This window comes from Fundulus heteroclitus, unplaced genomic scaffold (genome assembly GCF_011125445.2).
Source record: "Fundulus heteroclitus isolate FHET01 unplaced genomic scaffold, MU-UCD_Fhet_4.1 scaffold_170, whole genome shotgun sequence".
In the NCBI taxonomy this organism is placed as follows: Eukaryota; Metazoa; Chordata; class Actinopteri; order Cyprinodontiformes; family Fundulidae; genus Fundulus; species Fundulus heteroclitus.
Window position 1 is genome coordinate 1 of NW_023396582.1, and position 62,356 is coordinate 62,356.

At 41.3% G+C, this 62,356-nt stretch overlaps 4 protein-coding genes across 8 annotated transcripts; 3 read left to right on the top strand and 1 right to left on the bottom strand.

Annotated features, from left to right (window-relative positions):
- The first annotated feature begins 20 nt into the window (after positions 1-20).
- On the top strand, positions 21-8,810 carry scpep1 (serine carboxypeptidase 1). Its single transcript, XM_012880770.3, has 13 exons — positions 21-149; positions 342-481; positions 1,102-1,191; positions 1,586-1,741; positions 2,264-2,338; positions 2,618-2,690; positions 3,630-3,667; positions 3,766-3,894; positions 6,229-6,313; positions 6,406-6,519; positions 6,623-6,760; positions 8,123-8,286; positions 8,600-8,810. Exons 1-13 carry the CDS (start codon positions 89-91, stop codon positions 8,660-8,662), a joined length of 1,326 nt encoding a protein of 441 aa, XP_012736224.2. The 5' UTR covers positions 21-88; the 3' UTR covers positions 8,663-8,810.
- Positions 8,811-10,432: 1,622 nt separating this feature from the next.
- Positions 10,433-23,992, bottom strand: engase (endo-beta-N-acetylglucosaminidase). The gene is made up of 14 exons (XM_012880758.3): positions 23,774-23,992; positions 21,498-21,574; positions 21,204-21,405; positions 20,912-21,060; positions 19,247-19,401; positions 17,829-17,977; positions 17,522-17,693; positions 17,332-17,438; positions 17,126-17,237; positions 16,571-16,758; positions 13,513-13,655; positions 12,849-12,948; positions 12,645-12,756; positions 10,433-11,574 (listed from the first exon to the last, which is right to left on the bottom strand). Exons 1-14 carry the CDS (start codon positions 23,890-23,892, stop codon positions 11,185-11,187), a joined length of 2,175 nt encoding a protein of 724 aa, XP_012736212.2. The 5' UTR covers positions 23,893-23,992; the 3' UTR covers positions 10,433-11,184.
- A 3,229-nt stretch (positions 23,993-27,221) lies between these two features.
- Positions 27,222-41,512, top strand: csnk1da (casein kinase 1, delta a). Its single transcript, XM_012880783.3, has 9 exons — positions 27,222-27,708; positions 34,413-34,523; positions 35,322-35,470; positions 35,652-35,880; positions 35,968-36,138; positions 36,224-36,372; positions 36,692-36,860; positions 36,984-37,096; positions 39,184-41,512. Exons 1-9 carry the CDS (start codon positions 27,633-27,635, stop codon positions 39,232-39,234), a joined length of 1,218 nt encoding a protein of 405 aa, XP_012736237.1. The 5' UTR covers positions 27,222-27,632; the 3' UTR covers positions 39,235-41,512.
- Positions 41,513-48,404: 6,892 nt separating this feature from the next.
- On the top strand, positions 48,405-62,350 carry LOC118556081 (monocarboxylate transporter 4-like). Of its 5 annotated transcripts, none has more exons than XM_021307528.2 (8): positions 48,405-48,960; positions 53,335-53,399; positions 53,721-53,831; positions 54,038-54,299; positions 57,585-57,728; positions 58,088-58,698; positions 58,811-58,991; positions 60,998-62,350. In XM_021307528.2, exons 4-8 carry the CDS (start codon positions 54,077-54,079, stop codon positions 61,387-61,389), a joined length of 1,551 nt encoding a protein of 516 aa, XP_021163203.2. In that variant the 5' UTR covers positions 48,405-48,960; positions 53,335-53,399; positions 53,721-53,831; positions 54,038-54,076; the 3' UTR covers positions 61,390-62,350. The 5 variants fall into 5 exon arrangements, with proteins under 5 accessions (XP_021163203.2, XP_035985333.1, XP_021163211.2 ...); XM_036129440.1 differs by having other exon boundaries at positions 48,405-48,664; XM_021307536.2 differs by lacking the exon at positions 53,335-53,399.
- The last annotated feature ends 6 nt before the right edge of the window (positions 62,351-62,356 follow it).

Below are 62,356 nucleotides of genomic sequence, written 5' to 3' on the forward strand. Positions count from 1 at the left end.
CCCCCCCCCCCTCCTCCCTCTGTCGGTCAGCTGACTCGGGCTACAGTCATGTGATTTCTGAATCAGAGCAGAGCGGCTGGAAGAAACAATGGCTCTGTTTGCACCTCTCTTTATTTTCTTCTTTTTTCTCTCTGTTCTCCTCTCCACAGGTATGCTTTCTGGATTTTATTCTAAATTACTAGAACCCACCGCTCCATTGTTTTGCGATCATCTCCTATAAAGCCTTTAACTCTGTTGACTGTTAACCGAAAGTAAATCTTTGTAAAGAACTTGCTTGACATATATTTGGTCGTCAAAAGTTAATATGTTGAAAGGCAAGGATGTATCTGAATTGTTTGCAGGGCTCTCCTCTCCGCTTCCGGGTAAAGAAGTGTGGGACTATGTGGAAGTGAGACCCGGGGCCCACATGTTCTGGTGGCTGTATTATCCGGACAACCCGTCTGCTCAGTATCAGGATCTGCCGCTGGTCATGTGGCTGCAGGTGAAAAATAAAACATAAACCAACCAAACAGAAATGCATACCAGCTTGTTCTGCTCTGTTTCTCTTTGTGACGGCCTGAGATAGCCCACACAGAAAAGCAGTTTTTCCTCCATAGTCGCGTTCAATGAATTCGAATATTTGAACCGATGAGGTTAATCTGTCAAATAAAAAGCACCTTTTGAAAATGACAACCTTTAAGCAGCATTAAACACATTTTTGATTAAACCCAAATTTCTGTATTAAAACGTTTTTAGTAGTCTGAGTTAATATTCTGATCTTACATGTCATATTTTCATTATGTATGCAGAAAATCATCATAATTACTGAAATAAAGGCATTCAAACGTCAGCCTGTGTAGAATTAATCTATATTCAGTTAGTGAATAGAACACGATTCTGGGGCAATGATAGCCTAGTGGTTAGAGTGTTGTTTTGGTTCTGGGTTCGATTCCCACAGATGGACCCTCAACCCCAGAGTGCTCCCCAGGCACCTCACAGTGGCAGCCCACTGCTCCCTGAGCGATGGGTTAAATTCAGAGGACAGGTTTCATTGGAATGAATGTTGTGATGACTAGTAAAGTTGATTGTTATTACTATTATGATTCTGCTGTGTGTTTGAAGGGTGGGCCAGGAGGATCAGGAAGTGGATTTGGCAACTTTGAAGAGATCGGACCACTTAACAGGGATCTAGAGCCCAGGAAGACCAGCTGGGTAAGATGATGATCAGAGATACTTTGTTGCACTAAGGTGATCAGTTTGAGTGTTCCAAAGATAGTGACTTGGAGAAGGATTCTGTCCATTCTGACCTGCAAAACAGCCCAATGCGCAAGTATAATTCAGCTTTCACCTCTTGGACGTTTCCACATTTTGTCATGTTGTAACTCCTGTATACAGCTTTTATTGGAGAAGGGTTTGGTAGGGTCTTAGACAGTAGCTTAGTTGATTGTACGTTGTATATCTTACTAATTTAAGCTGTTTTTATAAAGGCTTTTTATAGGTTAAAGTCTGTTTGTTTGTTTTTCTGGAGTCCATATATTTTTTATTTTTTATTTTTATGGTTTACAAAAATGAAAACCAAACATTAAAACTTGTCATCATTGCATAGGTGCAGGCAGCCAGTGTGTTATTTGTGGACAACCCTGTGGGTACTGGCTTTAGCTATGCTGAACGGCCTGATGGCTTTGCCACCAACGTTTCCACTGTGGCGTCAGACATGCTGGTGCTGCTCAAACACTTCTTCACGCGGATACCCGAGTTCCAGGTCAGTTAACCTCCAATCACTTTATTTCATTTTAAAAGGACCCCAAAGAGTAATATTGTTTAAATAGCTCAGCTGAGGTTTAGGAAATTATTTACTAGTTGTTGAACTCTATCTTTTTATTCAATTGTTTGATTGTCAATACATTTTCATCATCTTCCTTCACAGATCTTAGTTTGAAGAGGTTTTTTTTTTACCATCCCAAACAATTCAAAGTAGGAAGTTAAAATGACAACCGCACATCTCTTAACCCTTTGCAGCACATGATTGACATGGTTACTGAGATTGAGACCTCACCCAGATGCAGGAAACAAAATGGAGCAAATGTGTTTTTTTCTTAGCTTTCAAAGTTCCTCCATTATTCTAAAATAATTTTCTTATGTTAATGCTGTGCAACTGTAACACTGGTGTCACTTTAAAATGTATGTTTGACTAACAAACTCTAAAATATTCTGAAATGTTCCAACAAGTATTGTTGCCTTGCAGTGCCAGCTGTGTTTTTGAAACATTGTCTGAACTTTGCAGAGCATCCCGTTCTACATCTTCTCTGAGTCATATGGGGGAAAGATGGCAGCTGCCATCTCACTGGAACTCAGCAAGGTAAGCATAGCACTCATTGAGTTTTGCAGCAACTGATGGTACGCAACAGAAAATCTGTGATGGTGGAAAAGCAGCTGTCATATGATGGGCCTCATATGCCAGAAATACCGTTTGCAAGTTTTTTTCCCAAAGATGCTAAGTAGTGATGTACTTTATCATTAAGAAAGGTTTTTCATTAGTATAATTTGAACTTTGTGGTTTATAAAATTACGGTATATAAACCAAAAGCTAGAACTTCACTAAGGTGTGGTGTTTAATCTGCAACTTGTCTCTTTATAGGCTGTAGCGGAAGGCTCAGTGAAATGCAACTTTGCTGGTGTGGCACTTGGAGATTCATGGATTTCTCCCTTAGGTCAGTATCAGTCAGTCTTTAACCCTACAGGTTAACATTTGTTCCCAGTACTAGTAAAATGTAGACCAGAGAGATGCTCTGCAGATGTTGGGCATTAAAACTGTTTTTTTTTTTTTTGTCTTGTAAACAAAAAACTTAAAGGTGACCTATTATTATGAAAATTTCAATATTTGCACGTTTTTCTACTTCTGTTTGGGTCTCTAATGCTTCTAGAAATATTCCAAGCGCTAAGAAAATCCAGCTGTTTTTTTTTTTGTCTATAAGTAAATGTTTTGTTGTTGGCTGGAAAACGAACCGTTTCAAAAACCTCCCGATTATTACATCATAATCTGCGGGTACTGCTCCTCATCTAGAAACCCAAGGCAAGCTCAGCCGCTCACCTAGCAACCCAAGCAAAGTAAAACTGTAAAAAATTTAACACATAACTTTTATATCACATCTTACATTGAATTTGTAACTATTATTGAAATAAATGATACATACAACTTAAGGCTGGCATCAATACATGCCAAACAGTGTGCATATAAGTCCCTTACACTTAAGGTATAGCGGACAATCTTTTTCTGCTTCAAGTTCCGTGTGTTTTGCCTTATCTATTAGTTATCCCACATGCCGTTCATTGTGACGCGTTCACATAATGGCAGTGTGCATGTTAGTTCCTTGCTAGTTTCTGCTTGCTGGCTGCGCACTTCTATTGCTTATGCTTTCGAGTAAATTATTTTAAAATTCCTAATACCACCGTCACTTTGCAGAGCATTCCACCTGACCCTGGCCCATTTGCTGCAGAGTTACTTAGTTTCCCACAATTCTGTCACCTTAATAAATAAAGTTTAAAGTCTTTGAAAAACAATTATGTAAGGATTTTAGATTTTTTCTTAAGAAGGCTTAGGGATTTTAAATGATAAACTGTTACTGACTGTAAGCATGTTTTGTTAACAGATTCAGTGATGACATGGGGTCCATACCTTTATGCTACTGTGAGTAACACACAAAAATGCTTTTTATGAATTGCCGTAGACCCAAGCTGTGCTGCATCCTTCTATCATTCTATATCCTTCTGACCTCCTGTGTGTAGTCCCTGCTGGATGACAATGGCCTAGCTGATGTCAACAGTGCAGCTCAGAAGGTGAAGCAAGCGGTGGAGCAGCAACAGTTTCTTCAAGCCACTGAGCTGTGGTCTGTCACTGAGACAGTAGTGGAGCAGGTTGGTACAACACTGCTTTTACAGCTAACAGGTTTATATAAACCTATAAGCCATAAAATTATCACCACTCACACTCTAACAGAAAAACTTTAAACACAACAGTTCCAAGTGTGACTGGAAGTACTTTGGCTTTGGTTTGGATAATTTTGGTCAAAATTATTTCAAAGGAAATTTGAGCAAATAAACTTTTAATTTATGAATTGTTCAAGCACAAACAGCATTTCTCATTCAAAGACTTCCCCAAAGAGAAGTGCAGTGGAGAACCACTAAAATCACAGTAGGACCTGGAGCAGACGGTGGTAACCCAGGACAATGACGGGTGGGTCATCGATTTGCATCTGATTTAGAATGTGCCTAGGAGGATGGGCCTCCATGGCCTTTAAAACAGCAGGAGACCAACTGCAGGTTGCTCAAGGGTGAGCCACCAGAATTGACGACGACTCCTGGATAGGAAGCAAAACGTTTTCAGAAAAACTCAATGAAAGTCCGGTCTCCAATTTAAGCCTGTTTGCTGTAGCGATGAGCCGGATAACTGAGAATTTGCACAGGCATGTGTCATTTGATGCTCAGGGCTATTTGCACACTTTAAGCTTTTCAGGAAGTGTTGTTGGACAATGCAGACAACTGAGTTTATGGGAGAAAAAACATGTCTTGTGGTGTCTGTGTATTGTGTAATTCATAATGACAAAGATTCTTGACTGATGTTGATTCAGATCCAATGTTTTTTTGAAGATGAGGTCTTTCCTCTTACCAGCATGTTCAGGACACTTGCATGACTAGTCTTATTTGACTTTATTTTTAAATACTTTAGTAGCTCACTCTGGTTGCACACAAATGTTTTTGAAATATCATGTCCTGCTAACAAATTAGTTATTTTGGTGTTTTATGCTTTGTTTTTGGTCAATTTGTTAGTAAATAAAGTATTTTGTGTTTATGTACGATATTAACGGAGGTGCGTACTGCGCATGTGCAGCAGGAGTCAATACAAGTAATCGGCTAATGGCTATTAGCATCTCCTAGCAAAACGATGAAGAAAGCGATAACACATAGCTTATAGGGTTCTTAACCACAGTGCTATTAGTTTTATTGGTTTTATTTTGTCCTTACTCTCGCTCTGTCAGCCGAGCGTGAGGCGTGCTTGAGAGCTCTTTTCAGCAGGGCAACTCTGCGAAAGCACCTCGCTGCTCCCTCTGTGTGCTCAGAGTCTTATTACAGAAAGACAGCCGGCAGCAGGGAAAGGAAGACAGCTGCTGCCTTGTACCGCTAGAGGTGGATGGATGGACACCACAAAACAGCTTTCAGTATAAAATGAGAGCTCTGATCCACGGATCTGACGCAGGCATCTGGGTATAGAAGTCCTTTTTTTTATTTTTACCCTTCAGGTGCGGTTCATTGTTTGAATATAATACAATTATATTTCGGTTTGATCCACTCTGTTCATAGTGGTCCTTAATAGGAATGTCATCACTCTTCAGTTTTTCTGGACCTCTGAGGAAAACCTTCTCATTTGTCCTCCCCCAGCGGCCAATCACTTAAGAGCAGTTCACTCAAAACTCTTCTCGAATCAGCCCAGTTTGACCTTATTCTTCAGCAGACCTGGAAGAACCTGGGCTGGCCCTGAAAAAACAATTGTAAGTGAGCGGAGCTGTGCGGTGCGTGGCTAATACGAGCCGGTGGACCTGGGCCTGTAGAGGGATGTCTTCATGCTCTGCTTGTTGTAGCGCTTATATCACAGAGGATTCCTGCTGTTTAGGGCGACCCTTGGCCAATGGCTTTACAACACAACCAGGGGTGAATGCTGGGCTCTCGAGTTGTTTTACCACTTTCTTTCTTCTTATGAGCGTGAAGACCCACATGGTTGAATCCTAAGAGGATGAAGGATGCTTTTCATTTTTTTTCTTTTTGAAAAAGACTGTTACTGCACTGTTTCACAACAGTTTTGAAATGTCAGTAAGTATGGTGTTACTTTACAGTAATAGTAATATCATCTTTATTGTCATTGAAACATAAGCGTGACATGAGTGTTGCTCCGGTGGTACAGCAGTAGCACAGGCGACCCATATACAGAGTCCGTAGTCCTCAACGTGGCTTCCCCCTCTTTCTCTGCCTACCTTCATTAAAGGCCACTGGTTCCACAAAAAAGACCCAAAAAAAGTGACGGACCTGTTATTAAAAGTTTGAGAACCAAGTTTTGGAAGCATTCTTGACAAGTCAGGGCTGTTTTAATGCATGAAATACCTGTTCCCGAATAATTGAGTAGTCGTAATACTTGGGCTGATTAATGTGGAAGTAAAATGTTTATCGTTCAAATCAGTAAAACATTTTTCTTGCCAGAACACCAATGGGGTGAACTTCTACAACATTCTAACCCCGGAACCAGACGAGAAACTCACTTCTACCGCAGGAGAAAACTTCATCTGTATGGCACTGTCTAAGTCTACATACCATTTAACAAATAATTATGAAGATATTATTTATTCCACTTAACTGTGCTTGTCTTCTCTGCATCAGCTCTACAAGCCCACCGCCACATTCGTCCTCTGCACAAGCAATCATTGAACGAGCTGATGAATGGACCAATTAGGAAGAAACTGGCTATCATCCCTCAGAATGTCACTTGGGGAGGTACCTGAGAGTCTCCTTACCTTACATTTTCTGATACTCTTGCTATTATTAAAGTATTTTATTTTATGCCTTCCCTGACTTCTTTGTCTATACTGGATTTCAGGTCAAGCAGAGGAAGTGTTCACCAAAATGGCCGGGGATTTCATGAGACCAGTGGTGGACATAGTGGACCAACTGTTGACAACTGGAGTCAATGTCACAGTTTATAATGGCCAGCTAGATCTTATAGTGGACACCCTGGGTAAATAAGCTCCTAAATCAATTATATGTGAACATCAAAGATGGACAGAGGGACAAGCCGGTTACCAGCCAAAAAATACAATCTGTTTTTCTAGTGAACATGCTATATTTAAGTGCAAAAAGTGCTGTTTGTGTGGGACGGACACTCGGTGGTTGCTCTTTTCCGTATTAGTGACGTGTCTGCAACAGAAGTGAGAGGACATACAGATACTGAATCAGAGAACAGGGCACTCTCCTGGTGCCTGGCCTGGGGGGTGCGGGGGCTTGGTGGGGCTCGGCTGGACTCAGGCCGAAGAAGCTATCAGAAAAAGATGGATTGGGGTCAGTCTCTACCTTGAGTGGAGGAGTTAACGTGTCCTGGGATCTTGTTCACAAGTGATGGTAGGATGGAATCATAGGTGGACAGAAGGATTGGGGCTGCATCTGCAGTAATGCAGTCGCTGCTCCAGTCTGTTGTGGTAAAGAAAGAGCTGAGCGAAAACGGAAAGCTCACGATTTACAGATATGTCTACGTTCCAACCCTCACCTATAGTCATGATGTCTAGATCATGGCCGAAAAAACAACAACCTCGATACAAGCAGCTGAAACGAGCTTCCTCCGGAGAGCGGCCGGGCTCAGCCTTAGAGATATTGTTAGAAGCTCTGGTATCCAGCAGAGCTCAAAGAAGAGCTGCTTCTTCCCTGCATTGATAGGAGCCATTTGAGGTGGTTTGGGCATCTGAGCAGGATGCCCTCTAGGTGCCTCTCTTTGGGGTTCCATGGGATGAGACCCTGGGGAAGAGACAGAACCTGCTGGAGGGAGTATATCCTGTCTGGTCGGGGAGCCCCTTGGGTCCCCCAGGAGGAGCTGGAGGATGTTGCTGGGAAGAGGGATGTCGGTTTCCTTCCTGAACCTGTTGCCAGGTTACACGAGCTGATCTCTCATAAGCGGAAGACGATGGATGGATGGATGGATGGATGTTAACCATGCTAACCACTAATATAAGATGCTATAGACAGTTGAAAATGTAAACGCCATCTTCAGTGTCTTTGTATTAATATAGTGATGTGCATAAAGTTGCATTAAGGAATTTGTTTTGTGTTTTCTCATGAAATGATTGTGACCATGTGATTCATTCTTGTCAGATGGTGTATATCGGATCAAAATAAAATGGATCAGTCTTGATTATATCACAATGAAAATTAAACCACAATTAAAAGATCTGTTAACCAAACTATTCTAACTTCACAAGTAAACAGTAAAACCCTGTTTTACATCAGTTACCCTTGTGATGCTCTAGTGAACACGTAACCAACCCTGTAGCCACCTGACGTAGCTCTGTGGATAATAAGAATTCGTAAATGGACTTGTTTGCTCTTCCAGGTCAGGAGCTTTGGCTGAAGAAGCTTAAGTGGGAGGGACTTCCCAGTTTCACTCAGCTGAGGTGGACCCCCCTTGATGACCCGGCCTCCCCAGGAATCACTGGAGCCTTCTACAAGACTTACAAGAACTTTGCATTCTATTGGATCCTCAAAGCTGGTCACATGGTAAATTTGAGCTGGTTCTAACTTCTTTAGATTCGGAATATCATAAAACATAAATCTGTTAAGCCTTCAGCATGTAGAGTATATCTGCATCACTTTGTAAATGGTAGAATGTTCTGATATGGTGTATCTGATGGGAAGTATTTAGATTTTTGCATGGTTTTATGGCTTCTCTTCTTGATGTAGACTGAAGCTGGAGTGATTAAACTTGTGGTGGGTTTTGTCTGACATCAAGCTAATTAATTTATGTGCATATAATTTGATAGCAAAATAACAGAAATTCCACTTTAAACAACAATCTCGTTATATCTCATAGATTCCCTCAGACCAGGGACCCATGGCCTTGCAGATGCTGAAGATGATCACTCAGCAGGACTGATTGACCCACTGCACTGTTGTGCCAATCACGATGGCTCTGACAATCAAATAATCTCTTTAGTTTCCCAAATTAATTTCTAGATTTTATGGTTTGATTTTATGTTCTGTAAATTCCAGCCACCAAATAAAATTCATTTTATATAAATATTCTCTTGCCTTGTTCTGTTTGTAAAATGTATTTTTTACCAGCTTCTCTTAGAAACCTGAACAATAAAGTTATTTAAACTACTGTTTGCTGGGTAATGTATTTGTGTGACACAGTTTCATTAAATAACATTTTTGACTCCGGTTAAAGAGGGTCCATTGACACCATCTTTCTATGTGGAGTATTGTTGAAAAGATTTAGGACTTTTTCTAGGTTGCAAGAAAAATATGCAAATTAATGGGATGTAGAAAAGTTTCAGGCCTGATGTGGGTGTCCTGCAGAATAAATGTTTTGAACAAACTTGTTACTATGAGAAATATAGTTTGAATCCCCACCAAGGCCTTTCTGCATGTAGTTTGAACGGATGTCGCCTTCTGGGTACTCTTGCTTCCTCCCCCAGTCCAAAAATATGCATAGTAGGTTAACTGCTCTATAAATTACTTTTATTAATCTTTGATCCATGACAAAAAAAATTCTGCCCAGGCAATTTAGCGCTCCTTCATTGGAATCTTTGAAGATCAGGCCCGAGTCAATACTTCTGCTGCAGTTACACCTTCAAGGGTATTGGCTACCAGCTTTATTAATCTCCTGCCTAATTTGCCCACATTCTTTATTGCAAACTTCTTTAAACAACATCAGTTTATAAAGGCAAGGCAAGGCAAATTTATTTATATAGCACAATTCAGTACAGGGACAATGCAAAGTGCTTTACATGATTAAAATATAGCAAATTAAAACAGAATAAAAGCAAGTAGGAATAAAATGTAGATAGAAATTAGAACAAAGAAGTGGTGATTCAGTTAACTAAAACAGTTGAAGGCAATCCTAAAAAACAAATGTGTTTTTAATCTTGATTTAAAAGAACTCAGGCTTTCCGCACTTTTACAGTTTTCTGGAAGTTTGTTCCAGATAAGCGGAGCATAGGAACTAAATGCTGCTTCTCCATGTTTGGTTCTGGTTCTAGGTATGCAGAGCAGGCTGGAGCCAGAAGACCTTAGTGGTCTGGAGGGTTGATACACTGATAACAAGTCTGTGATGTATTTAGGTGCTAAGCCATTTAGGGATTTATAGACTAACAGAAGTATTTTAAAGTCATTGAATAGACCTAAATTGTATTTAGGTCTGGACGTTTACTGGCCCTTCTAACACATGATTGTGCTTTGATCTAAGCCATTCCATTTTAGCTCTGGCTGGAGGTTTATGGTGGTTGTGCAGCTGGAGGGTGAACCTCCACCCCAGCCTCAGGTCCTCTGCAGCCACTAGCAGGGTTCCTCTCAGGCCCGTTCTGGATTTAGCTCTATCCATCTTTCCAGCAGCTCTGACCAGCTTCCCTGTTCCTGCTGAGGTAAAGCTTCTAATAATCCAGCCACAACCATATTTCACAGTAAAGACGGGCTGTTCTGGGGGATGAACAGTGTCAATTTTCTGCCACAAATTCTGCTTTCCAAACAGAAGTTCTTTTGGTTCCATTGTTGTCATGCCTCCAATAAGGTCAGATTAGGGGAGTTCACAGCTCACAGTTTCCTGACAGCAGATTCTCTCTCCTGAGCTGTTGATGAGATAAGGTGCGCCTCTTGGCTGCTCCTCTGATCAATGTTCTCCTTGTCTAGTTTATAAGGGGCAGCATAGAATAGAAAGACCTTTATTGTCCATCAATGGGGAAATCTGGGTGACAGTGGCAAAAGCATGCAGACAGGATACATCAGAGTTACAGACTAGATTAAGTAATATGAATAAAAAAGATTATTTAAATTTGTAAAGCAGAAAAGAATTTAGTTATCACAAAAGTAAAAAATATATTGCACAATTAATACAGCATATTCAGATAAAAAAATGCAATATTCAGGTTAAATAGAGGAAAGACAGCAGCTGATTTACAGAACCCTGTGAGAAAACTGCAGTTTGCACGAGTGAAAATGGGCATCAGCATCTGAGAACAGGTGATCGGATCAAGAATGCAAATGTTTACCAAACTTGTCAGAGTTTTGTTTCTAAAAGACAAGTTTAAGATTGTTAAATGTCTCTTTTACTTTTCAAGAGGCATTACCTTGCAGAAATTGTGGTAATTAAGTGACAAAATGTGGAACATCTTAAGTTGGGGGGGGGGGGGGGGGTCAATACGTCTACAAGTCACTGCATATTTAGGATTATGTCAAAAACATAGCCACTGATGGTAGAGTCAGAAAAATGTATGAATTCAGAAACTGACAGGACCTTTAAACAATAGTGATTTTCACACAAAAACACTGCATAGCATAGTCTGTGGCAACTCGCCACATTTAGATTTTACTTCTTGTGTTCAATTTTCTGCTTAACTTCATAGCCTTGTTTACAACAGTAACAAAAAGCCCTAGAAAAAAAAGAACGTTTGTGTGAGATCATTGTTCAAATGTATCTGTGTAGCTGAGTTGTCTCCGTCCCCAGTGACTCTCTGGGACAGGGAAGCCATTCCTGATCACTGGCTCCACCACCAGCTCCAACACGCTGGGGGGCTTGGGCACAACCAGCTCCGTCACCCGGAACTGGTTGGAGTAGGCTCGGGCCAGCAGCTCCAGCTGGCCAGCAGGGATTCTAGGATCAGGGCCTCTCAGCCGTCGCCAGTACACTCTAAAGTGGCGCACAGATTCTCCTGGGTAATCCCAGCGCAGGGTAGCATTGAGGAGCAGGCTCTCTGGCAATGTTCCGACTCCACGCTGCCACACCACGTCATCAACGCACAAGCCTCGAACAGGGTCAGTGGGCAGCTGCAGAGTATCCACATTCAGTACCTGCCAGAAACAGAGCAGCTGGAGTTAAGGTGGGACAGCTGGGGAGGATTGTCACATGCATATGTATATTACTACAATCATGCTAAATGAAAACAGAGAACAACTGCTGCGGTGGAAAACATACATTTCTTTTCTCTCAAAGGTTGTTTTTTTTATATATAATTATTCAACACTTAAAAAAGAAGAGTTCACAGGACATCGTAGAGGGCAGGGACTCTTTAAAAGAAGACTGTGAAAGAGTTTCTGAATAGAGTAGAAATATCTTTAATGTCCCAGAGTTGGGAAAACTGGGCGTGACAGTGGCAAGAACAAGTAGATAGAAGACACCAGACTTACACACCAGATTAATATGAAAAAGATCAATTTAAAGTTATGCTGTACAGCAGAAGAGAAAGACGTATCAGAAAGGGAAATATTCTGTGCATTGATAGATAATAAGGAATATTCATATATGAAATGTTCAAGTAACAAAATTAGAAGAAAAGCCGCAGTCGATTATAGAACAATGTTAAAAACCTTCCAATTTGCATGAATGTACAAACAGGCACTTCCCCTAGAAGCTAAAAAGTGTTTGTACATTCATGCAAATGGCAAAGATGGTCCTTATGCATTTCTGCGTGGACTGAAGAAGTTTGCTGCTCAGAGGATATCTGTGAAGATTGCTAAGTGAAATCTCAACTGAAAAATAAGAATAATTTAAAGAGTAAAACAGGGTCCCAGTTTATGAGCTGGGTTGAAATTATGTGACCACCATGAACTTCGACTCATTTAGGTCTGGACTTTGACTGGGCCATGTCATGCTTACATCAGAGAGCAAGATTAGTGGAATCTAGATGCCACTGAGATTTATCCATCTAGAGAATGACACTGATGGCAGCTCTTGAAGAAAAAATGCCAGAATGGAGTTTTGAGCATTTGACAAATTTTTTTATTTTTTTTTTACTAAAAAGCGTGTTATAAATTATCTGTGAGAATCATAAATAGCAGACTGCATACACCCCACCACATTCAGTTAAGTGTACTATTGATTTCTCTGTATTTGGAGAATGATTGGTGTACAGTGTTCTCACCATGATCTCTCCCACCCTGCAGCTGAAAGACTGGTCCTGAGGCTCTCCGTCCCGATGGATAAGGACACACACTTCTCTGAGAACACAGCCGTGAAGCTCCAGTTGTGAACATCTGCTCAGAGCAACAACAGAGAGACGAGACGTTAAGACACTAAAATCAGCATTAATTAACCTAAATGCTACTCCGCCGTCATTGTGCCTTACTTAACAGTCCACCCATGTAGGTTCCTGTTTCCACACAGGTCAGAGATCTGGCTCACTGCCTGTGCTCCAACACTCAGTGTCTTATGGGACAGACTTGTTACTGTTGGGAAAAACAGACCTTTTTCAGCTCAAAGCTCAACACAGACTGGTGGCATTTTTTAAAAACCTCTTGTCGGCTTTGGACTTTGTAGTGTTTTTGCTGTATAGAAAAACCTGTTTGATTGTAACATTTGTAATTTTAACTGTATTTAAAAGAAAGTATTTGTTAAAGGAGAGTTTAAAAATTTCTAAATGTTTTTAATTTAAAATGTTGGGTCAGGCCCTGGAGATAGGCACCAGCAACCCCACGACCCCATGAGGGATTAAGCGGTTTGGAAAATGGATGGACGGATGGATGGATGGATGGATGGATGGATGGATGGATGGATGGATGGACGGATGGATGGATGGATGGATGGATGGATGGGTCAGGCTCAAAAAAAGGCAGTTTGCCCAAAATGTAAAGACTACTAAAGCATTGATAAGGGAGTTAAAGTTGGTGAGTGAATCTAATTTTAGAACTTCTACATTGGATATTTTTCATCAAACAGCCAATCCAGAGGATTTCTGGATGTATGCCTCACTTTTACACTGGACTTGAAGTTATGCCCTGAAAGAAACTCACGGGTGACCTCGTGGACTTCAGATTGGGAACAGTGAATGGAGTCTGTTGTTGTCAGCTGCAAAGATATAGTGATCCCAGCAGAGGCTTTGTAGACTAGAGTTACCATGATCTTGGAATCCAGTGGCACATGCAGGGAGAAAATCCTGGCAAACACACAAAATTACAAACAGAAAGGTTCATTTTTTTAAATGTATATAGCATAGACGTTAAGAAAGCAAATACATTAAAAAAAACATTAAAAAGACAAAGAGCAAAGGAAATGATCCAAAGACAAAATACGACATTTGAAAAGATGTTAAGGAAAGGACATTTAAATAAGAGTATCTTAAGCTGTTTTATAAAAGGTCCAAATTCTGAAGACAACATGAAAACAAAGGAAGCCGTTTCCAGAGCTGAGGTGTAATAGTATGGACAGAACCATCCTGTTTATATGTGACCCTTGTGGATCACAAGTAGGTGAACAAGGCTTCTTAAAAACTCAACAAGCTGGTTAAGATGTGTCAGAGTGAGGAGGCACCTGCTTCCATTATTTGATCAGCGTTAGGGTCGAACAGCAAAAGAATCGTATTCAAACAAGAGTAGCACAACTTCAACATATTTTTTACTCAAGTAAAAAGTAGCCCACCCAGACATTACTTCAGAGTAGAAACATTTTCAGTAACAAGGCGACTTAAGTAATGATTTATTATTTAGAAATGGTGTAATCAGGGGCCCAGGGGTAGCGCGGGCGTCTCGTGTATAACAGCCTTAGAACTCCAAGAGGCTGTCCCAGGTAGGAAGTGGACCATTGCCGCGTGTCTCAGCCCCCTCTCTCTCAGCCCCCCTTCCTGTCAGCCTACTTTCATTAAAGGCCACTAGTGCCATTAAAAATAACAAAAAAAATATGTAATTGGACAAAAATCTGACATTATGTACAAACTTTTGTATTTTACAGATTAAGATAAAAATATACAAAAAGCGAAAATTGCAAAATAAATGAATACAAGCAGAAGAAATTGTTTGCTAAATCATCCCCCATGTACCGCATTTTAGCAGCAGAGTATAAGGCGCATTAAATATTCTTCCCAAGTGTGTAATATCACTCTGCACCACCGGATATCATGAAGTGGCGCTATATAAATAAACTTGAATTGAACTGAATAATCCACCTGCAGCCAATGAAGTGATTGGACCACCTGAATCCATTCATCTGGTGGTATGACCCAGTACTTTTGGCAACAAGAGGGCCTTTTCACTTTCCCCAGACTTTACTTTAATGGGAAACAGGTCCTGGTCTGAGGATAGCACGTTTCACCAAGCCTGGGGCTTTGCTTAGGGGACAGGGTTGTGTGCAGCAAGAAAAACGATCTGCCACAAGGGGCAATAAGGAGAAGTAAGGAGATGACGAGTTTACAACTCTATTGATTTTATACCCTTCATTTATCAGAGAAAGTAATTTCAAGATGTTTTTAGGTGAGAAAGTATGCGTTCAAACTTCATCTGTGCAGCTGGTTGATCAGGGTTATGAGCCAGTTTTGGTTCTGTGTTCAGAGCTGTCAGGTTCAGAGACCTGCTGACAGGCTGGCCTGGCTGGGGGGGGGCTGCAGGGGGAAACCCCGCTGCTGCATCCTGTAGTCAGCCAGACGCTCTGTGATTTCCCGCAGACTGGATCTGTTCATCGCGGCTGAAAGGGGAATGTAAAGCCTTTACTGAGTTTGTGGAGAATATCTGCAAGTAGTAAATTTGTAGCTGGATGTTTTTGGTATTTTTAGTTGTGTGAACTCTTTTACTGTTTACAAACCATGAACCATATCTGAAGGAAAGATAAAAAAAAAGATAAAAGACGCAGATGGCCGCGATGGATTTAATTCAGATCCACGGATTTAGCAAGGCTTTATCTCATTTTACACTAATAGTTTTTTTCTTTAGTCCACTGGCCGCCTGCACTGATGGAGTGTGTGGGCGCGGAACAAAGCAGGCTCTCTACTTTCCGTCTTCCATGGTAGAGAAAGCAGAGGAGCCAAATTAGCGCAACACGTATATCCTATAACCTATAAAAACTATTCCCCTGCGATCAAAAGTCCTTGGTACCTAAAAATCCTCCTCGTCGTTTTTGCCGTGGCTGAAGAAAAAATACACTCATAAAGCTCTAACTTTTAACTCCACGAGGCAAACTTTGGAACAGACAGATCAGTCTCAGTTCCTCTTTCCACTTCTGACACACACACCCATACCACTGTGGTCCTTGTGCAGGCAGAAAGAAGCTGTGCTTTATTTTTATCTGTTTTTACCAACAGGAGTAGAATAGTCTGGCAGTGTGGAACGGGGCCGGTGTAAAAGGAGCTAAGGAGGTTTAACGCCATCAGCGCTCTCTATCCTGTATCTCCAGAGTCCAGATGAGTGACAGGACTGGCATACAGCTTCTCTGCCTTTGTCTGTTTGCCCTATGGTGTCTTCTGGCTGCCACCTGCTGGACTGAAGTGGTGCTGCAGTTTTCCTCACAACTTCCTCATCACTGGGCTGTTTTACATAAGTGGCCCCTAGCAAATGGAAACGCCTCAAGCTTTCCATTTAGATTTTAAAGCCCCAGGCTTTGGTTTACCCCAGAAATTAATCCTGGAGCTTTAAAAAGAAGCCTCACTTTAATATAAACCTAATCTCATTGTGTGGAAGAAAACTAAAGCGGTCTCCAATATCAAATCTAGAGGTAGCAGCACCATGCCCTTCCTCAGCAGCGCCAGGAAAGCTGCTCAGAGATGAAGAGAAGATAGATGGAGCTAAATCCAATCCAATCCTGGAAGAAAACATGTTAGTGGCTGCAGAAGACCTGACACTGGATGGAAGGTTATGCAAGCGCTCTGCTCTAACCACTAGGCCACCAGTACCCCATAGAAAACACAAAAGTCTGTGGCTGAAATGTAAAACATGTGGAAAGGCTAAAGGTGGTGTAAATTCTACGGTAGGGGATTGTTTTAGAGACAGTTTTAAAATCACTCTATAGGTCTATATTTTCCTCTCTGGCAACCGTTACTATATACAGCAGAAAGTTAAAGCAAATGTGCATGCACACACACATTACTTGGCACAAATGGGAGTGTTTAAAGTTGCAGGGATGAGTCCATGCAGCAGCAGCGAGCAGCCTCCATTCCAGGCGTCTTCAGGGCAGCCGCTGCTGCTCACCCAGCCCGGACCCCCCAGATCCATGTGGTAGTAAGAAGGCTGGATCTCCTGAGCAGACAGGTTGAACCAGCTCTTCTCTGTCTCACGCTGCAACACAGAAGTAGCAAGAAAAAAGTCCTTTTCCTTTAGATCAACATCAAAGCTCATTCTAGCAGTAGGGCTTTATTACTGTGGAGTCCATGTTTTTGTATATTTTAACAATAAATGCTGAAATTAAAAAAATAAAACTTGATACACAATGTAAAACCTTCATGTTTTTAGTCTGAATGAAGATTTATTTGTGAAAATTAAGGACTTAGATTAAATAGTGTTATTTTTGTTAGTGTAAACAATTTCTTTTCCATTTTTGTATTACATTTTGGTGTTGTGGGGTTGGTTTTGTGTATTTATGCAGCAAAAAAAAAAAAGAAAAAAAAAGAAGCTTTTATTAAAATATTGTGAACACTGAAAGCACCTGTCCTTTCCGGTAAACTGCTTTCCCAAAGCCCTGGCAGAAGGAGGAGATGAAGGGCAGACGTGAGGCTGCTCGGTGGATGTACAGGTAATCTGAGAGGAGAGCCCAGAACCTGCAGGAGAGAGCAGAGAAAGAATCTCAGCCTCATTTATCTCAGAGCTTCCACTGGTGCACCGTCTCCAGTGGGAATGCTGAGCGGCTCTCACTTGTCTTGGTTAGAGCGGAACTCGCTCTTATCACTTAGGCTCTCGTAGACCCATCCTGGAGCAAAGATGGCTGCAGAGAAGTTGTGCTTGCGAATGAGATCAAGAGCCTGTCAACAAGCAGAGCAGGATGCAGCGGTAAGCCGTGGTTCTGAGTGGCTCCACCGTCACAGACAGGCTGTTCAGTGTTTACCTTGTTTGTTTCCAGCATGCCTCCCACCACATTTCCTCTGGCAAACACATCCACCCCGACGTATACATCCGCCTGACGGCCCTGAACCCCAGAGTAATCCTTCATCTGCTCTAGGTTCTTCTCGTCCCAGTTGTAGTTTGTAAAAAATCCATCACAAGCATCGAAAAACATCCTAAGAGGAAAAAAAAAGAAAAAACGCTAAGTTAGTGTCTGGGAGTTCAACAGACCAACCACATTGGTGGTCTGATTGGAGGAAATAGAGTCATGGTGACAAATGTGTGTTGTTTTTTCATTTCATTTTCTTTACCTGTTGGACTGGTTGAGTTCATTCTGCCATTCAAGATTTCCGTTCTCAATAACGCTGTCGTACCACAGGATCAGGCTGCTGGGCACTCGCTCGTGCATCTGGTCGGTCAGATAGCGCAGAAACAACGGAGTGTTCCTCACAGCTGCCTCCTACAAACCCAACTTTTCCCATCAGTCCAGAGCTATTGACTTCTTTATTCAGAAAACAGTGACATCACCAGGATGTGAAGGAGTAGCACTGCTTAAACCTGGCGCACTGACAACAGTTTCCCTATTATTCACAAAGACTTTGAGACTAGTGCTGATTCTGGCTGTTGGCTGTAAAAAGGTTTTGCTGATGCCATATTATCAGAGGTTGGTGCAAAAATGGACCAGACCTGCTGCAAAGTTTGCCTGACGGAGTTAAAATTTAGGGCTTTATGAGGACAATTTCGCCTCAGCCATGGCGAGAACGACAAGAAGGGCTTTAAAGCACAACATTTCTGACTTTTGACACCAGTGAAATTATTTTTATATGTTGCATATTTGAGCTGCACTGATTCGCCGGAGGGTTCTTTGGGTCAGATCCTTCTCCCTCCTCCCGTTCACGGTGGTCCAATCAGGGGCCGTAAACAACTTTTTGAACCCATCAGGTTTTAGAGACAAAACTTAATAGGGTTCAGTGTAAAATAAGAGAAAGCCTTGCTGAACTGCAGATCTGATTTAGGTTACTGAATACAGAGCGATCGGTCTGCGTATAGAAAGCTCAAGTGTTCGTTTTTCTTTTGTTTCTTTCAGGTTTGTAGTTTTTTATTAATAAAATTCTATTTTTGTTTAACCCATTCATGGTGGTCCTCAATATTAATGTTGTTGCTCTTCAGTTTAACTTTTCTCTGCACTTTCTCTGTGAAAATCTTCTTTTTCCTCCTCCCAAGGCCAAGTTATCAGGATTTGAGAGTCCTATGCTGCCCCACTTAAAACAAGGACAAATATAAAGTGTTTGAAGTGGAATTCTACATGGAGGAGAAATACCTGTGAGGAAAATGAACAACCAAGTTATGTTCTGTTATACAGTAATTTAAGGGTTGTTGACACTTATTTGTGTTGTGTTGTAAGTTTTTATGGTATGAGAGATCTGACATGCGTGTCAGACGTGCATTATCCGTTTCTTATTGGTTGTTTTAATACCATAACTTAATAAATTACATTTTTGCTTAATGTCCTCATAAAAATAATAAACAATTTTTTTTTTTATTAAAACCTCTGTGCATTTTCTTAAATTAGAATTTAAAAAACGTGTTTTTTTTGTGTTCTATATTGTTTCAACAAATAAATGCACAACTTAGAAGTTGTCTGTCAAACACGATGCACACAGCTATGAGGAAAACCAGTGTGTGTGGCCAGTGTTGCTGTGAGGAGAGGCGCAGATATCTTACTCACACTCAGACTGTTCTCTATGTTAATGAGCCAGCCATCAAAGCCATAATACTGACTGATCTGGACTAGCTTATCAGCCACGGCCCGGTAGGACTCCTCATCTTTCAGGAAGGCCTCGCACATTGTAGCTCCATCCGTCCATTCAGTGATGAAAGTCCCTGAAAAGCAGGCCAGTGTTTCAGATTACAGCAAATAATGTAAACAGGGGTCAGATCAGTGACTACATACCACTTTGTTGTGTCATCATAATTTCACAAAAGCGGGTTGGCCTCATAACTGAGCCAGTTGAGCAAGAACCCTTCATACAGCAGCTGACACAGATCCGTCTCCTTCCCTTATACTCTCTTTTTTTGTCCATAATAATGTAAAACAAGAGATCCCTGTTTTAGACCTCTTTTCCTTCTTTGTATGGAATTTGTATACTTACTTTATTCTGCTCAGCTACACTGGTGGCTATAGTTTTTTTTTTAACAAAAAGGAACATTGGTGAGGCCCCCAGTACATTCAGGGGAAATATAAAGTCTGGCAACCAAAGGAAGACTTCAGCTCACCAGCAGGTTACTTGACAGCTGTATAACTTGTAATCTTGACACCAAACAAACCAGATGCAAAACCTTGCAAAGGTAAGCTTACCCTTGAACTTCCTCTAAATTAGTCCAGCCAAACATTTCAATGTAGTTTATTGAGATTTTATGAGGCAGACCAACATCTCTAGAATTGCCCAACTTATCTTGTGTAATTACAGGAAGGAGCTAAGCCAACTGCTGCAGGAAGGAGCTGGGGCCTCATTTATAAAGCTTGCTCATGCACAAAACGGGGCCCTGAACGTGTGTACGCCAGTTTTACCCAAAGGTTGTGATCTTTACACAGTGAGGAAAATAAGCATATGAACACCCTGCCACTTTACAAGTTCTCCTATTTAGAAATCATGGAGGGGTCTGAAATCTTCATTTTAGGTGCATGTCCACTGAGAGAGACATAATCTAAAAAAAAAATCCAGAAATCACAATGTAGGATTTTTTTTAATCATCATACGTGCGTTTTTTCTAAAACGAGGTCCCTAAGAGCTACTTTTAGTTGTAGTATTATTTGAGAACACGGGCGCAGTCTTAGAGTGCACACTAGTTGTCGTTTCAGTGGATCTTCCAACCTGAGCTGGGGATCTCTGTAGCATTTCTAGAGAGAATGGTCAGTGTGCACAACTCCTGAGTCCAGGCAAAATGACCAGTGGACAATTCAGGAGTACATGGAAACGTCGATATTAGATGCCCATCTTTGTTCGCTATCAATGTATCGCTCACATTAAAAGGGAAAAAAGATAAACAGTGAGTGTTGGTTATCTATTTATCTGAAAAGACCTCCACAGCTGCCATGAGCCTCTTGGCTGCTTCTCAGATTAATGTTTTTCTTTCCCAGCCTGTGGACCTCCACGTCTTGCTAGGTCTGCAGTTGGTCTAAGAAAACTTACACGCTCTCTTTCTTTCACTCCAAAACTTGCTACTTTGTGTTAATCAATAAAATAAAATCCCAATTCAATACATTGAAATGTGTTTACATAATGTGGCCAAATAGTTCAAAGGGTATGAACGCTTTTGTAAATGGCTATAAAAACAACTTCAGGATACTAATCTACATGCAGGTCTATTAAATGGCTTTTTTTTAGCTTACCAAGAACTATGACTCCATGTTTATGTGCAGCATTTGTCCACACGGCTGGAGGAACAGTAACCAACTGATGTGTGAAGTAGTTGAAAATATCTATGTACTGCCAGTGGTAGAAGGCATATGGGGCCTCTGAATTTGTACCTTGGACAAACCTTTAAAAGAGAAGTAAGCAGGAAATTTCCTTTTAAAGTCAGATTGTAATGCAAACCTTCCAGAGAAAACATCTAAAAAAGGAAAAGGCCCAAATGTATTAATTAATCAGAGATAAATTCATGGGTAAATTATAAATAAACACCGGTCATCCAGGTAGCCGCCCATCATGTCGTGAGACACCAATGTCCGACGTAGACAGTTGATCAGACGGGGCTGCCGAGGTGCCAGAGGAACAACCGCCACGTTGAAGGAGCTCGCCTCGCTTCGGTTCCATGACAACAACTCATCCATGGAGCATAGGCCACAGCTGATAGGTTCAGTTGTCTTTGCATCATAGTGTTTGGCTGGAACGAGCAATAAAAATAAAACAAGCATAACACACCATCATACAGACTACATGTCAGTTTGTTGGCCGTTTTAACGGCAGTCACCGTACCAGGAAGAGCAGAAGGCGTGTACTTGATGACCTCATGAACGCTTGAATCCACCGGCTGATCAAAACAGGACTCAATCCTGATGAAATAAAAAGGTACCTTTGCTTTATTTATGAACAGCTTCAGTTAGCAAAGGCAGATTATGGAGCTTGTTGCTGTCCAGTCCAGGAGTCTCATTTATAAAACACTGCATATCTATACTAAAGGGTGGCGTATGTCTAAAAACCAAGAATAGCATATGCCCAAAACAAATCCTGATTTATAAAACCATGCGAACGAACACCAGCATGAAAATTCCCTTTATACATCCCAGCTGGACCTGAACGTTTGGTGCCAGGTTCTGCCTCATCTTCTGCCCTCTATATACCCAGATTCAACAGTAAATCTCAGGAATGGTAATGTGTAATTAAATTAGTCATTTGATCCATGTAATGTCATGGTTACCAATGGCAACCAGGAACAAATGAGCCGAGAAATTGTGAAAAAATGTCCCAGAAAGGCCTTTAATAAATATGTAAATGCAAGGTAAAAGCAGATGTGGTCCACATTCAAAGAAAGCTTCATCTTATTGCCGTCTTAAACGTTGCGTGACATCTTCACAGAGCAGTGCTGAACTTCCTGTCTTTAAAAACCCAGAGCAGGAAGCAGAAAGAGAGCACCTTTGGTCTGAGCTGGATTGACGAGGAGAGGGAAGGCGATGTTGGCTGGTGGTGCTGAGGGGGCAGAGCGTGCTGGTGTCCAGCTGAAGGCTGAAGGCTGCTACGGCGTCCTGGCTCACCTGTATGGTGACCACTTGGAGCTGCGGCAAGCGTCCCGTTTCAGCGGGGGCAGCTGCGGCTCCTTAAGCGGTTCAGCTGGTATTTTTTAGCCAGCACAAAACAGTGGGAGATGCGGGATTTCCCAGTTGAATTAAAGATGAATTAACTTTGGATGAAAGTCCAGACCTCTCCGGCATACAACGGAGGAAAAGTGATGCACCTTGGTCCTGCCAAGTGACGCGCTCACAGGGCCCACCAGGTGCTAGGGAAAGCACACAGAGTTCAGCTGAACCGTCTCCTCAGACCCAGCAATGCTGCCAGAAGAAGGCATGAGCTCGGGATGTAACTGATGTTGCTCGTCCTGACCATTGCTCTGTGCCATCTACAGTAACTACCCGTGGAATCACCAGCAGAACCAGAGCTGAGGTCATCCCAAAATGCAACATTGATGACCAAAGGTCCAAAGGGAGGACGGCTCCTACAAGTTAGAGCTCAACAGACTAGGTGTGGAGAAGAACAAGGCATTTAGAAAGAAATGTTCCATATCTATAATCAGGAGCAAGGCAGTTAAAGTTTTCTGATATTATTATCTGAAACATTATCTCATTATCTCAAGATAACATTATCTTGGCTTGATGATGCCAACAGAACTTTATCATCTTCAAGAAGAAAAGATGTCGAGAGCCACACAGACAACAGACTTCCCTTTATACTACAAATGCTTTGGGCACACAAGCATTAGCCAAGATACCCCATAGTCCCACAGAACCCTCAACAAAACATCTGGAAGGACAAGGTTGTAAGCCTCTGCCCAGACCCAGAAAGAGAAGAGTGACAATGTGGATTAATTAAAACGGTCAATGTCTTCGCATCATTTAACAGATATATTACAATTGGAGGTTTTCCTAAAACCATACAGCCAATCAGAAACCAGGGACAAATGCATGTGACCAGCAGTGTTGCTGTGGCTATTAATCAAACAGACAGTCAGGCTGAAGAGGACAGTGAGCAGAGTGCCAGTCTGTTTTTTACTGATGGAGTCATCAGCGCCTGAACCAGCCTTCAGGCCACAGAGCAGGCTTGGAAGCAGATTGTGATCAATGTGATCTGGGTTCATATCAATGCCTCAGGATTCCCCCACCACCAGACTGACTTTTTAAAGGAGGAGGAGAAGACAAGCTGCTGCTGTGTTAAATGCTTCTTTCAGTCCACTAACATACAGACATGGTAAAGCCATGACACACAGCCTAAACTCTAGCATCCTATGTCCCAAATACATATCTGGCCTATATTTTAGAATATAGGCCAACCGAGCTGTGCTGGTGTTCGATTGATAAAAACAGCTGGAACCTCTGGTGTGTGGCTCTGTGCACTTCAGCCTAGATTTCAACCTTACACAGCCCACATCATCCATGCGTTAAAACCATAGGCTATACATTTTTTTTTGCTTGTTGTTTTAGACTAAAACTCTACTAACTTAGTTTTAATCGCCTTTAAAGAAGTCTTTCTGGGAACTGTACCTGCTGTTTTTACTGTCATCTTCTCCGCCTTCTGCCTCGTCTCCTTTTCTTTTGAGATTATTAACACCTGAGATGTCCTCTTCTCCGACAATCCTGTTTTTATCACCAGCTAAGGCCATTTCTCCACAGTTGAGTCAGCAGCAACTTGTAAGAGAAGAAACGAGGAAATACCAAGGAGGAACTTCTTCTTCTTCTTCCTCCTCCTCAGATGTTCTTCTTCTTCTTCTTCTTCTTCTTCTTCTTCTTGATTTTTATTGGCGGTTGGCAAAAAAACGTTTAGGTGAGCATTACCGCAACCAACTGGTATGGAGTGTGGACCGCATGACAAAAAAAAAAAATAAAAAAATAAAATATATCCTATTATACAACCTACTCTGTTTCAAAAACTCAAATATGACCTGGTATCCTCTGCTTCCTGATTCCTTTCGCAATAAATCAACAATATAAAGTTTAATTTTCATGTTACTAAGTTTACTTGTCAACCTGTTTCTCTGAATCCAATATTTATTACAATTTAAAATGACATGTTCCACAGTCTCATCTTCCCCACAGTCACATTTCCCTGTCTGATGTTTGCCTATCAAAAATAATGATCTATTCAATCCAGTGTGTCCCATTCTAAGCCGTGAAATAATTATCTCTTCTCTCCTGTTCCTTTCTGTTATTCTCATTTGTCCAATTCTCTTTTGTATTTTATAAAGCCACCTTCCTTTCTTTTCTTCATCCCATAACTTTTGCCACCTATCTTTGGCTTTTTGTTTAATTATACCCTTTATTTCTGTTATACCAAAACTAACATTAATATCTACCTTTACCTTATTTCTACTCTCCTTAGCCATTCTGTCTGCCATTTCATTTCCTTTAATCTCGTTATGTGCCGGAACCCAAACAAAATTTACTACTAACCCCATCATATTTATTCTGTAAAGTGTTTGTTGTATTTCAATTAATATATCTGGTCTACTGTCTGACTGATTATTTTGCAAACTGATTAATGATGAACTAGAATCTGAGAAAATGATAGATTTTAATGGTCTTACCTCTTCCACCCATTGAACTGCTAAAAGCAAAGCTAGCATTTCTCCTGTATATACTGAAACTCCCTCCTCAGATGTTATGGTGGTTGGCTAACAACCTTTGAATGTGCATTACCGCCAACGTCTGAGTTGGAGTGTGAACCAGAATGGAGACCCTATATCCGAATAAACAGTTCAGTTCTTAAAAGAAACTGAAAAATAAAATATGCTCAGAACTTAACCAAAGTAATTTGTTCAAGTTAAACTCTACATTTTATGTCTTTCTCTATGACATCTTATACAATTAATAAGCACATCTTCAACTGTCTCTTGTGACTGACCACACACACATAGTCCTGTAGGATGCTTTCCTATTTTGTTCAAACTTCAGTTCAAATAAGTATGACCCAATCTAAATCTTGATAGAATATCATCTTCCCTCTTCCTCCTTGATGTTTCCCTCATCTTTCCGATGCTGGTGAAGATTCTCAGTCATCCAGGTCATAGTCATTTGAAAATATTTTGGGAAAACCTCATTCTTCCCACTGTCCTTTGAATAGAATAAAAATGTCTCCCTTTACGTTCTTTATTTCATCCTGCCATTTCTTTTTCATTTATTCCTTCACTATATCTTTTATTTCTGATTTATTATATAAGACTTCCAGAGTGATTTCTGATTTCTTAGTAGCATCTTTAGCATACCTGTCTGCAAGCTCATTACCAACTACTCCTATATTAGAAGGGACCAAAACCAATTAAAATTCCTGATTTTTAAATTCTGTAAACCAACTGTAAAATGTTTATTATAATATCCTGCCTGGACTGCGATTGTCCAAACCTTATGCTGAAAATTGTACTACTGGAGTCTGTGGCAATAACGACACATTTAGGTTTACTGGATTTAATCCACATTAATGTCAAGATGATAGCGACTAATTCCCCATTATAAACAGAAGCCTTATCACTAATTCTATGATTTGACATATAACATGATTGTAGTTCAATAAAAGCAGCTCCTACTTTATCACCAAGTTTTGATGCCTTTGAGGCCTTGCCATGCCTTCCCTTTATATATTGTTATTTATATATTTATAAATGTTATGTATATATATTTAAATAAATAAAATGCAAAATATTTCAGGACATGACTTTCTAAGTACATGATAGTTTTAGAACATAACATAAAAGTATATGGCATTTGACATTTTAAAAGTTTTAAGCCCCCCCCTGAACATGAGAAAATCCTCGTTATTCGATGCTGTAGCACACATATTCCCTAGTTACTGGGGGGAAATAGGGAGTACCAATATGGCGACTGGTGGCTTCAAAGAGACTCGTGCATATAATATAGCTCAGTGGGTACACCCTTGACAGAAAATCCTTATTCCCACATTTCCCTAAAATATTTTTGAAACATCTGAATAAATTAATTAGCAACTAGTTCCGGGTTTCTCCTTTCAGAATAAAAGGGCGTTGTCCGATTCGAAGCATATAGTCCAGGTGTGGGTGTGTATATATATATATATATATATATATATATATATATATATATATATATATATATATATATATATATATATATATAGTATAAGAAAAAAATAAAACAAAAAAACAAAAAAAATAGATGTCAAAACTACTGTAGAAACGTGATATGCAACACCTTTTGTCTAGTGTTGCATATCACGTTTATTATAACGAATAATAAGTCATGTTAATGTTTTAATAATTACTCGAAAGACCAAGTGCTGTATTTATTGTTTACTTGATTTCAGGACGAAGACAAGAGAGTGGTTATTCTGCTTACTTTTTGTTACTATTTGTTCTAATTTACTTCTTACTATAGCCTAAAGAATATGGGGACATTTGTCTAATAACAAAACAATTTTCCAGGAAATTGTGCGTTTTATTGACCCCTTGAAGATGGACATAAGCCAGAGGGACAAAGGTGCCGATCTTTTGTTGTTAAGTGAAACCAGAGCCTTTTGATTCTAGAAGATTAGACCCTAAAGTGCATCCACAGGAAGCACAACAAGGGCGTTAGGGTTGGTGAGGGACATTGAAAACCTGAAATGAATGGCCACGGTGGGGGAAACACCCAACATTTAGAAAACCTTCCAATGTGGTTGTACACGAAACAGTTGGCCATAAAGTTGCATACGGTAAGAAATGTCATTAATGGGGTATCTGAGAAAATCGTAACTATGTGTTGAACAAATTTGAATGTAACTGGAACGCACTATTATTTACACTTTTTTGTGAATTTCAGATTTGATCAATACTCAAATCTTTGTAAACACATTTCTGTTTTGACCAAACGTCGTGCAGACCCCTACAGGGCTTGTTACTGATAGTAGTATCTGTTGAAGGATCTTCACCCACAGGCTCTTTGGTCGTGTCATTGCTTTGTCGTCTAACAGGGAAGTGACGTCACAGACCAAGCAGATTTGTGAGCCAGATCTTAACGTTGAGCAGTTTAATGGGAGCCAGCTACACCGTGCCAAATAGCTGAAGGAATCTTTTCAAAATCCATCTTCATCCGTGGAAATTTTAGGGGCACCGACTTTTAAAACAGCAAGAGCATAAAGTACAGAGATTAAACTTTCCTACAAACACCATATTGTCGCAATATGATGTTTTTAATGTTTTAAAAAAAGAGGCGAAAGATTGTCGGAGCCGTCTTCATCCGGAGACAGAAGAACAGAACTTCTCGGTTGAACGGATCTCAGAGTTCGACTGGTTGATTCTATTCTGCTTGTACACAAGCTTGACGTGTAAAGCTGACCGTATTTTGAATATTTTGGAGCTAGCGAGCGTGCCTGCTAGCCGACGACAGATTTAGAAACATGGAGTTGAGAGTCGGGAACCGATACAGACTGGGCAGAAAAATTGGAAGCGGGTCGTTTGGAGACATCTACTTGGGTATGTTTTTGTTCCTGAAACTTGCCTGTTTGTGTCTGTCTTTGTGTCATCGTTGTAAGGAAACTGTGAGGAAGTTGGCTAACTGGTTCCCCTTTCCGTTGTTCCGAAGGAGCTGGCAATGGGCGATCAGCTGTTGTGTTCTGTGTTAGTGTTAGCTGCAAGGCTAGTAGTTTCTGTAGCAAGTAAGTTAGCATTTGTCGTCGCCTGCCTTACATATTTATTATTTAAACGATGTAATTTACAAGATTTGGGTTTAAAACGTGTGCTTGCGTTATAAAACCGACGCAGTGTCCGAATGGGGGGTTCAAGGAAATAAGTAAACGGCCAGTTTCTGTGGAGCTGTCCTCGGCTAGCTTTGCCATTTCTGACGGTTTGTTTTTTTGCCTCTATTCACCTGAAACCAGTTTTAGCCCCCGACCAGAGTGACCGATCAGACAGAGTCTATGAGGTGTTAGGTGCCAGTTCGTTGACACAACAAACCAGTTTTACCACCGACTTCAGCAGATCTACTGTAATTGCTTCCTTGTACGTGATCGAATTAGTATCGACGTTATTATTTTACTGATTAATCCGAGGATTTGTGTTTGATAGGAAGGCCCGGTAGAGCTGAGAACAAGCTGTCACGAACATGTACAAATATAGCTGCACCTCTGCTCGGTGACATACTGCTATCTTCAGCTAGCTGAGGCTGTTGACCATCTACTGATTTAAATATTTTTGCTCTTTTTGTCAGATTAGATGTCGAATCCCATTGAAAGCGAAGGCTTGTTGCACGATCTGATCTGGCTTTTAGAGATAACAGGATCCTTATTATGGCTTATGATGGTGAACAGTTCATCTGCACTGGGCCCGATCAAATCCGAATTTAAGTCAGGAAATGCACAATCAGTCTAGTATTCACATCCAGTTATATCACGGGTTAACCCTAACCAAGCTGTAACTCTACCTTTGGTTATTTTGGCAGCAGTTAATCACATTTCTGGTTCTGAAGCTTCACCTGTTGTCCACATCAACAGAAAGTTGAGACTGGCGTAAAGCCGCGGATGCAAAGGTGGCATCTAAATGTGTAAACTTTAACTGCCATAAACCTCGGTTCCTTCTGCCACAAAACTGGAACAGGTTTTGGTTTAGAAGATATGTCGATCTGACCTCCTATTGTGAGCTAAAATTTTGACTTAAGGGTGACTTAATGGATGCTTTCAAGTATAATTGGCCTGAGTGTGGTGTAAGAGAAATACTGTATTTTGTAATTTATTGCTACCTAAATATTTCAGTAACAGTGCAACCCATAAAAACATCTGGCTTATAAGCAATAATTTTTTTAATCACATGTGATCTGGTAAACCCAAAGAGAGGTCCCTGATCTGCCTTTTGGGACGATTACATTTTGGGGACTGGTTAACATAGCAATAACTGTTGCTGCACAATAATCCCCTATTAAAATGTATACATACAAGTATATGTTTGAGTAATCAAGCATTTTTGTCAAAATTGTTGTCTTAAATGTTTTGCAGTAGAATCTTTAACTTATGCAACCTGACTAGAGTCTGTTATTTTTATAGGCCGTCAACTAGGAAATTAGTTCTGTAGCATAAGGCGACAGACAACATACAAATTAGGGCTGTGTTAAAAAATCGATTTTTCCAATTATGAATCAAATCTCATATTCCTAAAAAATCGATTCATGTTACAAGAGATCGATTTAAAAAAAAATAAATTCACTGCGAACTTAAATGTGTGAGCTGGCATTACTTGTGCAGACTCCGCGTTGACAGGTACACGCAAAGCTAAATTATTTACGCCAGCGTACGCGGCGTCACACTTTAAACTGCTCGGCGACAACAAGTGTTCACATTGAACAGGTTTATATGTGATACCGACCTTGGTACATTAAGCTGCTCCAAGAAGGCGGTTGCAAGGACACACAGCATCACAGTCCCTCTCTGTTCTCACTGACAGGTGGAAGCCTGCTGGTAAAGAAATGAAGCTCTAGATGCTCGGCTAGCTAATCACACATTTTACCATCCGTTCCACCGCTTGTAGACAACAGATACGCTCGACTGAGTCTGCGTGACTCAGTCTGCACACAGCACGGCCAAGTATGTGGGAGCTGTAATGTTGTTTTTATCAGTAAAGCACACCGAGAGGCGACTTTAGCTTAAGCTTAACAACCGTGTCAGTTTATTAGTTGTTCTTCTGCTCTGAGACCTCAACAGGATAAAAACAAAAAGCATCAAGCTCCACCTAGTGGTTGGAGGCATGGACACACTATACATCACCGCGAGGTGAATATTTAATGTCATATTTTTAATATTGCACCAGGTTAGTATCCAAATTTAGTTTCCATTTTGGTTTAATAACGTATTTTGGAATAGAACTGAATAGAAATAGCAGCTGTAGATATCTCTGGTGTCTCTGTTTTCTGCCCCACAGCATGTTTGTGAAAACAATTGTCTCAACATTTATGGAGAGGGTTTGGTCCTTACAGCTGCCATTAGCTACCATTTTTTTTTCTTAACTTGCTGTTAATATGATACTAGTATTAATATGTTGCATTACTACACAGTCATAGAATTCAACTAACGTCTAAAAAGTGTTTTTAATACTAGCAATCCATTTTGAGATCAGACTCAATTGAATCGAAAATTATTGATTCAAAATCTTAAGAATCGGAATCGAATCAATTCTTGAAAGTTTAATCGATACCCAGCCCTAGTACAATTACAATAAAAGTAAACGTCAATGATCTACAAATGAATAGATATAATAACTGATAGTGAATTGTAAAGACATATTGTAAAGTTGTTTTGTATTACTAAAACTCCCCAGGACCACGTCTAATGTAGATGGCAGATACTGGAGAGGTAGGATTAATTAACTCGACCTAGCCTCTCTTCCACATGACCTGTTGTACAATCTGATAGTTAGCGCTGCCAGCGTTTACATAATCACAGTGATTATGTCGTCACTCAGCTGTCCATCCTACCCATTCAGCGGCTGATGACTAATGTGTTGTAACATCGTAAATGAGTCAGAGCTGTGTGAGGTTCTGTTAAACCGGTTACCCCTCTGCTGTCCAAAAACCTAAAAGGAAGATTTTTTTGTTCTTATTTTTGTTACATCAAGCAAAGCCAAGATAAGTTTAGAAGATATATATAGCAGACTTCCCAGTAATTTCCTCACTAACTTCCTTTGGGTGTTTGTCAGTAGTGATAAATGTTTGAGACCGGCTGTCTGATCATTAGCAGGGCAAAATAAGCAGCCGTCTCACTGGCACGCCCGTTTTCGCCCATCCTACTCGGCTCCTGCCCGCACCGATTACTTTCGCCCGCTTTAGTGAGTCTACCGGCCTAGAAAGGCCTGGAAGAGGGACTCGGTTCTTGGCCGTCGCTTTAGCCCTCGTCCCCTGTCCCCCGCTGCCAGTTGATGCTAGACAGAAATCTGCTAGAAATGGTAAATGTCCATACGTCATTACAAATGAAACATAAAGGGAAAAATGTAAATGTTTCTATACCTATACATGAAAGATTGTCTTAGATATTTTTAAGTAGTAATCCACCGGGATAAATATCTGGATCACACATCTAATAATAAAATAAAGCAGATCCTGTTTGAACTCGGTCTCCTTTGAAACTGTGTGATGAAGAGTGTTGCTGCAGGTTCCCAGGGTAAACCGCTCCTTCTTCAGGCTGTTGTCAGTCACGGTTAATATTTGGACCTTTTTATATGAGATCTTCTGTCTCAGTCATGGCGAGGCCAGGACACGTTAATAAAAGTGATTTTTAACCACAATCAATATATTTATAGGCCTGGACGATATAGAAAAAAAACATATCAATGAAATAGAAATCATATTGATCGATATTGATAATTATCCACAAAATCAAAACAGATTTTAAGTGCAGACCTGGCCATTTTAGGCTGTTGCTTAGCGACCTATATTTTGACACGGAACGCACAAACGCTGAATTCAAACTCAACCCTTTATTCAACCAACTTTTTACCAAAACTGCAAGTAAAAAAGAAAAAAGGAACACATTCTGTTGGAACTTTTTGAAGGGGGCAGAGCATTCCTGGGTCTGTTTGTGATTGGTTGGTAGGAATAATGACTGCAGTATTAACCTACATGGCAAGAATGCAAAAGGTAGAAAAACTTATTCTGTTGAACTTTTTACTGACCCTTTTTTTTTCATCGATACGTCTATTGATCGATATATATCGTTATTGAATTATCAATGCGTAAGTTGCGAGGGGGTAATAATTTTAAAACTGGCAGATTTGGTTAAGTTAACTTTGCACAATAAGCAGGTGTGGTATGTAATGTTGCATGGTTAGGGCTATTAAGTCCAGTAGTTTTGGATTTAATGTTTCTGAAATGTTTATCTGATGGAAGTGGGTCAAACCTGACTGGATGGGATCAGTGGCGACGTGTCTGGCCCTTCCCTAGACTCGTGCATCCCACAATCCCCTGGGCTGTCCTCACCACATTATGCCAAATACTTCCTGTCCTGCACTGTGCAGCTTCCATACCACATTGTTAGCTGAGACAGAATGCTTTCTATTGTAGCTTTGAAAAAGTTTATCAGCTTAGTGGGAAGTCCGGTTTGTTAAGAGCCGCTGTTGGGCCTTCTTCACACCCTTAGATAATTAGAAATGTTTATTGGAATTGAGTTTTCTCCCTAAATATGTGCATAAAAAATAATTTAAAGAATGCAAATTTTCCTTTGTTTTATGGGGAAATCACAGAGCAAATTTTCTTTAGCCAAATGAAGGCTTGAAAACATCTGGGATTCCATGATTATTAGTAATTGTGGCTGACCTGAACCACTTGTTTCCATTGTGTCAGAAAAGTATTTTTTCTCTGCCAATATTCAGTGTTGAATCACTTACCATCAAAAACCTCTTCTAACTCATTAATTAGTTAGTTCCGCGAAACATTGAAGGTTGTAGCCAAAAGGATAGTGATGTTCTAAAACGGCGCCTGTTCCTGGTCTCATAAGAAAACAAGGACCTGTTCAACAGATACTGTTTGTGCTATCTCAGTAAAACGAGAGCGCTGCAGCCATGTATGCTGAAAGGGAAGGGCATGGTGGAAAGCTAACGCAAGCACAGGCTGAGATCTGCCAAAGCAACAGTTCCTTAGAACTGCTCTCACTGCGTGTTGTTGGTGATTCAGTTATAAAACTAACACCTTTTTCTGCTGGTGCTTAGGTTAGCCTCACATCCACCTGATACTGCTGCTTTTTATTGGTTTGTTTTTCAGCAGTGGCTAATATTTCACTGCATTATTACCTCTGACCCCTTAGAGTTTGGGTTATTGTGCTTCTTGTCCTGTGTCTGCAAACATCAGCGGTCCCTCAGTGGGTCTGCTGACCCCCAGGTGGCTGTTGGGTGCTCTGAGTACCTGATATAACACACCATCAGTCAGATTTGTTTGTGGGATGATACAAATGCAAATAATTGTACGTTTGACTGTACAGCTTTCATTCTTTTTCGATGACTGATGGTTAACTTGTTTGTCTTTCTGTTCATCAGAAGGTGATGGCGTCCCAGTCTTTTTGCATATTTCCGCGTTGCGTCCTGCTGGTTCTTCGGCGTCGCTGTTCATGAAATAATAGCAGAGAGAGATGAGTCTGAACACGTTCCACCAGCAGCAAATAAAAACACACCCTGCATCCACGGGATCACACGCACAGCCCTCCGCGTAAGAACGAGGGAGGGAGTGTTGCATTCCCAAAAATCTGTCCAGACAAATCCCCGTTCCCCCAACGCACCAGGGTAAACAGTAAAACTGCTTGGATTATTCAGTTTAGTCTCTTTCTACTGTTGAATAATTTATTTAGAAGCAGAATTGCAAGTCAGGTGGGTTGTGTTGAAGAATATCCCTTTCTACCCGCCAACACCTACAGCTCCACGACTGTTATGTAAATGTGGAACATGGCCTTTAAATAAACTAACACATTCAATTTGTGCTTCTTCCAGCGTGTATTTTCCTAAAATCAGAATGCAGGAAATGCTAAGCGAAACGTGTTTTCCCCCACGCTGCCTCTGTATGCCAGTTGGATGAAGTATCTGTTGCTTGTTGAGAATCCACATGCACACAGTGGTGCTGGCAGCTGTCGGCCCCACCCTGCTGCGTGATGGCTGCCAGATGACGTGCAGAGAAATCAATGAAGTTCCATCAGAACGGCTGAACTCTTTCTGCTGGGACTGTGTGTTCACACATGTGAGCCCGAGTAATGGGATTACGTAACCCGGTGTCGGGTTTCTCTCTGTGTGTGTGTGTGTGTGTGTGTGTGTGTGTGTGTGTGTGTGTGTGGAGGGGGGTGGCTAACTGGACTCCATTACCATGTTTAGGAAGACTAACAACCTCAGCACTTAAACGTGTCTGTTTTGGAGCCCTTTCCCAGAATCCCTTGATGTGTGAACAAGGGAGATGAGCATCTATGTGGCGGGAAATGGACTGGTTGCTTCACTGCTGCTTCACATTCACCGACTTTTAGACAATGTCATTCTGAAATGTGTATGGAGGAATATTTCTGAGTTAACAGAAAAATGTTGGTGTTTTAGCACCATTAGCAAGCTTGGCTCAGTCTTTGACACGGTGTCATAGATTCTATGATTAGATGGAGACGTGTTTTGGTCTCGTTGACTAATTGTGGCCCGTTTGGATCCAGCTAAACTCGCTGTGTGTGTCTGTTTAGGTACCGACATCTCTGTGGGAGAAGAGGTGGCCATCAAGCTGGAATGTGTGAAGACTAAACACCCACAGCTCCACATCGAAAGCAAAATCTACAAGATGATGCAAGGCGGAGGTACGACACAGTGAAATCCACCGTACACCTACAGATCCATCTGCACCTTAAAGCTAGCAATATGTGGAGGCCATAAAGCCTCCCGCTGTCAGTCATCACCTATAAAGGATGTTAACTTGGCGTGCTGGTTCAGCAGAAGAGAAGGACTTAACGGTGGGTGAAACAAGATTAGGTTTACTGTAGCTGAACCGGTCAACATTCATTTTACAGCCAGGCTACATTTGGAGAACGCCAGCACAACACTTGTTTATTGTTTAAGTTCTTTCTTGTAGAAGTGAAGGTGGTGATCAGAAAACATTTACACAGGAAGTCATTTTCTTCCAGACTGCCTCAGTTAAGAAGTTACACCTTTAATGAAGTTATTTGGTGGGGGGAAAAGAGCATTTTATAATGATCATGTTTTCAGTTTCACATTAGCCACAGCCAATCCCAGCCAAACATTTGATGCAATCTCATGGCCCAGAATTGTTAATAAAACACAAAAGCACAAATTAGTGAGTCTATATTTTTGCTAAAAATAAATGACAAGACCATGAAAATGTGTTTGATGTTCCTCTCCCACCAGTTTACTCCTAAATATTAAATGGATGAAACAAATTATTCATGTTCAAGTTCATTACATTTTCTAAGTCATGTTAAGAGCTAAAACGTTGAAAGCACAAAACTAGCTTTTAAAATGACTTGTCTTGGTTCCGTTGACCCCAGATCAAATTGTCCACAGGTTAGTGGGACTGAAGCTTTCTGCTGTTCAGCTACTGTTTAATGAAGGAGGACTAACTGGAGCCTGTTTACTTTCAGTGGGGATCCCAACAATAAAGTGGTGCGGGGCTGAGGGCGACTACAACGTGATGGTGATGGAGCTTCTGGGGCCCAGTCTGGAGGACCTGTTCAATTTCTGCTCTCGAAAGTTCAGCCTGAAGACGGTCCTTCTGCTTGCTGATCAGATGGTGAGAGGAATGAAATGCGCCTTATTTAACATCATTGCCTAAAACTGTCCTAACGTCACTGGGATGTGTGGAAGCTGTGGATCAAAGGCTTTACGGTCCCGTCAGTGGTTGATGGGAACTTGCTGTGCAGACTCGATCTCATCGTGTTTAGTTGGTAACATTTGCCTGACTTATCTTGTAGATCAGCCGGATTGAATACATCCACTCGAAGAACTTCATCCACCGAGACGTGAAGCCAGACAACTTTCTGATGGGGCTGGGCAAGAAGGGCAACCTGGTGTACATCATTGACTTTGGCCTGGCTAAGAAATACCGTGACGCTCGCACACACCAGCACATCCCCTACCGTGAAAACAAGAACCTGACTGGCACGGCCCGCTATGCCTCCATAAACACACATCTTGGCATCGGTGAGACATGCCCCCATGTTGTGACTACCATGGATGCTCCTGCAGTTCTCTAACCCCTGCTGTCCCCGCTCCGCCTCTTCCACACAGAGCAATCCAGACGGGATGACTTGGAGTCGCTGGGCTACGTCCTCATGTATTTTAACCTGGGTTCCCTTCCCTGGCAAGGCCTCAAAGCTGCCACCAAGAGGCAGAAGTACGAACGCATCAGTGAGAAGAAAATGTCCACCCCCATCGAGGTCCTGTGTAAAGGCTACCCCTGTAAGCTAAACGCCTCATATGTTAGTAAAACAGCCCCAGGATGGCCTTTGCTCTGACCTTTCCTCTTCTTCTTTCTTCCCTTTAGCCGAGTTTGCTACATACCTGAACTTTTGCCGCTCTCTCCGGTTTGATGATAAACCCGACTACTCGTACCTGCGCCAGCTCTTCAGGAACCTCTTCCACCGACAGGGCTTCTCCTACGACTACGTCTTTGACTGGAACATGCTCAAATTTGTAAGTTGTGTCTGAGCAACCCAAGGCTTTTCCCTGGTTAGTGATGTCATCACATGTTTGAATGTCGCATATTGGGGATAATTGGGGGCTCGTACAAATACCTCAGATTACATAAAGCTCACGTGGGGTGATTTGACATCCTGTTTTGGTTTGTTTTTTGGTGAAAAGTTCTAAATGAGGCATGGATTCCTTTTCCTCCTGCATCTTGTTGCTTCAACCCAGATTTAATAGCAGCTTGTGCTGTCAGAGTTGGTTGTGTTTGGTAGAAAATGCCTAAACTTCCCTGGAGAGTAATGGCAGCCTGTGTGTTGTGTGTCAGGGTGCCAACAGAGCTGTGGAGGATGCAGAGAGGGAGCGTCGGGAGCGGGAGGAGAGACTGAGGCACAGCAGAAATCCTGGAGCCAGAGGCATGGCTTCTGCTTCAGGCAGAGCTAGGGCACCTCAGGACACGGCAGCCCCCTCCCCACTCAACCCTGCTTCACACACAGGTCAGCAGATGGCCTCCTTCCATTAGATGGGATGTTCTCTAAGAGCCTTCCCAGGCTGAAGTCACTGCCGTTAAGGTAGCTGCAGGAGGCTTCCCCAAACGCTTGTCTCTGGTTTGTTTTTAGGAATGGAGAAGGAGAGGAAGGTGAGCATGCGTCTTCATCGTGGAGCACCTGTCAACATCTCCTCCTCAGATCTGACAGGACGTCAGGACACCTCTCGCATGTCCACCTCACAGGTAAAGCACTCGGCTTAGAGCAGGATCCAGAACTAATAGATCTAAATCAACAAAATAAAAGGTCAACCCAGACAGATACGTCTGTCAGTATGAGACGAGTCAGAGGAGAGCATTTGCACAGCAAAGAGGAAGCACGGAACATTGTCAGCACTTCCTGTTGGGACACACTTCCCCTTTGGTCTTTTGTCCTCCATGTTTTTCTTTTCTTTCTCCACTAGTCAAAGTTTTAACAAGCATGAAGTGACCCTAAGCTGCTCTCATTCCTGACAGTGAAGTACAACCATCACAAGAAACAAGCAAGAAACTTGAACCCAAACTTGACCAGCTTCGTGACTCCATGCCTCATCAAATACAGCACATTTCTTAACTCACCAAAATGAATAAAATAAATCCTCTGAACCTAAAGTTCAGCAAGTCAGTGTGACATGAAAACAACCTAGGATACAAACCAGGGCAGAAACGGCTGTCTGCCATGACAGGCTGCCTGAAAACAATAGTTTAGTCAGTTTGCATTTGTCAGATTTTCATGTTTTACAAGCTAAAATGTATCTAATAATTAATGAACAGTTTTCAGTTATTCAGTTAAATTTTATTTATATAGCACCAATTCACAACACACATCATCTGAAGGCACTTTAAGTTCAATCAAATCATACAGACTGGTCAAAAAGTTTCCTCTCTAAGGAAACCCAGCAGGTTGCATCAAGTCTCTCCAAGCAGCATTCACTCCTCCTGAAAGAGCGTAGAGCCACAGTGGACAGTCGTCTGCATTGTTGATGGCTTTGCAGCAATCCCTCATACTGAGCAAGCATGAAGCGACAGTGGAGAGGAAAACTCCCCTTTAACAGGGAGGAGAACCTCCAGCAGAACCAGAACCAGGCTCAGTGTGAACGCTCATCTGCCTCCACCCACTGGGGCTTAGAGAAGACAGAGCAGAGACACAGAAACACATATTGATCCAGGAGTACTTTCTATGTTTTATGATAATGGCAATGATCCGTCTTCTCTGGATGATGTCACAGCTAACAGAACGCCAGACCAGGTGTACCTACTATGAAGAGAAAAAAGACAGAGAATAAAAAGATAAAAGCTGAAATAACAACAAACTATGAGAATTGGAGAACAGTAGGAGGAAAATAGAACTTCAAACTGAGTAAACATGGTCCCCAGTAGTTTGGTGATTGGGTTCAGACGTGTGCAGGCATGTCCTGGATCAGTTTAGTGTTTTGCCGGGGTCTAAGCTTATGTTTCCTGGGAGTCTCTGGACAGGGTTCTGATAGAGTTAACTGGGTCTTACGAAGCTGATGAAATGTTCCAACATCTGACTCTGCACCTTCACACATGCAGCTAGAAAAAGTCAGGAGGCTCACATCTCCTTCTGCAGAGGATCTTTGTTGATAAAGGACTTGACAGAATGGATAGGCAGGTTTCCTCTCTGCTTTGTTAGCTGGACTTCAGATCACGTTCTCTTTGCAGTTTATACATCCACAGACAAACCTGACAGATAAAGCTTTTCTCCTGCTTGATAAACTGAGCTTTGCACATTAGTTATTAATCACCTCTTACACTGGGCTGCAGTCAGGGCTCTGCCAGTCGTTCGTCAGTCTGAGGGAGAGCTGAGCGGGTCCAGAAACCCAGAACCCACTGCTGTCTACTGCTAAGATGAACATCAGGGGAAAGGTCCAGCCCTGATGTGTTAGAACTTTACACATTTGTCATTCTAGAGTGGGCTTGGCCTGCATTACCTTACTGTTTGGGCCTGAGAAGGGCTGGTGTGGAGGTTTAAAATGTGAAGCCTTGGTGCTGGTCTGTGATCTGATGCCTGTCTACTCCTAATGTAGAATTAGTTTTGTGCTGGGCAGTTTTCTAGGACTTTGATTCCCTGCAGATGTTTATTCCTCTTTACTACTTTACAGAATCCAACTCTCAGAAATCCCCACTGTCCCTTTTGGTAACCCTTTCTCTCCATCAGACAGGCCAGGCCAGTTCTACTGAAAATATTCAAGTGTTAATGAGTCTTTGAATGAACCTGCTTCTAGTGGATTTTTCGGTTCCAGGTGTTTAAGGTCAATGTCGTTGTTTTCCAGGCCCTGTCCCGGGTTACACCAAGCGGCCTCCAGTCTGCAGCTCCTCGGTGAAATCTTCCTCTCTGCACATCCACTGAGGACGCCTCAACATGCATCCCCTGCAGCACACGCACTCTCTCACACACATATTCATAAAGATTAGCTGGACTCTCAGATGACACCGAGAACCGCTCGCCAGTGCACCACAGTCTGCCTGTACATCTATTCACTTAATATGAGAAGAGATGCACAGTCAGCAGGTTGTGTACGTGTCTGTGTGTGAGAGGGAGAGAGAGATGGGCAGGTGGAGACCTGTTTGGTTGCCTTAACAACCATCTTGGTAAAGTAGAAGCAACAGCAGCCCCTCTTCCTCACTCAAGGAAGATGTAAAAACTCCTCCCTGCTGTTGATGAAGCCATTGATTCACTTTTCTCTGGCATCTTTTTTTTTTTTTCCTCCCAACTTTTGATTTTATTTGTTTTTAATCTTTTTTTTTTAGCATAAAAACATCTCCTTCACCAGCTGATCAGCATGAAAATGGAGAATGTGTTGTCTGTTAAATGTTAATTTGTTGGATTTCCTTTGATAAGAGTCAGATGGAGAATGAATCCATCATGGCGGTTTTTGAGCACAGTGCCTAAACTCTGTGTATTCTATAAAATACTTCATACCCGCCGTCAACACCTGCTTATTTTGTTCTTTTCAGGTGTATGACGAGTCAAGGTAGGGTAACATGTGGATGTCTGAGTTGTTTCTGTCCATGTCCTCAGGTTTGCTGGAATCAGGACGATGTTGTAATATCATAAAGGCGCAGCACATTTAGTTTGTCTTCAGGTTGTCTGCTGTGGGAAAAGCTGTGAATGGAAGAGTGAGTCAGGAGCTCAGTCTGTCCACACCAAACTTCTGATGTTTTCCTTTTCACTCAGTGCATAGTGATGTGGCTTTTGTGTGTATTTGTGTGGTTTTGTCCTAGGGGTTTCCAAGCTCACATGTGGGGGATAACCTTGTTCATTTCTTTTTATATATATAAATATATATATAGAAAAGTAAACCTTTTGTAAGCTTTTAAGTCCACAGCATCTTTAGCCTCATCCTTAGACCTGTGTCCCTCTGCTTCCACTGAGTAAAACACCTTTTCTTTCTCCAAAGCACAACTTGTCCATTTTCTAGATAAACTTCAGCATCAGAGGAGGTTTGGAAGTGATTTCAGGATATTGCACGTTTTTTCACTCGTATAGCTAAAGTCATAAATGTCATTAATGTTGTGATGAGTGTTGATGAATGCGTGGCTGGGACAGTGTGAGAGCTGACAAACTCTGTTCTCAGGACTTAGTGGACGAACCGATTCTAGATGCTTGTTAACAACTAAATAGTTTGGCTTTAAAAGGACATTCTTGTAGAAAGGACATTTGGAGTCTGGGACAGTTCTAATAACAACCAAGGGCTTAATGATTATCACAAAGAACCCCTTAAATCCTTTAAAGTCAACTTTGAACAGACAGGCTGAACATCGGAAATCTCCCACCTGCTACTGACTTCAAAGCTTTTCCAGTACTGTGGTGATCTAGTTTAAAATTCTGTTACGGCTCACGCCTTCCTGTTTAGATAGAAAATGGACATGCTTTGTTTAAAGCCCGGCATTACGGAAGCAAAGGAGGTTTTTAGGAGCTGTGGATTGAGTGTTGCGTAGTGAAAGGTGGTCATGGCTGAGTCTCCAGCTGGAGCGCCAAGCTTTGGTGCTCCTGGTGATCTGATCTGCAACCTGCCGATTTTAAAGTAGGAATTCCTTGATGTGATAGACCGATACAAAGTATTTGTAGGCCATTTTCTGTAGATGCGGGAATGGGTTGTAGTTGTAACTTGTACATGTTCCTTCTGTTGTGTATAGGATATGCCTGTTTACCACGTCCTACTGAGCTGCTGTAGGCTTGTGGACGAGTTGTTCATAGAGGGACTGGGAATGCTTCACTCCATTAGGGTTCCTGCAACCACCTTTTTCTTTCACTATATGTTTCACTTTGTGGACTTGAAAACAAATTGATAGAATAACTTGTATGTCTCACAGAGGATGGTTATGACTAATGCAAGTACATGTTTCCATGGAATAGTTTTCTGTGGCGTCTGCCTCTGGCAGGAAGCTTCTTATTTTGTCACCAACTGTCCAATAAAGGTTCTAGGTGTACTGGATCCAGGTCCCACGCTGTATCTTATACTGTAGAATCATGGGAATCTCTTCTGTTTTTCCACACTTTCACTCCCATCTTAATATTTTGCTCTTCAGTTGTAATGCCACTGTATTTGTGTATTTTAAAATTGTGTAAATAAATTAAAAAGTACTTGTATGTGTGCATGTTTGATCTGATGATGTACAGTTGGAATCTGTGACGAGTTTGAGGATAAAACAGGAGGATACTCCTGAGAAACTGAGATAAACATGATGGGTTGGGGAAGCGTAAATGTCCAGCTGTGCAACTGAGCATTAACAGGAGAAGCAGATCCTCCTGCCATGTAGAGCTAGACTCGTTTGAACTTCTGTATCTGCACAGACATTGGAGTGAGCGCTTCAGGATGTCTACTGGACTCCACTTGTAGTGTTGTAAGCTGGAAACATTGACGTGTAGCTAGGTGAACGTTATTGTTCCAAAGCCAGAAATGGCAGCACAGTATAGCTAAGGGGTAAGCTCTGGTACCATCAGTGGGTAATTAAGGGCTAATTTAAGACATTTTGCTTTACCAGCAGCATGCAGAGGTGGAATGCAGCCCTGATTTAACCGCCTGTGCTCCCTACTAATCAGAACAGGCCGGGTTTAAAGATGAAATTGTCCCAAACGAGTACATGGCCAAAACAGATCCAGGTCCACTTTTTGAAGAGCTCTTGCACCGATGCTCACGTTTGCACCGACATCCCTCAGTAAAGGTCTGACACGGCACTTTAGAGCCTGCTGGGTTGTACCTTCTGGTCCACTGTGCTCTGCAGGGGTAAAACTGCATCTCTACTGGCGTTCTGCAGCGGCTGCCACTTCTGCCGTGCCTTGAATCATGACACCAGCTCTGAATATGAATATATCCACGTGTGTGAAATCCAAGTATCACATGACCTGTCGATATAAACACAACTTTTCTGAAAGGCCCAGAGCCTGCATCACTAAGCAAGAGGTGAGACTTCACACCTGCAAGACCAAGAAGAATAAAAAGAAAAAAAAGTTGTTACTGTTAAAAACAAGAAGGCATGCTTTGGGTTTTCCAAATGGCATGTGGGCAACTCCTCAAATTTATGTAGGAAGGATCTCTGGTCAGATGAGACTAAGATGGAACTTTTTGGCCACCAAGAAAACACTGTCTGGAGCAAAGCCAACACATCCCATCACCTCAGCAACACTATCCTCAGAGGGAAACATGTTGGTGGCAGCATCATGATGTGGGAAGGTTTTTCAGCAACAGGGAAACTGGTCCAAGTTGAGAAAGAGAGACGTATGCTGCTGAATACAGGGATAGTGGATAGAGGTTCACCTTCCAGCAGCACCATGAGCTGAAGCATACTGCAGAAGCAACACACACTGGCAGCTTGAAGCTGGCTCTACAAAGTACTGACTGCAGGGGAGGTGAAGAGTTATGCATGCTGAAGTTATTTGTCGTTTGCTTCACAATAACAACAAAATACACCTTCAAAGTTGTAGGCGTTTTCTGTAAATGAAATGGTGCAAACCCTGAAACAATTTATTTTAACTTCACCTTGTGAGGCAACAAAACATGAAAAATGTCAAGCAAGGCAGTCCTCCAACTAAATGCCCTACTCTTGTGAAAAGCTGCCTACACCCCTGATTACCCCAAAACTGTCAGAATTACTCCAGAAGCATGATACCTTATAGGCTAAAGCCCAAAATCTGAGCTGTACTCTGATTGGCTTATATATGTAGGGAATTTATACAACGCTCTTCTGTCACAATGACCTCTCAAAGCACTTTACACTAGAGCCACATTCACCCAATCGCACTCACTCTCGTGCACCATTATGCAGATCGGTGGGTAAGCTGCGGTTAAGTGCCTTGCCCAGGGGCACATCAACCTGTGACAGAGGAAAGCTGGAATTGAACACAATCTTCCCATAGCAAGATGACCACCCACTGGGCCCGCAAAGGTTCTAGAAAACTATGATGTTCCTGAAAGAAGACACAAATATCTTAGAGCAGGGGTGTCCAAACCTTTCGGTACATGGGCTAAAATTGTCAAGTCAAAGGAACTCGAGGGTCAAAAAATTAACAAAATTTTCTTAAACCCCAAAAATTTGGTAATTCTTTTACCTGCTCTATAAAATATGATCATTTTAAATAAACTAGTTAGTAAGATTTTTTTTTGCTGGAAATGAATGTGTAAATCACTGTAGATCCAAAATTAAAAAAGGGTTTTGCTCATTTGTTGCATTAAAAGTTGGTCATCTAGTTTGCAAATTATTTTGAATAATTAATTTGATTCTTTAACAATGATAAACTTTACTCTTTTTTTGTCTAGCAATGTAACAACAGTATTTGGGTCAGTTGTTCTTTGAAAACACTTGCTGTAATTAGCCGATTTTAATAATTGAATTCAAAGCAGATGTTATTGCATCAAAGTCTGCATTTGCGTAATTAAATGTTATTGGATAGACGAATACTTTGTGTTGTACTTAACATTTTCAATAGTAGAATTTTGACTTTTCTGTAATAATTTGGCCTAATTAAAAACTAAAATCTTCCATCTGCATCAGCCACCTATGCTGGTGGGCCAAATCTTTCTTGAAATGCAGTTGGGGGGGGGGCACCCATAATCTTTACAGGGGCTCTAAAACAAATACTCTAAAACTCCCTGATAAATGGCTGCTCTGATTTTGGACATCAGAAAACACAGCAGACCAACACCAGCAGATAACATGACTCCCGCATCATCACTGGAAACGTACCACTGGACCTCACACAGCTTGGACTCTTTGGTTCTCCACTCTTCGTCCAGACACAGGGACTCTGATTCCCAAATGAAATGAAACATGTACTTTCATCTGAACAGAGGACTTTGAACCACTGAGAGCAACAGTCCAGCTCTGCTTCTCCTGAGCCCAGGTAAGATGCTTCTGAAGCTGTCTCTGGTTCAGGAGTGGCTGGACACAACAAAGCTCTGACTACAGCAAGAACTGTACTGCCTGTGAAATACACATAGTACTATGTACGTTTTTGAGGTGATGCAATGATTTAACCACTGGGAGGCGCTGTGAAATAAGCTTTATTTGTATATTGACAACAGTTACACAACAGGTCATAGTGACCTTCCCTGGAAGATGTTCAAGAAAAAAACAACTTAAACAGAACAAACACAGTATCAAAAAATCATTTATTATTCTTGGTAGAATGGATAACAGGTAGGTCTGAAGGTATGTGCTGCTTATTCAGATATCCATGCTGAAAGGAGGCTGTATGAACCTACATGTTCCCTGTGGAGGGGGGATGTTAGGGACAAACTGAGCATCAGCAAACGGCCGAATTTACCCCACAGCATCAGAGTTTATGATGAACACACCGTCAGTCACAGCAATGCAGGGAAGAGTTAGAGGAAAGCAACAGCTGCAGAGGTACAGATCAAAGATAGCCTTTGTGTGCACAGTCTAAAGTAATTAAAGGATATCCTTATTTTAACTTCTGTTAGTACACTAACTGAATATTTGATCATTTGAGAAAGAGAAAGAAACCGGGACTGATTCAACATCTAAGACGAATAAACAAACAAGGCTGACAAGGCCAAGCCCATAAACATGCAAAGCTAAAAGAATCCAGAGCATGAAACCAAAACAAGATAGGACCAGAAAAACAAGGCTGACGTCAGGAAATGCAAAACCAGAGCTATGAATACAGCTGAGCTAAAACGAAATCCAAGAGAACAGGGAGAGTCAGTGATGGAATGGCTGCAGAGAAACAGACTCTGGGGACTAAGGTCTGAACATCTCAACATTTCCTTCTATTCACGCTTTTTACGGCAAGATACCACTGATACCAGGACAAAACTGTTTCTACGGGACGTTTTTCACATCTCAAACATCTTTTATGCTTCGTGTTGTTTTAAAACACGATTATCCTTGTTTTTCATTTGGAATTTTAAGTGGTTGATCAAACAAAGTTGTGAATAACTGTAAAGTTAAGGCGAGGCACATTATTTGTATGGTGCGTTTCAGTCACAAGATCATTTAAACTGCTTTACAAGATGAAACATAAGAAAGGAAAACACAACAAAAGTAAGAATAGAGTAAAGAAAAGTTGGACTACAGACTGAAATTAGTGGTGTTTCTGTTAATAGTTTAATAAGAAAAGACACCTTTAAACAAATGAGGTTTTAAGATTCGTTAAGTAAGGGCCTTACTTATACAGTAAGTATAAAAACTGTAAAAACTGATTATTCCTTTAACTTTAAAATGAAAGGAATATAATCCTTGTTTCTTTCTTTCTTTTTACAGTTCCAACCATGTTCTCATCTAGCTTCCCCTTTCCTGATGAAGAAAAGCATCCCTATAGTATGTTACTGCCACTGTTTGACTGAGGATAGCAAGGTGATGTTCCAGCTGTTGCGGAGTGTGGATTTTCCTCCACATCTGGCCAAAATGTTCAGTTTTGGTCTAATCTGACCAGAGCACCTTCTTCTACATGGCCTGTGGACTTTATTGGCTGTTCATCAACCGTGATCTTCTTCTTATCATTCTCGCCATCGCACTCTGAAGGCCGTGTTAAAGATGAATGAAAATCTGTTGACCTCTGAACGTACTCTCAACAGTCCCTTTAGTCAGGGATCTCTGGCAGTATAATCAGCCATAAGTTAGGTCATATTTTCTGTCATCGATCTTAACCTCAGTTGTCCTTGCATGCTCCAGGCATGGGAGTGAACCTGGCCACTCTTCTGATCTGGGACAAGGATGGTGGTAACTGGGGTTCATTCAGCATCAGTACCATGCCAGCGTTGATGTCTGTATATGAATGCTGTCCAGAACATGCCAGCAAGCATCAGAGAATGCCTCCATTTGCTTAGAAGTTCTGACTTTGGATAAACTACTTGAGGTGAGAAGACATCAGGCCGGCCCATAAGAAGACAGTTAGCTCTCACTGGATCAGAGTCCACCGGGTCAGGTGAAATATATCCAGGAAGGTTAGCATTTAGGAGGCCCTCAGTTTTAAGAAGAACAGTTGTGAGGACCTCCCCTGGCCACCTAGGCTCCTATGAAATGTGGTGCAGCCAAAAGACTGTCATGAAAACTATTCTGTTGTTTGGCTGGACCCTGTTTTAGGCCTGGATTAATATAACTAGAACCATCTTCTCCACCAGGGAAATTTGTGCCTTTGCCTTTGCTATGTCGAGCCATGAATCTGCAAGAGCCATATGAGAAATGCATCACAATCAAGAGAACTTTGCACCCCAACGTTTACAGCTCTGGTGTTAAGAGATTTGAGAAAAATATGTCATCCTATCTGGATCATAAAGAGATTATAGCAATGCATATCAATGGAATAAAATACTGGTTTAAACAACTGGAGTTAAGGGCATGGAAGATCATCCATTTTATTGAGTCTCCACTAAAGATCCACACCTTCCCAAGAATCTTGGCAAACACGTGCACTTTTCATGAACCGCTCCTTACCAGCGTCCTTCCATCTGCCACTGGAAATATTTCCAAGCAGGCAAACTTGTCGTTGTTGTAAAGAAAAAGAAAAAACTACTAGTATACCTTCAGTCAGATGAGCAGCAGTGCACAGTAACAGGTGGGGGAAAGGCAGCCATGCAATACTCTATACTCCATATAGCCTGAGAAAACTCTGGTCTCCTCGGCACGTTTACTGGCATCTCATTAAAAGCACATTAGATACATATAAATAACCCAAAATTATTCATACCTAATACTTTAAACCATAATTTAGGTTTAAATTATTTTTTTCCATTTTACCAACATGTTTCTTCTGACTGAAAGTAATATTAATGTTTTAGAGAGGCCCTGTCAGGTGCGCCCTGCGCTTCACCAGGCTCATTAGTGCCACTGGTCATTCGACACCTGAGACACTTGGTACCTCTAGCTGTTCGTGTCCTGTTACCTTGTTTTTCCTCTCTATCTAATATACAAAGCCCCCTGGCCTCTGCTATATTTCTTCTATCTGTTCCTTGTGAACAACGTCCTGGTTACTCTCCCTGGTGGAGTACAATTTTCCCACCTCCTGTTCATCACTGCAATAATTACTTAGATCCCAGCCTCCACAACAGGTGTCACACCTAGGCCCCTTTGTCAGTTCCCCTCTCTGCTTTACCTGTCCTGCTTTATTTGGATTACCCATCACTAGCAGCAAGGGCCTGTCCAAACATGATCTCATTCCTCTCAGCTGATTACCTACTCAGCTCACTGCTCTCTCCTCCTTCCCTTCAGTGACTTATACCACTGAAACCCTTCTTGGATCCAGCACCTGACACACGCTTTTTCTTTTTTAAATAAAGGGTTTAACCTTTAAAATATACCTGAAACTATGATAGGCCCAGCCTGAGTTGAAATTTGAGAGAGAATCTGTGTTGGGAGTGCAGTGTGAGGGTGATGACAAGGATTCCTTCCAACCTTGAACACTTGAAGCTCATTGTCCATAATAAATTGTCAAAACACCACAGGAAACGTGCAAAAAGCGGGCCAGCAATAATAAGGTTTTTTTTCCTACTGATTTTTTTAAATTAATTTTTTTTAAATTAGTTTATGTGTCAGGGACAATGCAGCGCACATTATTACATTCATAATTGTAATAGGCAGAGCCATAACAAAATGTGTAGATGTGTTGCATGAAAGGTTTCTAGCCTATAGGCTAATTTGCAACCCCAGTCCCCAGTCATTTCTTTTGAGATGGGCATTAATAATAAAATTATTATATATATATATATATATATATATATATATATATATATATATATATTTATAAATTGTTTGTAACAAAACAATTTACTATTTCTCAAACTAATCAGATTGTTTCATGACCTTGTGAGACATGTCTCTCATTTCCCATTAGAACCAAACCATGTGTTGAGTGGAAATCATCTAAATGTATGGTAATTCCATGTATGGTATACATTATTTTGGGCTTCACTGTACATGATGTGTCATCCCCCTGGCAGGTGGTGCTTTGTATTCAGGGACATTTTGTCAACACAGCCTGATGGCTGAGCTCTCTGAATGTGTGAGCGCTGTCTGAAGCCACACACACTCTTCATCCAGCATCCATCAGGAGATCGACCAGAGGCGCAGTCCGGGAACCGTCAGGAGGATGATGGTGAGGCCGTTCCCAACACAGCCCAGTAAAAACAAAGCATAGAAATAGCTACTCATGGTGCGGCGCGGCGCAGCGGGCGCTAGGACCCAGCAGCACCTCGGCCTGCCCCCGCGCTGACGCTCTCCGGGCAGACGTGCAGGTTGAAACGCTGCTCCGGTGCTGAGGCTGATGAGGGACGGCTCCTGCTCCATCATCCGGTAAGACGCGCAGCAGTTTCCCTCTGAGCCCATTTCTGGTCTGGATCCCGAACAACACGACCTGACCACAAAGGCGTCTTACTTTTCGCATTCTCAGCGTTAATCAAAACGTCCGTCACATGCGATTATTTACCGTCAGTCGGCGTTTTCATTTCTGGGACGACTGCGTGAGACGCATCATGTCGCAAGCTGCGTGAGGTTTTGTTGACGTTTTAGAAGCGACCTCATCCGGCAGGAAATGACTGCAGCAGCATCCAGGCTGCAGGTGTGAGGCTGCGCTCATCTGACGACTGAAGGTAGATCACAGTGTACTCTGGTCAGGACGTGATGCAAAGCTTTTATTGGGACCGTTAAAATATTATGTAGGAACTGTAGTCAGCTGTGTTAAAGTTGCAGACATAAATCTAAAAGAGGAACATATTTGTAGAACACAGTGGGTGGTAAGGGAACTCAACATGAGTTTTGTGAATTAGAAACGGGTTTTGTTTTTAAAGGTTTATTTAGCTCGAATGAATCTTTTTTCTGTCAGTTCTTTTACAATCTAAATTTAATTTAATTTTAGCACCAATTAACGGCTACATTTCCGTTCATACAGTACACTCTATTCCAGTATTCGGTAAACATATCACCCATCCATCCATCATCCATCCATCCATCCATCCATCCATCCATCCATCCATCCATCCATCCATCCATCCATCCATCCATCCATCCATCCATCCATCCATCCATCCATCCATCCATCCATCCATCCATCCATCCATATGTTTGCTAGACCCACTTATTCTTTTCAGGGTTACATACATGTGTCAGATTATTAAATAAATCTTATTATCAGACAAATATATTCTGAGCAAATGCAAAATCCAGTTTTCAAATGATGATGTATCAAGGGAGAAAGCTCTACAAACCAACCTGGGTGTATGTGAGACAGATAACTGCGCTGTGAACCTAGCAACTGCTTTTGCTACCCCTGGCAGTGTGTTGTTGTTGAAGCCGTTCAAACGTGGGCTTTAATATGGCGTGGATCATTGTGCTGCTGCGTCACCAACATGAGCTGAAGGTCGCAAACTGTTGGACTTGCTGAAAGAGAAGGAAGCAATGTGCTGCCAACGTGAAGAGACAGCTTAAACCAGTCTGATGTACAGACCAGGTGTAAGGTGTGATTAAAGACAAATTAAAAAAAGTTATTTTTAAAAAAAAATATGTGGTTAAAAATATTTGTGCAAGAGATAAATTTAAAAGCAAAAATAAAGTGTGGCACCTACACAGAATCATTCTGTCTTTTTGAAATACGGGTCAGACTCTTTTTAGGTTGATGATGTCACCTTCCCTTCTGAAACGTGTTACCTGGAGACACTGGGTTGTTGGATGTTTGCTTCACCAAACCGGCATTTCTACTGATCTGCTCATCTCATCTGTTTCCTCAGCCGGTTGTAAATTAGCTGATGGATCCACTGCCTGCTTGATCACTGTTAAAACAGAGACTTTACAGCCTTTATGTGTAGATGCTTTAGGAAGATAAAGAATCCTTTAGGAATCAAAGATGTAGGAAAAACACGATGGATTTAGAATTAGACACTAAATAACTTAGGGTTTGTGAGGCTGTTGTTTATTTAGGTGGCTGAGCACTTCTGCAGAGCCTTAGGGAGCATATAAATAACAATGTTGGGTGGGTGGGTAAGGGGGGGGGGGCATTACAAAACATAGGACACAGCAGTGCTGTAAATTAGACTTGTTGTTTTTCTGGATCTGCTTGTTTGTAGACGTCAGTCAGCTGGAGGAGAACAGAGAGGGCATCTCACAGACGAGTGTTCAAATCAAATACTTTCTGCATATTTGATTCTGTTTCCCCAAAAGTAATAGGCACTACATCCATTATTCAACAGTTAGTGCTTCAGTGGCTGGTCGAAAGATCCTTCTAGTGGCCTTTGCTAATGTGTGACATTTGCAGCTTGTCTTTTGGTTTTTAAGGGCTGGGACACAACCTTCTTCAGCAGTAAAGCATGATCAGTGGCTTTAAGGTCAGGTGTCAGACTTGGACAGTCAGGAGAACTGTTCCATTGCATGGTCAGTGAATGCTTTGCTGGTCTTGTAGTAGGGATGGGAACACTACGATTGAATCATTCATTCATTCTTTAAATGACTGACTCCATGTAAAGGTTGTGGTAGCAACAAGGGGAGCTTGGTAACCCAGAGCCTCCCAGTCTCCGTCACCGTCACCTCCTAAATGTTCAAACTGAATGATCTGTAAAGGGACAGACAAACCGCATGAGTCTCATTATGCTTCTGGGCTGCCTGGTGCTAAACTCTGGGAGAAAACCAACTGATACTAACATTAACATGGCCAACCTGGGCCGTGTAAACAAGTAATTGCCCCCATAACCTTGTAACTAGCTCTGGTTAACTTGGCAGCAGTGCTTTTGTGATAACAATAATATTTTACATTTCCTCGGCGTAACTTTGGCCCTCTCGTCTTTACAGAGTGTTTGGAATCAGCTGTAAAACAATGCTGCAAAATAACTGTAACAATAACTGTAATTATAACTCTAACCACAACCGTAACTATAACTGCAACTGTAATAACCAACATGCAATAACTAATGTGCAATTATATTTAATACACTGTGCAATAATCTTGAAAGAAGTGACTTCTGCTGCTGCTACACCCGGATATATGTCAATACACACGCGTATAAGCCACAGTGAATGTACAGAAGACATCCTCTGCCTTATTTCTTTTTGTATTTTTCTTTTTTTCTCTCTTTCTTACCTACTCCTTTTGATCCATGGTATAACGATGACACACTATATATTTGATGCACCTCGTCCTACTTGACTCCTTCTTCCTATGACTACTGATTACTGAGCCGATGTGACATGTGCATTTCTCCAACGTGAGATCAATAAAGCCTATCTTATCTTATCTTATCTTATTGGAGGGGGTTTCGACCATGAATGGCGGCCTGATGGAGTTGTCTGATTTGGATCTTATTTGGTATACACACAGACCAGCATACGGTTTGTCTGTACATCTGTTGACTACCAAGTAGCTTGTATTTGTGGAACACTGCCACACGACACAAGTAATAGTTTCAGGAATAGACCGTTGGTATTATGGAACAGTTTCCAGTGTGTCCCACAGTGCAAACAGTGAATGAAGGTCACAGATGTAGGACGCCTTGTGGACAGGTCATTGCTAGCACTAAGGAGTTTCATGCAGTGTTGCAGGATGGCAGATACTCCATACCATCTTTACCTGCTACCTAGACACATATATTAGATTCTTGACCGCACCATGTCTGCCTGAAGACTGTGATGATGTCTGGAACCATCCCCACAGCATAGGCTTTTATTAACACCAAAGGCGACTTGGTTGAAACAGCACCGGGACCAGGAGGCATGGACTGATGATGGGTGGCTCCTATCATGGAACGACTCCTTTGTGCAGGTGTGGTTTCACTGATCTTAGGTTTAGGGTTTGTTTAAAACGCGATCACAATATTAATGAGTTGCATCTTTGCTTCTTTCATTTCCTTCTTTCATGTTTGTAAAAGAGTAGGTAGAAGCATTGGCTTAAACATTCCAATCACATTACAAACTCACTCTACTGCTGCTGCACTGTCTACGCGGTTTGCAATTTCCAAACGGTATCGATTGCTTTTATGGCAAAACAAATAAGATAAAAGAGGCGTTCTCAAACAGCAACGACAAAAAACTATTTAACTATAATTGTTCTATATTCCCCATAGAATAAAACAAAACAAGAAACTGTTTTTTAACACCATGTTTTATGTGTTCTAATTCATATGTATGTTGCTGCTTTTATCAAACATTTTATTCCATACTTAACCTAAAACATAATAAGCCAGGGTTTCTCAAACCTTAGTTGTAGACAGAAGACCTTTTAGTGTTCATACGGTAAACAAGAAAGAATCAACTGCTTAAGGAAACCAGGACTCACATTGGAGAATCTCATCTATCCCAATTTATCTTGTTCCAGTTCCAGTTTGTAAACCGGAGGGATTTGCTAATGGACTCCTCTGTGATCAGGCTAAAGGCTGATACATACTCTGCAAGAACCGAGAAAGTTGTTCTTTCAAACATTTGGAAGTTTCAACTTCCGAGGACAAAATGAATCTCATAATTAAACTGTATCTGCGGGTTAATCAAGCAGTTATAAATAGATAAAAAATAGTTTCCTTTTGTTGTTTTTTATGATATAACATAAAACTGCAGAGGTTCTGGTTCTTTGTCAAGATGGTGGTACTTGGAAGGCTTGCTATTTACCAAGATGATACTTTCATCTTGGAATCAGAATCACTGCTCTGGAGGTACTTAGTAGGTATTTTTAAGCAGGGTTCTATTCAGAGGTGATACGCAGCCAGCATCTTCACTGCAGTACATAACTCTCTTAGCATCCCAAGCTGTATTAGCTTCACTTGAAGGAAAATAGTCTTTTCAGGCAGACTTTTCTTTCTTTTCAATACCAGAATAAAGTTTAAACATGCTAAATAACGGCAAAATGGATTCCAAGAATAAAATTAAAATGTTTGATTTTATTCTTTTATTTTATTTTGGTGATTTAAGCCAAAAGAATTTGAATAAAGCAGAAATAGTATCTTTAACAAAAGGTGAAATGTTGAAACGGCTGTGTTCTTTCCAAACAGGTCTGATATGCATCGGGATAGCCTAGTGTTAGGAGGCGCTGCATGGAGAGAGTTATTTACTGCAGGTAAATTATTGACGTTGGTGCTATTGTTAATCACGTAACAGAAGCCCTCTCTGAAACAGACTGAATGACCAATGTAACAATGTAACACCCTGCATCCTAATGTGTTTCAGAAATGACAAATTTTAATATAAAACTGGAGGTAATAATCAAATAAGAGGCCAATTGTTACTCCTTAAAATGATTTATTTGATTTTTAAATGTACAAAGCCGGCATTGCACTAGCAGTTGTTTTAGAAATAAAAGGAATGTTATGTCTAACTCAACTTATTGAGAAAACTTGAGAAAATAAAACATTGCTCTGGTTGATTTCTTATTTTACAGTTTTTCTAGCAGCTGGTCCAATCCAACCAACATTTTTTCAGTCCATGACTGCTGAGATGAATCACGTGTGATTCTGAGGATTTGTGAGGAGAGCCCATCATCAGAAACTGTGTGAGTCAATGCTGCACCACTCTTTAATCTTACCAATAAATACAGAATAATTTGTCAAAGGCGGTATGAAAAAATATTGCCAGGAGCGATGTGGATCCATTGTGAAGAAAGACATTTAATCTGAGAGTGAGCCACGTGCTGCTGGTCAGCATTTCACATGCTGCGGAAATTCAATCCAATGTCTTGATGTTTTATCTTTGTTCCAGCGTCTCGCTGCCCCCATTAAGGCCCAGCTATAAAGCACCATGGGAGGTGTTGCGGTGGATGTTGGCGCACCGGGTGTGAAGGCTCCAGATGGAGGATGGGGCTGGGCAGTCCTGGCTGGATGTTTTGTCATCACAGGCTTCTCTTATGCATTCCCTAAAGCAGTCAGTGTCTTCTTCAAAGAGCTGATCCGCGAGTTTGATGTTGGATACAGTGACACTGCCTGGATCTCCTCCATCCTGCTGGCCATGCTTTATGGGACAGGTAGGTTGCTGCTGATTGCACGATACACACATAAAATTATCAATTAGCAACATGGAGGTCAGTGTACCATGTAATTCAGTTTATATTATACTATATTATTAAGGTAACATCTGATGTTACTTAACTCTGACCTAACCATGTGACCCATGTCAGTGGTATCTGACAGGAAGTTGTTTTTTTCTATCTCTCTGATCTCTAGAAACATTCCCTTTACAACTTTTCGTTTATTTACCACATGTTTTTTTTTTTTAAATGCAGTTGGTAGTAGCTATTGTTGCCTTGCAGCAAGATGGTCCTGGGGACAAATCCCATGCCTGGGGTCTTTCTATGTGTCATTTGTATCTTCTCCTTGTGCATGCATGGGTTCTTTGGCTTCCTCTCTCTCTGGTCTCTCTATAGCGTCCTTTGAAATCAAGAATCAAGAATCTTTTATGGTCACCGTGTGTTACCGTGGTGAAATGTCTTCCGGGACATACACCAGCTTACCACAATAAACAACAAGCAACGAGAGATTAAAGCTTCCGAAAAAACTAAAACAGAAAGTCTTTAGGGTCTGCTGGGACTCGTATGAGTTCCGAAAGTCAGTCCTATTTAAATATAAGCATGAGCATGGTTGTTTGTCCTGTGTGTCTCTGTTTTGCACTGTGATTGACTGACGATCTGTTCAAGGAGTAACCCGCCTCTCGTGCAATGGCTGCTGGATGGATAGTTGTTTTTATTTAAGAATTATTTATTGGTTTAATGTAGGTCATACAAGGTTAACTGCTTTTTATCTGCATATTGAATCTCTAAAGCACCTACATCCCTTTTAAAGTGCATCCATAGAAACATAGTCTGACCTTCTACATATTAACCTTTTACTGCTTCTGTAGGACTGGTAAAAACGTATAAGGTTTGCAAACCCAGACAGTGTAGAATAGGAAGCATCTTACTCCACTCTCCTTCAGCCGACCTCTTCTGTTGTTTCAAAGAACGACAAAAACAATAAATGGACTCTGGATGATTTTATAAAAATAATAATCAGAGAGATAAAGCAAAAATGATTATTGACTGTAAGATGATCCAATGATTACCGTTAAACCAGTTTACTAAGCAAGCCAAAGTTTGAGCCAAAATTATATTATGTTGTTTTGTGACTGATTGTTGAAATTAATGATGAAATACAAATTCAACTAATTGCACAGCTCTAGCTTGTGAATGCAACTGTAACATTTTATTGAATATATGTCATTATCATCAAAGATGCACACTGATAACATCAGAGAGCAGGTATCAAGTGACTCCTGATAGCAGAAGGTAGTCTGAGGTGACGGATCACTCCACCCATAGCAGAGCTATTCTGCTGTATGTGACTGAAACAAGAGGGGCATACCAATGACTGTGGTAGCCAGCAATACATTTTTTTTCCTCATAAAGATCATGTGTACAGAGCAGGCCTTACATCCCTAGAGACCATCACTCTCTGTTTTTTTGTTGATAGGAAATACAGCTGTTTGTCTTGTAAGCACATTAGGATGACATTCTTTGTAATGTAATATCTGTAAATCTTGGTGAAATTTGGTTGGTTGCTACGGTTTGACATCAGTAGCATCAGGCAAATGAAAAACTAAACAAGAGCAAAACTCCAAGCAACACAGACATAATGCAACAACCATTGTGCTTTTTTCATCCTTCTATGGCTAAACGTTTCTGTCTGGTAACTGTTACGGTAAACTGTGTTTTAACAATTCTATTTTCATTAACTTTAATTTACGGAGATCAGCCCAAAACTCCAGCTCTGTGTTCCATACCCCACAGGGGAATCTCCACTGTTTGGGAACCACTGTAAGACATTTGGAAAATTAGCAACCAACCTCCATACAAACACTGGGTTTCTTTGAGGAGATAGCCAAGCTGTTTGTGTTGTTGCCCTGGCAATGACAGACAATAAATCTGAAGATGGGGCTTAACTTCTGAAGGTGCCACTCACCCAAACATGTTGTTGGCCCTGAAAATAAATTTCAAGCTAATGCTGCACATGTGATGGTGGGAAAGTGTAGACACAGATGGAATCTGCAGTCAAAAATCCTCTTCCTTTTAGCTCATTTGGTTCAGACAAAGAGAAAAAAAGGATTCTGCTACAGCTAATTATTCTAAGTTAACATGTAGAAGGAACTCTTGCAGACACTATTTAATGACTTAGTTTATTGATGCCATCTGCAGACATCAGTAGATGTTTTTACTGAGATTGGGCACATGATAAAAGAAGACATTTTCTGGCAAGCTTTCTATTCACAAGACCCACAGTTCCCTTTTTGGTCTGGCTGTTGCCTCCCTGCTTGAGCTACCTGTCTTGGCCGTAGCATAAACTGTGTTGTGTCCTGTTAGCGTTAGTCCTTCCCTTAAGTCCTACATTAAATGAAGGTTAAACAATATGGTTCAAAAGTGTTTTACACACAGAGACTGCTCAGTGGATGAGGAGAAATCTATCCCCTTTATTGGTTTCTTTCACAAAGCTCACTCTGCATAGATGATCTTTGTAGCAAAAATGCACATTTCATCTTTTTTCTGTTCCCAATAAGTAACCACATCTTTGGTCAACATATTCCCATGGAAATTGTGTTTATTCTCTGTTTTGCAGCCATAGACAGAAGCAGGCTTCTTGATTGGTGCTGTTATGTACGGGTCCACACCATCCATATATTGAAGTACATATCCAATCTTAAAGGCCGGACTTAAAAGGCTCTTTTTGTTTCTGAAAAGTGTGTTTTAAGATAGCTGATCTGTTGGAACCAATGGTTAAAAGGGTGATCGTTATTGATTTAAGTTTTGTGCGTAGAATTTGTTGTAGCTCTCTGGCTCTGATGCCTGGTGATATTTGGCCTTTAATGAGCATTACTGTATTTGAACATGCAAAACTGAAGCCATGCTGAAATATATTTACTGTCATGCAATTCAAATCTCATTTGGGAGTATTGAGTTTTGAAATAAAAATTTAGTTTAGAAATCATACCTCACTGTCTTTTAAACTGAAGGATTTTTTTTGGGTTGATCAAATTTTGTAAAAAAAAAAAAAAAAATGTAAACACATCTCCAGATTTCCAAAGGCTGTATAATGTGTCTATAAAAATAATGACCTTCTGTGATAAATTTCCTTTTCTTCCTTGCCAGATTAGGAAAGTATTATACATAAACCAAGAAGAACAAGTTAGAAATATAGGAAAATAGTTAATCTTGCCTAAATACAGCAGCTGTAGAGCAGTATTAAGGCAATCAGACACAGTGCCTATGTTCCACTCTGCCCAGGTCCTGTGTGCAGCGTGCTGGTGAACCGTTTCGGCTGCCGTCCTGTGATGATGGTGGGAGGCCTCTTTGCCTCTTTAGGAATGATCCTGGCCTCCTTCTCCACCAGCATCATCCACATCTACCTCTGCACTGGAGTCATTACAGGTGTGACTATTTTTGTTGTTGTTTCTTTTTCAATGCAGTAGAAAGTACGTCTTTCAAATGTCTAAATGATAGTCTGCTGAATTTAATTTTACTGACTTCTCACCGATGGATAAAACTAATGTTATTTGCAGAGCACTAAATCACAGATTTTGTGCCTCAAAGAATTCTGGTTAGTGTATTTTTTTCTTCATGCAGTTGACCATCTGTCTTAACAGTGGCCAAGAATACACACGTAATCAAATATATGAGATGGATTTTAGAAAGTCCTGTTTTCACAAACGCAACTAATCTTCTGGAGTTAAAATATTAAACTCCAGCCTTTTATGTAAAACATTAATTTTCCGTTTGCTTTGCTGAAGGTCTTGGATTATCGCTGAACTTCCAGCCATCTCTAATCATGCTGAATCGTTACTTCAGTGAAAAGCGTCCTCTGGCCAATGGCCTTTCAGCTGCTGGGAGCCCCGTTGCCCTCTGCTGCCTCTCGCCTCTGGGTCAGGTTCTTCAGTACCAGTATGGATGGAGGGGAGGCTTCCTCATTCTTGGTGGGCTTCTACTCAACTGCTGTGTGTGTGGGGCCCTCATGAAACCTCTGGTTGCTCCCAAGTCCAAGGAGCTGGAAGAGAGACGTGACAAGGAATTAGACGGGATAGAGATAAAGAAGAAGGCCAAGCCAAAACTGTTGGACTTCTCTGTGTTCAAAGATAGAGGGTTCGTCATCTACACTGTAGCAGCATCCATCATGGTGCTGGGCTTGTTTGTACCACCTGTGTTTGTTGTGAGCTATGCTAAGGAGCTGGGAAATGAGGACACCAAGTCTGCACTGCTGCTCACCATCCTGGGTTTCATCGATATTTTTGCTCGACCAACCTGTGGTGTGATTGCCGGACTGAAATGGGTTCGACCTCGTTGTGTCTACTTCTTCAGTTTTGCAATGCTCTTCAATGGAATCGCTGACCTGATCGGCTCACAGGTGGGTCAAGGCTTGTTTGTTCTGACCTACAAAGGAAAGAAAAAAAAGATCCTGCTCACTGATATAACAAGTTTCAGATCTGTACATTCACAATTTTCTAAATTCCTTCCAGTCCAAGGACTATTCAGCTCTGGTAGTTTTCTGCATCTTCTTTGGCATCTCCTACGGTATGGTGGGCGCACTACAGTTTGAGGTCCTAATGACAATAGTTGGCACTGAAAAATTCTCCAGTGCAATTGGCCTTGTCCTACTAATGGAGGCCATTGCTGTGCTGGTGGGACCACCAGGTGCAGGTCAGTAAGCATGAGATCTGTCCAGACAATACCATTCATTTTAAAGTGGACCCACTGCTCAACAAATATTCACACCTTTTAAACTTTGTATTTTATTGAGGTTTTACGGACTAACCGACATAAAACAGTGAGTAGCTGTGAAGGTTTAAAAAATATATTTTTTGAAAGAAAATCTGAAAGTTGTGAAATCTGATAGGGTTTTACTCTGATATGCTAACACACAATCCAAGTCAACCAACTGCCTTCCTAAATCACCTGATTAATAAAGGTGTATATATATATATATATATATATATATATATATATAGAGAGAGAGAGAGAGAGAGAGAGAGAGAGAGAGAGAGAGAGAGAGAGAGAGAGAGAGTTTAGCCACATGTAGAATGATCCGAATATACTTATCTGACTTGAGAAGTTTGTTAAAGAATGTTAGAGAACAACCAGCATCATGGAGACCAAGGAACCCAGTAGACAGGCCAGGGAGAAAGTTCTGGTCCAGTCTAAAGCAGCTTTAGGTTCTACAACAACATCTCAAGCTTTGAACCTCTCCCAGAGCTCTGATCAATCCATTATCTGAACCTGGAGAGAGGATGGACCCCCTGCAGACCCACCAAGACATGGACGTCCACCTGGACTGGCTGGACAAGGAGAGTATTGATCAGAGAAGCAGCCAGAAAGACCATAGGGCTGCAGAGATCCAGAGTTTGGGTGGGAGAATCTGTCAATCAGACAACTAGCACTCCACAACTCTTATGAAGGTTATGCAGGTTGCCACATAAAATGTGGGCTCATAGCAAATTGGAAGAAGCACCTTCAGATGAGACATAAACTGAAACTTTTGCCCTCCATTCAAAATGCTCTGTGTGATGAAAGCTAACATTGCACAGAACTCAAAACACACTTTTCCCTCATCAGGTGTGGGGATTTTTCTTCAGCAGGGACATGGAAGAAAACCTGTCTATTTACAGAAGACTTGAGAATAAGGTAGATGTTTACCTTCCAGCAGGGCAACAACCCCCAACAAACACTCTACAATTGAATGGTTTAGATTAAAGCATAATCACATGTCAGACACCATACAAACTGACTGAGCTTGAGCTATTTTACCAAAAGGAATGGTAACAGAATTTCAGTCTGTTACCAATTTCAGTCTGTGGATGTCTAAAGCTGCAGAACCCAAAATACCCTCAGCTATAATTCAATTCAATTCAATTCAATTTTATTTATATAGCGCCAAATCATGAAACAGTCTCTCAAGGCACTTTACAAGTCAAGTTCAATCATATTATACAGATTGGGTCAGATTATACAGATTGGTCAAAAATGTCCTATATAAGGAAACCAGTTGATTGCATCAAAGTCCCGACAAGCAGCATTCACTCCTGGGGAAGCGTAGAGCCACAGGAAGAGTCATCTGCATTGTACATGGCTTTGCAGCAATCCTCAGACTGAGCAAGCATGAAGCAAAACAGTGGGAAGAAAAACCACCCATTAACGGGAAGGAAAACCTCCGGCAGAACCGGGCTCAGTATGAACGGTCATCTGCCTCGGCCGACGGGGGTTACAGAAGACAGAGCAGAGACACAACAAGAGAGACAAAAAAACACAGAAGCACACATTGATCTAGTAATCTGTTCTACATTAGATGGGATAGCGGGTGAGCCGTCTTCTCTGGATGATGTCACAGTTAACAGAACGCTAACTGCATAATGCAGAAATGGTTCTACAAATTGTTGACCCATTTTCCTTTCTTTTATGACTCTCTGTGACTTTTTGTTGGCCTATTACCAATAGGCCAACAAATAAAGTTTGTATTTATAATGTTACAAAATGTGACAAAGTTCAAAAGGCGTGAATACTTTCAGAAAATGGTTCCCTGATCACTGACTGTAATAACTATTACACCACAGCTAAAGTGTTTTGGTAAACCCCAGCATGCACAGTGTGATAGCACCAAGATGGCACACCAACATGTACCCTTCCTCTTACGTTTGTCTTCTTTGTCCTAGGCCGACTTCTTGATGCCACTAAGAACTACATGTACGTCTTCCTGCTGGCAGGGTGTGAAGTGGTGGTCTCAGCAGTGGTTCTGGCTACTTGCAACTTTTTGTTTATCAAGATAAAGCCCTCTGAACCAGCAGATACACTTGAGAGCATAGCACTGACCGATGAATGTAATACTAAGATGTGTGGTAACAGGGCAGATGGGAAAGATGATGATGAGAAGGGAGAGATGGAGGAGCCAGAAAAGGCGACCAATGAGGAGGAGAATAAGGACATTGAGGGAATAGATGATGTCCGACCAAAGAGTGTAACGGTGGACTCACAGGAGGTGGAGAGGTTCTTGAAAGAACCGGAGCCAAATGGTAACATGGCTGCTTGTCCTGAAACCTGTCTTTAAGTAGAGATGGAGGGTGAAGCTGAAATTGTTCACAAAGCAGCTCAGTGAAATGTACTAGTTAGCAGCATACCTGACCCTAAGCTTTGCCCATATCTAAAGGTTTGAGCCATGTGTTTATGTCTGTCACCCGAAGCAGCTGTCTAATACTGCTACCACCTAAATGATTAACAGTTGTGTTGGCATCGTCTTTCCTCTTGATGTTTAATAGTTTGCTTAATAGGAAAAACCCAGCGGCTGGTCTGCCATGTGTTTCTGTCAAATGTTGGAGCTATTTTTATGGATAACCACCAGCAAATGGAATTAAGGGATAATTTTGTCAAAATTCTGCATTTTAAAATCAACAAATCACACGAAAAGATGATTGGTACAGATTAAATTAAATACACACACACACTAACCCATTGAGCAACAAGGTTGAACAATCTGATTTGGATGGAATTTGATACATTAACACAGCGGTGAAGGAGGTTTAAATGATCTGATTTGTGACTATGTGGCACATTTAGACCAGACATTAAGTGATGTATTAAGAAAGTAAGGACCACAGACTCAGTGGCTTCTTCATAAACACATTAGACAGCATTACCACCACTTGATGTAATTGGATTAGTCTGTCCATTTTTCATATGTTTAAGGGTCGCTAATTTTGTCAAGCAATTTCCTAGCATGTGGGGCATACTACTTACGCTTTGGGCCAATGTTAACTCGAGTGAATGTGTGAAAACACCCAAAGTGCCTTGAAAAAGTATTCATTCCCCTTACACGTTTTCATTTTCAAAAGCATGCCATCATTTACTAGGCTCTCTTAACTATTCATGGCTGCAGAAAGATTTCAGTAAGCAAAGTTTAATCTGGAAAAGCACTAGAGGCATTTATTCCCCTGACCAGAGCATCTTTCAAATATGTGGTCTGTTCACTACATGGCTTGGGGCAAGCTTAAAAACATAACTTTCCATTTCTTTATTTC

Excerpts from the sequence above, each read along its gene's own strand:
- scpep1 (XM_012880770.3), top strand. The coding sequence starts at position 89 with ATGGCTCTGTTTGCACCTCTCTTTATTTTCTTCTTTTTTCTCTCTGTT. Across the intron at positions 482-1,101 it reads CGCTGGTCATGTGGCTGCAG|GGTGGGCCAGGAGGATCAGG; the intron begins GTGAAAAATAAA and ends GTGTGTTTGAAG. Across the intron at positions 1,742-2,263 it reads CGCGGATACCCGAGTTCCAG|AGCATCCCGTTCTACATCTT; the intron begins GTCAGTTAACCT and ends TGAACTTTGCAG.
- engase (XM_012880758.3), bottom strand. The coding sequence starts at position 23,892 with ATGGCCTTAGCTGGTGATAAAAACAGGATTGTCGGAGAAGAGGACATC. Across the intron at positions 19,402-20,911 it reads ACATGGAGTCATAGTTCTTG|GGACTTTCATCACTGAATGG; the intron begins GTAAGCTAAAAA and ends CCTGCTTTTCAG. Across the intron at positions 11,575-12,644 it reads GCAGGGTGGGAGAGATCATG|GTACTGAATGTGGATACTCT; the intron begins GTGAGAACACTG and ends TGTTTCTGGCAG.
- csnk1da (XM_012880783.3), top strand. The coding sequence starts at position 27,633 with ATGGAGTTGAGAGTCGGGAACCGATACAGACTGGGCAGAAAAATTGGA. Across the intron at positions 27,709-34,412 it reads GTTTGGAGACATCTACTTGG|GTACCGACATCTCTGTGGGA; the intron begins GTATGTTTTTGT and ends GTGTCTGTTTAG. Across the intron at positions 35,881-35,967 it reads AAACACACATCTTGGCATCG|AGCAATCCAGACGGGATGAC; the intron begins GTGAGACATGCC and ends TCTTCCACACAG.
- LOC118556081 (XM_021307528.2), top strand. The coding sequence starts at position 54,077 with ATGGGAGGTGTTGCGGTGGATGTTGGCGCACCGGGTGTGAAGGCTCCA. Across the intron at positions 54,300-57,584 it reads GGCCATGCTTTATGGGACAG|GTCCTGTGTGCAGCGTGCTG; the intron begins GTAGGTTGCTGC and ends CACTCTGCCCAG. Across the intron at positions 58,699-58,810 it reads CTGACCTGATCGGCTCACAG|TCCAAGGACTATTCAGCTCT; the intron begins GTGGGTCAAGGC and ends AATTCCTTCCAG.